This window comes from Cryptomeria japonica, chromosome 9, assembly GCF_030272615.1.
Source record: "Cryptomeria japonica chromosome 9, Sugi_1.0, whole genome shotgun sequence".
Lineage (NCBI taxonomy): Eukaryota > Viridiplantae > Streptophyta > Pinopsida > Cupressales > Cupressaceae > Cryptomeria > Cryptomeria japonica.
Genome location: NC_081413.1, coordinates 87,879,242 through 87,951,330, shown reverse-complemented (window position 1 = coordinate 87,951,330; position 72,089 = coordinate 87,879,242). Strand labels below are relative to the sequence as shown.

General features: G+C 35.8%; 1 protein-coding gene across 1 annotated transcript; it reads right to left on the bottom strand.

The window, feature by feature from the left end:
• Positions 1-34,297: 34,297 nt before the first annotated feature.
• On the bottom strand, positions 34,298-40,282 carry LOC131053351 (D-3-phosphoglycerate dehydrogenase 1, chloroplastic). The gene is made up of 5 exons (XM_057987949.2): positions 39,596-40,282; positions 36,509-36,885; positions 36,209-36,319; positions 35,972-36,067; positions 34,298-35,480 (listed from the first exon to the last, which is right to left on the bottom strand). The coding sequence occupies exons 1-5, from the start codon at positions 40,242-40,244 to the stop codon at positions 34,809-34,811; spliced, it is 1,905 nt and encodes a 634-aa protein (XP_057843932.2). The 5' UTR covers positions 40,245-40,282; the 3' UTR covers positions 34,298-34,808.
• Between the last annotated feature and the right edge of the window lie 31,807 nt (positions 40,283-72,089).

The following is a 72,089-nucleotide window of genomic DNA, read 5'->3' as shown; positions in this document are numbered from 1 at the left end:
AATAGGCTTTCGGAAATGATGGTGGATAGAGGGAAGACAAAGGCCTTTTATTATGTAGACAATACGGAGGGAATTTTCAAGGGCTATGGCGTGATGGGACAAGAGACTGGATATGACAATGTAAAGCAGGAACATGGCATGAGGGACATGTCAAGAGGTTTTTGAAACCATGTTTAAATTTTGCGTCCTTCTGTCAGATCAAGATCAAGGAATGAAAAAGAGTGTATGGATAGTGATAAGATATGGATAGGATAAGCAAGACCAAGAATGGATAAGGGACATGGACTGAAGGTCGGGGTAGGCTAAGGGATAGTGGCAAGAAGTTGAAATAAGCTAGGGAATATGGATGAAAGGTTATAATAAGCAAATGGATAAAGACCAAAAGCTATGATGGACTAAAAGCTGCAAATAAGATGCATGATGCTCATGACAATCCTCAGCCTTGTCAAGATCAAAGGTGGAAAGAGGAAATGGACATGAGGGACAATAGGATAATGGAGGAGTATGACATGGTATGATAGGATAATGAAGGGAAAAAGGATATGATAGGATAAAACCTGTCCCCAAGTATGGTATGCAAGAAGTTCATAGATTACGCATGATGCCTGTTTGCCAGGTTTTCATCACGGTACTTGCCCAAGGCGCCTGTTTGCTAGGTTTTCACCAGTGGACGAATTATTTTTGCTTTACTTTTTTTTCTTTTGTCTTTTTTCTCACTTTTTTTTTTTTTTGTATTTTGACTTTTTCAATTGAAGACGGACACATGATAGGGGATGGAAGAAGGACTCAAGTGTCTTTTTGTTTGGATAGTAGCCTTGAAAAAAAATGGACCATGACCTTTAAAAGTATGCTCAAAGACGTTGGTAGGATAAGGACATGGAAAATGAGATGAAACTAAGGCAAGGATTTATGCAAAGGATGAGATCAAAGGGATTGAAGGATGGAAAGTATGCCTTGGATAATGGATAGGGTATTGGAAGAATTGGGCTTCACTGGATGGAAATGAAGGCAAGATCAACATTGGAACACACCTTGACGGGTGGTGGATTGATGAAGGAAAGATGTATTTTGGATATTGAGATTTTGACGAAGGAAAGGCTATGGATTTTGGGACATAAGGGCCCAAAATGGATGAAGAAGGTGGTGGAGGAATAGACTTGGAAGGTTTGGGTGGGGGGATAGTGATTTTAGATGCCAATTTTGATGTTTCTTTAGGCTTTTGTGCTTCAAGGAGCCGCTTAGGGATCCACATGGTTTTTGATTTTTCATGCTTTTGTGGTTCCTTGGAGTGCATTGCTTGCACAAGGGATTTAGGAACCCATATATATTTTGACTTTTCTTTATTTTGCTCAGTGGGCCTTTGTGGCCTTTTGGATATTTCTTTTTCTTTATAGATCATATTGTTCTTTGTTTTGACATGTCGATTATATTGGACATGTTGATCCTTGAATACATGTGGATTTCTAGACTTATGACTTTTATGCTTGGCATCCAAATTGCTTGGATGAGGAAAGGAATGTATGGATGGATATGAATGAAATGGATTTCTTTTGGATTGATGAAAGTTACTCAAGGATGTGTTCCTTTGCTGACCTTGCATAGAGGACGAAGGAATATAAGGACCTAAGATGGATTGAAAGTATGATGGGGAAGGTGTATGTTTTGATTTTGATGGAGGGATACCAACGTCTTGAGAGTGAGTTGTGTAGACATGACCCTTAAGATCTTCTTTGATATGGAGGGGTTCTTTCTTATGGAGATCTACTCCTTTGCCTTTATGAATATCTTGACTTGTAGGATACTCTTTTCTTTGGGAAGAAGACGCGAGTCCATTATGAGGTGGATATGATATGAGAGAAATAATGAGATCTTGAAGTGGATCGGATTGCACCAAAGTGGAAGAACCCATTATGCATGTCGAGGGTTCATGAACATCTTGCACTAACATGTTAGAATCATGAGGGGGATTAGGATCATGAGAGGGACTAGGATTGTGTAGTGGACATGGTTCAATGACAGGCTCTTCAAGAAATGGAATGGGAGAAATAATGGGATCATCAAAAGAAATGTGATCTTGGAGTGTATATGGAGCATTAGGACAAGGAGATGGAGGAACAAAAGGATCTTGTGGAGGATTTAAAGGAATAATTTGATCTTGACAAGGAGGAAGATCATTGGAATCCTCTTTAAAGGTTCTTTTTTCTTGACTTTCAATGGGATCATCAAAAAGGATGGAAGGGATATCTGGATCTTTCTTAGGAAGTGGAATGTTAATAGGATTTGAAAGGACATTTTGTTCTTGGATAGAATTGATAGGAATAAGTGAATCATTGCGAGTTTTTGGGGAAATGGGATCTTGGTCAACAATTGGATGGGATGATAAGGTTTCAGGATCTTGATCTTGATTTTCTTTAGGACTCATTTCTTCATGCTCTAAATTATCCTCTTGACATGAGGTTGGACTTTGGATATGCATGGGGGATTCTGACAAGGGATCAATGTTTTGGCATGAAGGAAATACACTTTGAAAATTTTGTGATGGATTCTGGCAAGGAATCAATGCTTGAACATGAGGAAGAGGGACTTCAAATGGGGTCCTCTAAAATAGGTAATGGCAATAAAGTGCATGGTGGCATTGGGTCTTGTATTTCTGAAACATGACAAGGATGTGCATCATGAATTAGATTATCTTGGCAATCAATTATGGATAGCCCTTGGATAATTTCATCCTTGGGTGTATTGTTTGATGAGGACAATATAGAAGGTTCTTGTGAAACTTCTAAAGGTGTAGGGATAGATGCCACTGGAGAGTCAATTTGTTTGCAGGGGGGTGAGGCATTGCTAGACATAATTGTATTATCTTGATCTTCCTCAAATAACTCACTTGGTAGTTTCCTTAAGATCCTTGCAATAAGGCCACCTTTCTTTCGAGGTTTTGACATGGTTGTATCTGGAATTTGAACTTGTTTGGCAAGGAGTTGGTTTTGGGCTGATGTCATGTTTTGATTTCGAACTAGATGTTGATCAAATTGGTTTGACATGTTCAAAATTTGGCTTGGTGCATGTTGCAAGTTTTGTTTTTGAATTTGTGATTGCGGTTGTTGACATTGATATGTTGATTGAACTTGTTGATATTCCACCATTGGTTGAACCATTTGTTGACATTGTATAGCTGGTTGGACATATTGTTGAAATTGGACCATTGGTTGTATATGTTGGACCATTGGTTGTGTCTGTTGGAAATGTTGGAGCTGTTGAACAATTGGTTGTGATGGTTGAAAATCTGATTGATAGTAAACACCTTCTTGTTCTTGTTGTGAAGGCACATAATGTTGTTGTTTCTTTTCTTGAAATTGTTTCATCATCTCTATTTGTGAGAGGAGAGTTGGTATGTCTGATCGTTCGATAAGAGATCTTACATCAATTGGCTCAATATTTGGATTTCAACCTGGAAATTTTTGAAATATTTTGGACATTTGTGATCTATTCTTCTCAATGTTTTTCACTTTTTGTTCCAAAATCTCCTTTTCTTGAGCTAGTTTCTCCTCTAGTTTTTGTATTTGTACATTTACATCATCATGATAAGTTTGATCCAAGTTATAAGACATGTAGAGATTGGATTGACATGATTGATTGCTCAATTGTGATGACATGGCTTCGTAAGAAGGTTGAGACCTCATTTCAACAAACATGTCACTATGCAATGCAACTAATGGGATTGACGAATGCATCCTAAAAGGATGACAATGCAACTTATGTTTTTTGTTGTTTTTCAAGATTTGGACAAACTTTTTGGAATGCAAACCTAAATACTCAAACTTGGGAAGTTGAAATGAAGCCAAGACCTTAAAGGACAAAGGACCAAATGACAATAGGACAAATTGACAATGTCTCACCTATATGCTTGGATACTAAGCTAGGTTTGACAAAAATGATATTAATGAAAGGACAAATTTTAGACAAGGTCAAGACTCCCTAACAACAACTTAGGGTATCATCCAAAGTATTGATTTTTTTAAGTTTGACAAACCAAATTTTTGAGACTAAATGCAAGAAGGCAATGATTATGACAATGACTTAGGATATGACATGAAAATGATCTAAGGATATGATATGACAAGATGAAGCAGAGACAAGATGACAATACAATGATAAGGATATGCGAAGACCAATGACTTGGAATATGCAAAATGCAACCTAGGCAAGACCTAATTTTAGCATGACAAGGATAATGCATGAATGTCACCTAAATGAAAATCTAGCTTGGATATGACAATGAAATGCAAACTTAGGGAAAAGATTTTGAACCTAAGTGCAAAATGAGGACGCTTTCAATGAAAAGGACTAAAATGAAGGGAGATGACAATATGCCCTAGGATCTAAGTTGGACTATGCAAAACCTAGCCTAAAGTGACATGAATGTTGAGACAAAGTTTTTCAATGTGTTTGAAAGCCATGTTTTGAAAATGTTTTGAACTTTGTTGGATGAATGTTCTATTTTTAAAACCTTGTTTGGACAATGTTTGGACTTGTTTGACACATGATGTTTTTTGACAATTGTATAATTCAACTTTTGACAATCACAAAAGACAAGATGTTTGGACTTATACCCAAGACAATCATGCTCATTCACAACAAATCCTATGGCTAGCAAGGGAAATATCTATTGAATCCTCTAACCATAAAATACAACACTCAGCCAGATAGCTAGACGCTTGGTAGCACTGGCTCCCCCTTATAGTGCACTCACTTCTCAGGCATACCAAGCTTCGAGTTCAAGGGGCATCACTTCCCAAGAACTTGATATCTCTAACTGAGGAGTACATGAGAGGTGTCTTCAACATGCGCATATCACAACGCCTGAGCCAATAGATAGAAGGATTCTGGCATCTAAACAAGAGATTCTAGTAAGGGCATTTGTTCGGGTGGGTATTGATCCGGTGAATAAATCGTTGCAATACCATTCCAGCACCCATTGTCTACAACTTTCGTTGCATCAACAGTTATTTAGAGTGGTTCGGAAGAGCTTGGCTTTAGCCCATCACCACTTTGGTTCGTTCCCTCTCACCAATGCCTGTGTGAAGTGCCAGGCAGATCAGGAGGCAGGCCCAATTTTAAGGGTTAAAACATGCAATCAAATTGAAAACAAACAAAGCATGCATGGTGTTCATTAACCTTTAAGAAATGAAATGTGCAACTACTTAAAAAAATCGCAAGCAAGATATTTTAGTGAAAGTCTTTGACCGCGTCCTACATAAGATTCGTTAGTAGTTGTATTTTTAGTCTTCGTCACACGTAACGCCAAGATGCTGCATAGAGAATTAGCACCAAAGAAAAACCAGAATGCAGAAAACAGAATGAAAACAAACAAATTGGCAAGTAAAAACAATTTTTTTACCTCTATTTCTGGCCTTACACAGGTGCAGAACCCTTCTACACAAGCACAGAACCCTTCTACACAGGTGCAGAACTCTTCTACACAAGCGCAGAACCCTTCTACACAGGCGCAGAACCCTTCTACACAGGCACAGAAGTGCCCAGAAAGCTCCGAGTCGCTTTGTTTCTTGAGTTTTTCACCTGCAAATAGCTCAAAAGCACTCAAAACATGGTTAAGGGGTTAGTTCATGTCGGGTTCACCAAAAATGTAGATCAGGAATTTGGGAAAACATCAAAGCAAATAGAAATTAGCTAACCACAAAGCCGAATTGCAATGAAATAAATCCTAATTACAATCAATAGAAGAATTGAAAACAAGACACTCAAAATAAATGAAAATCCATCACCAATGCCTCTTTCAATTGACCTCCATTGTTCTCCTTTCTTCTCCAAATAGCGGATTTGTGTGGATCTCACCTACAAGTGCAAAAGCATGAAGCAAAATTGATTTTGATAGCGCGAGGATACTAGAAGTGTGGTTGATTGATCTCCTTTGATTGAAGAAACTCATCCAATTTATAGACAAATTGGATAGAGGACAAGATTAGCATGAAATTGATATTAGAGGCAATTGATTTCAAAAATGGCAAAATTGAGTTGAAGGAAGAAGGTTATGACACCTTCTATGTCATGAATTATGACATATTGCCAATGCAAAGGTTAGAGGACTAAAAGCCTATGACATCTTGCTATGCCAATGATATGACGCATGAGAAATTCATGCTTCCACCAAAGCACAAAAATAGGGAGAGACTAGAGAGGAATTGATTAGGTGGAAATTGAATTTAGCAAATTAGAAAATGAGGTGGAAATTAGGAATTAGGAAAAATTAGAAATGATGAAATAGAAATTAGGTGAATTAATTAATAGGTTTTCATCCATTAATTAATTCATGAAAGAGACCTAGGACTAAATAAATAGATTTATTTAACCCACAAAGAATAAGAAAAGGATTAAATGAACAAACATAAAACCCTAGAAATAAGAGGACAAGGAATTAGGTCATGACAACAAGAAATTAATGTAGGTTCGCTCATGATTCTGACTGACAAAGGACCAATGTTGATAAATGATTAAAATTGGTTGACAAAAATCAATGACAAATTGACCAAGATTGACAAGGAGATCAAATTGATAAGCGCCAATTGACATGATTGAAGAGGACAAGGATTGATGACGAATTGATCGCAAACTGACAAAATTGGCAAGGACAAGGATCGATGACGAATCGATCGCAAAATGATGAGATTGACAAGGACAAGGATCGATGACGAATCGATCACAAAATGACGAGATTGACAAGGACAAGGATCGATGACGAATCGATCGCAAAAATGATGATATTTGACAAGGACAAGGATTGATGACGAATCGATCGCAAAATGATGAGATTGACAAGGACAAGGATCGATCACAAAAATGACGATATTGACAAGGACTAGGATCGATGACGAATCGATCGCAAAATGACAAAATTGACAAGGACAAGGATCGACCAAAATCATGACTAAAGATTGTTATCGACAAGACCTAATTTGAAAGCGATAAAAATGAGGAATGTAGAAGAAGGACTCGATGCTCACAAATGATAAAGACCAAGTGTGCAACATAGAAGAAATGTTAATGTGACGCAAGAACCCTAAAATAAGGCAATGTGCAAATGTTAAAGTATGACTCCGCAAGCGTTGACCATTTTTAGATATTTACAATATAACTTTCAGTTTTCATTACATGTATCTTAAATGTTGTGGGAGAAAAAATTTACTAAGAAGATGAACACACACACACACACACACACACATCATTCTAATTCGTATTCATTGATGATTGAACTTTAATTTCAAGCATATTTTACAATGAATGTCTCTGGTGAATTTTTTTATCATTTTGTTCTCTAATGACTATGCCATCTTATACATTTAGCTGTGCAACTACAAATTGCACTAAGGCTAGTTATTTCTAATGGTTTTTCTTCCTCAATGAATCAAGCATGAATTTGGAACAAAATATACCCAATATTTTGAAGCTCTTACCTTTTTCTCCTCTTGAAATAATTATAGTAGATTATATTTAGTTTCAATTTTTATTTGCATCTTCCTCATTGATGGTAAAGAAGGTATCTAGAATAATATATTTATGTGTCTACTTCATGACTCTTTTTGTTATGCTAAGATTGCACCTTGACCTCATTCTCTAACATCCCTACCTAAATTCCTTCCAAGATACCCCATGTTTTAAACAATTCTCATTTCATCATCTATCCATTTTTCATGTTAAGAAAATAGTGTCTCGTCTTTGAAATAATAAAATATTACAGTTGATACATGAGCAACTAGGGTTCATAGGTAGTGTCTCTAACTATAGGGGGATGCAAGTGGGTCACAAATCTAAAGGTGACCCCCTTGCATCTCCATTGTCAACCCTAATCACTTAACATTAGGTCATTGATCTAAAGATGGATATTTTGAGTGCTTTGTTTGTCCTTGAAGGAAACCCTATTCTGTGGGGGCATCATATTATAGTTGTGTATTTTGATGTATTCAAAGAGTCTAATAGCTATTGATTTGCCTCTAGATCTTTGTTTGTGATGCTCCTGTGAGAAGCTTCATCTACAAATATATTGTAATTTGTTGTTGGTTTCTGAATAATATATTGGTCAACTTTTGGAGTGTGGGGTTTTTCTCCCAAAAGGGCTTTCCCCATGTAAATCACTATGTTTTGGTTGCATGCTATTTAAGTAACCTATTTTTGTTAAATTTTTGAAACTATTGTAAAGATCTTTAAAAAAAATTGCACTACCCTACTCTCAAGGTTAGTGTGAGAATTTTTTCTTCTACTTAACTTCCTTACATTCCAAACACCAAGACCTACTAGTCTAGAATCCTTGGAGATTAATTTATTTTTATTTTAGGAGAGTATTTAGTTTTCTAACTCATAAGGTTGTCACATGTATGATTTTGTAATCCAACATACTAGTTTTAAGAAAGTAGCCCTTAAATGGAATCTATTTTCGCACGCGTGCATGGTCAATTTATTTTATTGGTTATTTTCTTGCAACCCTCAATACTAAGGAAAAACACAATTCCAAAATATTGGGATAAAGTGTTTCAGGCAAGGATCTTGCACTATCAACAAACCAAGGACAAGAAAAGCCAACGAACAAGGAAATGAAAGCCTTCTACAATTAGAGCTTCATAAGACTTAGGAGGGAATTCCTAATTGTAGGCCTAGGTAAATGATAAACACATGCCAAACAACAAACTGTAGGCCTATTAAATATGGATAGTTCTCAAACATAATAATAATGGGTGTTTCACATTTCACCAAATTCAGGCATAATCACATTGCATTATACAATACTGAGAACAAAATAAAATAGGAATCACCATCTCATACATATAGAAAAATGGTATGTAAAAATAATTCACACTCAACTTATTTATGCTTTGAACACCATGAAGATACAAGGATTGAGATAATTTAAACAAGAAAGCAAAGGAAGCATCAGAAGAAAAAGAGATTTATCAGATTTAAAGATTGCTTTCAGTCAAGTCTTGACAAAAGAAACACTTCTAGACCTATGCCTTATCCATTAAAAAGTCATAACATATTTAATATTTCCATCAACAACATAAACACTAGTCCAATGGTCACTAAATCAATACTTCATTACAGTAATGAGACCCACATTTGGAAACACTATCAATCTTGTTATAGATCCAAAATACAAACACAATATCTCTAGACATCAACCAAGAACATATTTAATTTTCTCCTTGAACATAAGTAATCAATTGAAATCTCATCACAACAAATGTGTAATAAAAACCCTACAAATCATTGATTATTTAGATTTTGAAAAAATCGGTTTACATTTTGGAGACATCAACAGTGTCACACATATTCATTATGGAAATAGATTGAATTGCTTGTTACTGTCACAAGGAAAATTCCATTGCTATCTGAACTTCTAAAACCCCAACCTAGACAATTTATCACTACCCTTTTCCTTGTTTTTCCAAATTTGGAACTAAAACTAGAACCATTATAATGAAGAAAAGAAAAGAATAAGAAGAAAGAGAAGAAGTCCTAAAATCAATCTATAAAAAACATCTACCAACATCTTCTTCACAATCTAATTATGGAGGCTTTTGTTTTATGTCCTTCCTTTGTTTTCCCTCTATTTTCCATCCCTATCGTTACTCTGCATTTTCACTGTCATTTGCAACAAATATTTTGTCTTGTTTTGCTTTACTTTGTCTCTTTACCTATGAATAATTCTCACTTTGGCAAAAATATTTTATTTCTCGTCTGCATTTTGTCTTTTCTCATTTTTCCTTGTCTTTTTGTGAAAATAGATTTCACATTTGGTGAAAATAAACTACAACACTTTATCATTATTTAATAAAAAAATCCCTTGCCTCAATGAAAAATATGTTTCATTCGGATTTTACCTATAACAAAAATATTTGCCCTCACTTATAAAATCGTTATTCCTTTCTACCTTTCACTTTCATCTCTATTTACCTCTTTCCTATAGATGATGAAAATACAAAATAAAATTCATGTGGCACCACTACACTTTGTATTACTTTGAAAATAATAGCCCCTTTGTCATGATATAGGTACTTTGACATGCACACTTCTCATCATAACATTTTGTAGAAAACATATGATTGTGAAAACAATCAATCATCATTGGCTATTAAAATTCAAATATCCACATATTCCCCAAACATTTTAACCATCTACTCTTTATCACCCTTACCTCATTTATGTATCTTATTCCACATGGTAATACTATTGCATTATACCATGAATTGTTTCTAAAGAAGCTTCACTAGTAGATGATTTAAACACATCTTCATCTCCTTTAAGAATCTAAGCATTTTGAAGACAATAAAAATTAACGTGGTAAGATGTTAAATCTATGTTGAGGAAATATTGCTTTGTCACCCATCTCTTTGTTGAGCAATAAATTAGTAGCATATATACACACCTTTGGGGTAGCCTTATGTGATCCAAATCAAATGTTTAAAATTTCATCTTTTGGGCCTACAACAGAAAAACTTTTTCTATTGATATTCAATGTTGAATTTTTACACCCCCTAACTTTTCTATTCTTGCAACCAAATAATCACAGCAAACTCTACACCTCTGCAAAAAAGTTGACTAAAACAATGTATGGCTCAACCAACTCTTGTAGCACCTCAAAAGAAATATCCTCATTATTTTGTGGTTCACTTGCCATTACACAATACACACATTAGTGTAAAATACATACATATGAATGTCAAAACCATGCACTCTCCTAGTGGCCTCTACATCCACCAAAAGGGGCAAATTGGAACAACAGTCACCATGAATTTATGCATTAGAGAATTAATCTAGTTGAAATGTGTTGTTATTGCACAGACTACTAAGCACATGCCCTAACTCATGCACAAGACCAAAAATGACCGACTTCCCCTATTCAAAAGAATTAACACCTTAGCAACAAACAACAATAGAAAGAATGACTGAAATGGCCACAAACTTTCCCAACCAACTTTTCACACACTTCACAATGTTTTTGTTGGTGTAATTATTTATTCATCTTGGATATAATTACACTTTACTTAAGTTTACTTAGGTACATGCACCACATAGTAGTTTGCATATGAGACTCTTAGGAAGATGTACGTACATTGGGAGTGTGTATGTAGGAGAAATTCCACCTTTTATGGTGTGATCTTGTTATTACTTTATCATATCCACTTATTGTGGAGTGATAATTCCACCTTCGGTGGGTGATCCACCTCATGTGGAATATTTTACTATTTCTCCTACCTACCCTTGAATCTCATTGAGCAACATGTCATCATTGTGTGCTCTCTTGTCTCTTATCCTTGCCTTTATAAGCAGGCTCATCTTCATTGTATGTAATTCTTTATGATCAATTTGATCAGTATTTTGCTATTGATTAGAATACAGTTTATTCCTGTCAATCTATTTTGTCTCTCTATTGTGCTATTCATTTTTCCCTAGATCTTGGCTATTTTCAAAAAATTCTCACATGGTATCAGAGCCTATAGGGCTTCATTGAGTAGTCATTTTGGAGGCTTCATTGAGTAGTCATTGATAAAATGTACCTCGAGCGGATGCATGATATCACGTTGGAAGCAATTCATACCATCACCGGTTTCTGTAACATTGGTGAGGTGCCAACTTTAAGGAAGGTCATCAAGATTGAAATGACTAAGCTCACCGGTTCTCTGAGCGACCAATGGGGAATGACTGTCAACCCCATCAAAGATGACTTGGTTAAGTATGCTTGCATGGTGATTGGCTATCAAGTGTTTTATGCCAGCAAAATAAACTGTGTCCCTGCTGCTGCAGTGAATGCCGCCTATAGAATGATTCAGGAAGACGCCTCATTTGTTTTGTGTACCTGTTTGTAGAAGCAACTGCTATTGAAAAAGGACTCATTCATTATGACTACTCAATTAAACTAATGGAAAAAGGACTCATTCATTATGTAAATGAAACTATAACAACACCACCTAATCCTAAAGATGATCCTAATGCTCAAGTTGAATGGCTCACTAAAAAATTTATGGCACTTGGAACATTGATAAAGTATGTATCAGATGACCTTATTTTTCACATTGAGAAGCATACAACAATTAAAGAGGTTTAGGATATTTATGACAAATTGTACGGTCAAGTTGATGAGATTAAGAGCTACAAGCTTGATAATGAACTGACAACATTGGATCCCAAAGATTTTGATACAATCTAAGATTTTGTCACAAAAGCAAATGAGCTAAGAGCAAATCTTAAGGATTGTGACATTGACAAAAAGGATGCTCAATTGGTTTACAACTTGTTGGACAAGCTTCCATCAGAGTATGCAACCTTTGTGTCTAGCTTTCACACCCATAGATTGGCTCAAGGTGCCTCCTACACTCCACCATCCTTTAATGCATTCACGGAGATGTTGATACTTGAGCAATCTAAGTTGACTAAGATGGGGATTCTCAAATCTTCAAAGCCACAAGCTTTGGTGGCTAATAAAGGGAATCAAAGCAATCAAGGAAAAGGAAAGAACCAAAAGCAACCTAAGCATAAGCCACAACAAGATGGAGAACAATCCCCATCTCCACAACAAGGTGATTCTACATCATCACCTAAGAGGAAATCATATAAGGACAATCTTTTTTCTGCATATTGCAAGAAGTCAGGACATGATGAATAACATTGTTACAAGAAGGCTATTGATGAATTGAAACTTCTTCTTGAGAAGAACAAAATCAGTTTGTCTTCTAGAATGTCTACTTCAGCTTCTTGTTTGAAACAAAAGGATAAAGGTCACACTTTTGAGTCAAAAGGAAAGGGACAAGCTCTTTGTGCTACTATAAGTCATGATTCAGGAATATGGCTTCTAGATTCAAGGGCTTCTCATCATATGGCATCTTCGCAGTCGATGTTCTCTTCATTTGAGCCTTGCACCATGTCGCAGATTTTGATGGGAAATCATACATACATGGGTGTGATTGGGAAAGGATCTATTGCCATTAGGGATAACTCCTTCAATGATGTGTTGTGTGTACCCCACTTGACAAACAATCTTCTTTCCATCTATCAAATCACACATGGGGAAACAAGGAAAACTGTGGAGTTCACACCTAATTCAGTTATCATTAGAAACTTGGAGAGTAGAGCTATCATTGCAACTGGGGTGGTAGATCATGCATCTCAGTTGTACTCCTTTTCACATTTCGGTCCTATTGATGAGGTTGATTCTTCACATGATGATTCATATTTTAAGGATGAATTTGGGTACTTGAACTTGGGTGTTCTCACACCTGACCCCATTATTGAGCCTTGCATTTAATCTCCTCCTATTGATATCACACCACCTATTGCACCTAATGATGCAGATAGTGCGACAGTTTTTCCTTCTTGTGATTCACTGCAACAGGATATTCCTTGTCTTCCAGCTTCAGTTCATTGGGATGACTACTTGACATACATTGCAGGTTTGTTTGTGGAGTCCTACACTGCAGATTTGGGAGACATCATTGATGATATTCATCTTCTCTTTGATGAAGATGATCCTTCTTTCGAGGTTGACATGATTGTGGATACTGTTGTACAAAAGTTGGGGGATGTCTCTTTATCCTTAGAGGAGACATGTGAGTCTTTGTATATTGTTCTGCATTCATCTCCACTAGATCTTGAAGTGCCTTTTTCAGTAGTCTACATCAGTACACCACCTTTGACATGGGGACACTTGAGCAATTTTCAAAGACTTCATTCATCATGAGTTTTTTTCCTACATCTTCCCTTCATGATTGGGGAGACTTCATGGATACACCTTTGGATTTTTTTCCTACTAAGGGGAGGAATATTGTTCGATGTTCATGGAGCAGTTTCTTCATTTAGCTTCGAGCTTCTACCATTGGTACAGATTCTATATTGAGGGGGAGATACTTGGTCTCTCTTCCTTTCTCATATGGGGGCAACATTTTCCTCACATGCGGTTTTTTCCTTCACATACTTCTTTGAGAGTTCCTATGTATATAGTTTTCATCTCTCTTTTGGGGGAGGGTTTTTTCCCATTGGGTTTTTCTCTCTTTCCTCACTTTATGGGAGATTGTATTTGCATTTGTACATGGGTACCTAACATGGCCTTGTAGCAAGGACCCATCTTGCATTTTTTAGTTGCATTGTCGACTTAAGTGCATTCCCCTAAGTTGCACTTAAGGGGGGTGTGATGTAGTCACCAGTAAGGAGGAACCTCAAAGAGATCAGCTCAAACTAGTCAGCAAGAATAAACACAACGGAAACACAAGGACATAATGGAGGCAATGCAGAACAACTTGAATTATATCATGAAATCTTAATACAATTAGTCGATAACAATCTGGGCTACATAAACCGGCTCACAGGCCTGCTAGAAAATATAGAATAGGTCACAGTTGGGACCTTAAATTCTTAGATCTATCTTCTATATTATGTCTTCCTTAATTTGATACATTCTAATGCTTAATTACAATTATATATATGATCCAAGAGGATCTAGTCGGCCCAAAAGGGATCAAAACCCGAAGAACAAGACCTAACGTGTAAAACCAACAAGGTTGGCCTCCACCAAGAGACTCCTCCAGAAAATCCAAAGGACAAAGTGTAGATCACGGGAAAAGGTTGGCCACACACCGAGGCACAACAGAGTCAACGCTCAAGGTTCTACAAGCTTCGGAAGGGGTTCTGGTAGATCACCAAAATAGGTCTAGGCAACCGGTAACAAAGAACTATCAACCAGTAACAGAAAACTGTCATGGAAATCGGTAGCGATATCTTGCCAAAAAATGATCCAAATGTGATGCGGTCTAGAAACAAGAAAGATAATCAATTCTTCAACTAGAATCAAAATCCACAGGACCCGGTGAGCCAAAACCAATACACACATAAATAAATGTTGAAACTACAAACAGAAAGAAAATGTTTTTGGTTGATGCAAGATTGTCATGAACCAAGGATGCTCCTACATCAAGGTGTTGGTGTAATTAATTATTTGTCTTGGATATAATTACACTTTACTTAAGTTTACTTACGTACATGCACCACATATTAGTTTGCATATGAGACACTTAGGGAGATGTGCATACATTGCGAGTGTGTAGGTAGGATAAATTCCACCTTTTATGGTGTGATCTTATTATTACTTTATCATATCCACTTATTGTGGAGTGATAATTTTGTTGGTATTTTGGATATGTTGATATAGTTTTGTCATTGATGTCAACACTTATCAACTCTGGTCAGCCTACTGAATTGGCAATGTTCATTGGCAAGCAAGTGACTTATGCACAGTCACCGATATCTGGTTCACCAGCAGGATATATTGTTCACCGGCACTTAGAATGGCATGGAAAACACTTGGTTATGTCAAAGACATCATTTGGACACTTTGTCTTGGAGATTTATTCATTGGTATATTTGTGTTTGCATATTTGTTGTTACCGGCAAATAGGTCCAGGATAAGCACCAGCAGGCTTATCTATTCCAGATTAGCATGACACGCTATGGAGAGGATTTACTATTGTTGTAAATGCATTAAGCCGACCTGTTGAATTGGATATTGCATCGGTTATTGTTTTACTTGTAAATTGTTTTATTGTAATATCTTTTGTAAAGCCGACCTACACATTTTGATCCTAGGATTCAGTATATATGTAAGATCTTATTTGATCGAAGAGGGAGGTGAGGAATGTGAATGCGAAAAGGATTGTAATAAGGTATATGCGAGAATAAGCAGAGCTATACACGCAGACATCATTTGAAGGTTGAAGGAAGGTTTGAAGAAGGCATATTAGAGCTAAACCGGTACTAAATCCAGCATATGAAGATGCTATTTTGAGCAATACATTATTATTGGATTTAACCATCCAATTGTAGTCAATGTGACTCTCATTTGTGTTTGAGTAGTGAGCTCTAGGCACTTGGCCTTTCTACATGTGCAGACCCCCTATTGTATACACATACTATTTACAATAGTATCATCTAATTGTGGGTAAGGTTTCCCACCGTGGTATTTTCCCTTAAAAGGTTTCCATGTACAAACATTGGTGTTATGTGTTGTGGATGTTGTTGTCTTTCTGTTTCATGCATTAATCTTTACCGGTACTATAATTAACTAATAAACTGTCTACTGGCATTAAGTTTGGTTTACCAGTATTAAGCATTGAGTTTTTGTTAAATTAATTTTGGTTTAAGTTCATTAGACAACTGATTCACCCCCCCACCCCCCTCTCAGTTGTCTCTAGGACCTAACAATTGGTATCAGAGCCTAGTCCTCTTTTTGCAGAAGTTTAACAACTTGAGGAGATCCAATGTCTTCTAACTATTTCAGGAAGGACACTCCTAAACTTGATGGAACCAACTATGGCATATGGAAGATCAGGATGGAGACTCATCTGAATTGCATTGGAAAGGACATCTGGGAAGTTACAAAGAATGGCTATACTTCTCCTACTCAAGGTCAACCTAATCCACCCAACTTGGCTAAAGATGAAGAAAATGATTGCAAAGCAAGATAAGCACTTTTAAGCGCATTATCAGATCAGCAAATCATGGGATTATCAGATAGATCTATTTCTAAAGCTATTTGGGACCATTTAGAAACATTGAATGAAGGAGATTCCATAGTCAAAATTGCAAAACTTGAGAGCTTCTGGGTCAGGTATGAAAATCTAAAAATGGAAGAAGATGAAAGGATTTCTACTTTTATGGAAAGAGTAAATGAAATTGTTTTGGGTATTAAATGTTGTGGAGGAACCTTAAGTGAAGATGAAATTGTTTCAAAAGTTTTAAGAGGATTTCCAATAGCATACAAAATGAAAGTTACTGCTATAAATGAGTTAAGAACAATGCCTAATACATCAGTAACTAGAGATACATTGATTGGAAAACTTTTAGCTTTTGAAGTTGAGGAATTTGGTCCTGTTGCTACTATAAAGATAGATTTAGCTTTCAAGGAATCAACATCATCTACATCATCATCATTTGACAAGTCTGATAGGAAAGTCTCTTATGCAAGAGAACTTGAAGAAAGCAGGAGAGAAAATGAAGAACTTCAAGAACTTGAAGCACTATTTGCAAGGAAAATGCCTAAAGGTCCAATGGGAAGTAAGTATGAAGGTAAAGCACCCTTTAAATGTTTTAACTATAATAAGATTGGTCATATGGCTTCAAGATGCCCTGATGGACATGCAAGATTGAAAGAAGAAGCTAGAAGAACATACAAGCCTAATCCTAAATATCAGAGATACAGATTCAAGAAGAATAAAGACAAGTCTTGTTATCTTGTTGATGAAGGAGTCACTAATGATTCTGATGAGGATCCGACAAACAATGGATGGGTCTTTGTTGCTATAACAGAAGATCAACCGGAACCTATTGTTCAACTGGTAGAGCAGGCCCTGGCAGATAAAATTGAAGTTAAGGATGAATGGATCATTGATTCAGGATATTCACATCATATGACTAGTGATAAAAGTAAATTCTTGAATTTTTAGGAATATAATGGAGGTATAGTAAGATTTGGAGATGATAAAGCTTGTTTGATCAAAGGAAAAGGTACTGTATCTCTTGATGGTAAGCATAATACTGACAATGTTTACTATGTTGAAGGTTTAAAGCATAATTTTTTGAGTGTTGGTCAATTAGTTGAAAAAGGATTTTAGTTACAATTCAAGAATGGGAAATGCAAAATTATGAACAAAACTGGTTTGGAAATTGCAACCGGTAATCAAACTAGAGGTAATATCTTTCATTTGAATAATAGTGAAAAGACATGCTTGATTGCACATATTGATGAAAGTTGGCTATGGCATAAGAGACTCTGTCATGTAAATTTTGATTGCATTGTGAAAATCAGTACTACTAAGGCAGTTAGAGATTTACCTAAGATTGTTAAACCTCACAATCCGGTATGTAAGGAATGTCAATTTGGAAAACAAGTTAGAGCATCTTTTAAAAGTATTCTAGAAAAATCCAATAATGCTCTTGACTTAATTCATATTGATTTATGTGGTCCAGCTAGAACTAAAAGCTTACAAGGTGATAGATATTTCATGCTAATCATTGATGACTATTCTAGAATGTGTTGGGTTACTTTTCTCAGAGAAAAATCAAAAGCACTTGGGAAATTCAAGCTATTCAAAGAAATGGTAGAAAATGAAACCGGTAAGAAAATCAAATGTCTGAGATCAGATCAAGGAGGCGAATTCACATCTAAGAAATTTAATACATTCTGTGAAGTAAATGGAAGCAAAAGACAGTTATCAGCACCCCAGACACCCCAACAGAATGGAGTTGTTGAAAGGAAAAATATAACTATCTTAGATGCAGCTAGAAGTATGTTATCAGAAGCAAATCTACCACATGTATATTGGAGAGGTAGTGAGCATAGTAGTTTACACATTCAACAAAGTTCACATCAAAGGTGAAACTGGTAAGACCCCTCATGAACTATGGTTTGGTATTACTCCTACTCTTAAATATTTCAGAATATTTGGAAGTAAATGCTATATTAGAAGAGATGATTATATTGGCAAATTTGATCCTAGAAGTGATGAAGGAATATTTCTTGGTTATTCATCTAAGAGAAAAGCATATAGATGTTTTAACAAGAGATTGCAGAAAATTGTTGAGAGTACAAATGTGAAAATTGATGAGTAGTTTAGAGGAACTTCAAGGTATATAGACTCTGAACCGGCAACAAAGATACTGACAAATGAACCTACATTGAACACACCGGTACAAAATCAAGATCTAGTTACACCGGTATCATCTGAAAATTCCACTGTAACTGAAGAATAACAGCAAACGAAGACACCCTAGTATGTAAGATTAGACCACTCTGAAGATCAGATAATTGGGAACAAGTATCAAGGAGTAATGACAAGAGGAAGATTGGAAAATGAATAGGTATGTCTTATTTCTCAAATTGAAAAGAATAACACATGCACATTAGTTCCCCGGCCTAAAGACAAAAATGTAATTGGAACAAAATGGGTATTCAGAAATAAACTTAATGAAGATGGTAAGGTAATCATAAATAAAGCAAGACTAGTATGTAAAGGATATTCACAGAAAGAAGGAATTGATTACAATGAAACCTTTGCATCGATAGCTAGAATTGAGGTAGTCAGATTATTCTTGGCTTTTGCAGCACACAAGAACTACAAAGTATATCAAATGGATATTAAATGTACATTTCTAAATGGAGATTTTAAAGAAGAAGTTTACATTGAGCAACCTGATGGATTTTCTTTGATAGATAACAAAGATATGGTTTCCAGGTTAAGGAAAGCTTTGTATGGGTTGAAGCAAGCTCCAAGAGCTTGGTATGCTAGACTGGATAAATATCTTTTGAAGATTGGTTTTTCTAAAGGTAATGATGACAACAACTTATACTATAAAGTGACTAATGATGAAATTTTGGTTATAGAAGTTTTTGTTGATGATATAATCTTTGGAGGAGAAGATGGATTATGTAAAGACTTTTTTATTGAAATGTAGCAAGAATTTGAAATGTCTATGATTGGAGAGATAAAATTATTTTTAGGATTGCAGATTTCACAGACTGATAAAGGTATATTCTTGAGTCAATCTAAGTACTTGAAGGAGTTACTAAAGAAATTTGGCATGGAAAACTCTAAACCAGTAAGCACACCTATGACTACAAATGACAAATTATCACTAAGGGATGAATCCACACCTGTTAATCCGACTAGGTACAAGTCTATGATAGGAGGACTACTGTATTTGACACAAACAAGACCTGATATTATGAATGCAGTATGTATTGTTTCAAGATTTCAGAGTAATCCTAAAGAAAATCATGAATCGGTAGTAAAAAGGATTTTACGGTACTTACAAGGCACTACAAAATCTTGGCTTATGGTATCCTAGAGATGAAAACTTTGAATTATGTGCATACACAGATGCAAATTGGGCAGGAGATGTAGATGACAGAAAAAGCACCACCGACAGAGCATTTTTTCTTGGAAGCAGATTAATTTCTTGGTTGAGTAAGAAACAAAGTTGCACATCTTTATCAATAGCAGAATCAGAATATGTTGCAGCAACAACTAACTGTACACAAGTATTATGGCTTAAGCAAATGTTGAAAGACATAAAGGTAGATTCCAAAGAACCTATAACTATCTATTGTGATAACACAACAGCAATTGATATATCTAAGAATCTGGTACTACATTCTAAAACTAAACATGTCTCTATCAAACTGAATTTTCTGAAATAAAATGTTGAAGCAAAAGAAGTAAAACTAGTTTATGTGAATACTAAAGAGAAAATTGTAGATATTTTCACTAAGCCTTTGCCTAAGGAGACTTTTGAATATCTCAGAGATCGGCTTGGGGTCATACCCCCACCAATAGAGACTTAGACAATTGATGTTTGTCATCAACCGGCAGAACTAACAGAGAAATCTTTTACTCTAGCTTTGATGAGGAGACCTACTTCTCAAGGGGAGTAGTTGGTAGACTGAATACGTTGGTATTTTGTATTTAAACCTAGTTTTTGTATTTCTTTGGCATTTGATGTTAAAGGGGGAGAGATTGATATGGAAAAACACATGTTACTCCTAGGGGGAGAGACTTTATCCCTTGGGAAGAGATTGTTATTTTGGGAGAGATTGATTACTCTCTGTACCTGAGTTTTGATTTCTAGTTATGATCTCTTTTGGGAGATTGGTTGGTTTTTGGTATTTGACATTTCTATTTTGGCACTTTGATGGTTTTTCCATCTTGTGTTGCTATCAATGCCGAAGGGGGAGATTGTTGGTAGTTTGGATATGTTGATATGGTTTTGTCATTGATGTCAACACTTATCAACTCTGGTCAGCCTACTGAATTGACAATGTTCATCGGCAAGCAAGTGACTTATGCATTATCACCGGTATTTGGTTCACCGACAGGATATATTGTTCACCGGCACTTGGAATGACATGGAAAACACTTGGTTTTGTCGAAGACATCGTTTGGACACTTTGTCTTGGAGATTTGTTCATTGGTATATTTGTGTTTGCATATTTGTTGTTACCGACAAATAGGTCCAAGATAAGCACCGAGAGACTTATCTATTCTAGATCAGCATGACATGCTATGGAGATGATTTATTATTGTTATAAATGCATTAAGCCAACATGTTGAATCGGATATTGCATCGGTTATTGTTTTACTTGTAAATTGTTTTATTGTAATATCTTTTGTAAAGCCGACCTACACTTTTTGGTCCTAGGTTTTGGTATATATGTAAGATCTTATTTGATCGAAGAGGGAGGTGAGGAATGTGAATGCAAAAAGGATTGTAATAAGTTATATGTGAGAATAAGCAGAGCTATACAGGCAAACATCATTTCAAGGTTGAAGGAAGGTTTGAAGAAGGCATATTAGAGCTAAATCGATACTGAATCCAGCGTATGAAGATGCTATTTTGAGCAGTGCATCATTATTGGATTTAACCATCCAATTGTATTCAGTGTGACTCCCATTTGTGTTTGAGCAGTGAGCTCTGGGCGCTTGGCCTTTCTGCATGTGCAGACCCTCTATTGTGTACACATACTATCTGCAGTAGTATCATCTGATTGTGGGTAAGGTTTCCCACCGTGGTTTTTCCCCTTACAGGGTTTCCACATACAAACATTGGTGTTATGTGTTGTCACGGATGTTGTTGTCTTTCTGTTTCATGCATTAATCTTTACCGGTACTGCAATTAACTAATAAACTATCTACCGGCATTAAGTTTGGTTTACCAGTATTAAGCATTGATTTTTGCTTAAATTAATTTTGGTTTAAGTTCATTAGACAACTAATTCACCCCCCCCCCCCCCCCCCGCTCTTAGTTGTCTCTGGGACCTAACAAATTCCACCTTTGGTAGGTGATCCACCTCATGTAGAATATTTTCATATTTCTCTACCTACCCTTGCATCTCATTGAGCCACATGTCATCATTGTGTTCTCTCTTGTCTCTTAGCCTTGTCTTTATAAGAAATTTCATCTTCATTGTGTGTAATTCTTGATGATCCAATTGATCAGTATTTTGCTATTGATTAGAATACAATTTATTCTTATCAATCTATTTTGTCTCTCTATTGTGCTATTCATTGTGCCCTAGATCTTGGCTATTTTCAACAAATTCTCATAGTTTTCAATATTGACTGGAAGATATGTCATTCACATCATGGAAACAACATAATAACTACTCATACTCTATTGATTCTTCCAACTCCTCACTACTTTCACATTACATTGGATTTGAGGTTGTTTGGAGTTATGTGTTCAATAGATTGTATTCATGTGTTGTCATGTGGGAGATGACATGGAGGTTCATTTATCTCTTTCTTTCATTGGTTGTGGAGAACATTGGAGAGCATTGAAGACTTTAGTGAGGGTTGTACTTGTCGATTATTGGTCTACAAGATTTACATATTGTTGTGGATGTTTCTTGATGCTACATGATTATGGTTACACTTTATAAATTTTGTTATTATTGGATTTATTTCAGATTTGTAATTACCTATGCACTGGGAAATTTTAGGTGTACATATGTAATACGTATTGCACTTGGAGCTTATGATTGCATGGTACATGTTGTATATATTAATGGTATGAGATTCACTTGATATGTTTGTATACCTTAGAGATATCGATAGTTGGATGTGTTAGCACTTGTTGTGGGTGTTATTTCATCTATGGTTATTGGTTCTTGACAGCTATCTTTGGATTTGGGTGTTTGTGTTTGGATATCAATTGAGATGGGACTTATATTTTGTTGTGATAGATTGTGTGGCTTTCTCTTTGGATGGCCTCTTATATGTGTAGTGGTAGTGACATGGTGGAGGGTGAGAACAATCGTGTATGAGATGGTGGTCACTTTGTTTCTTGTTGCAAGTATCTTGATGGAGCACATGGAGCACTTTGATTCCTTGATGGTATATGTGGCTAGAGAGATTGTTCCCTTGTTCACGATGTGGTTACTTATTGCCCCTTTATGCAATGTATACAACAAGTGGAAGAATTTTGGTAAAATAGGTGTTGTACACAATGCATAATAATGTTTATAATTGTTATATTTTATTTTTATTATATAAGTTGCACATGGACATGTAAAGTGTATAGATTCCCTTAGAATATTCTCAAGGCCACTTGATGAGTTGTATTGTAATACTGTGATATACTATATTGTATTTATTTAATATTGAGAAAATTAATTTAATAAAGTACCCAACCTTAGATGTGGGATCAATGGGGTAGTTAGCACATGGTTTTGATGTAATACTACTTGGTGGTTTTGTGGGAGCTTTTGTCTATAAGAGCAACCACAAGGGTAGTTGTTAGATTTAGCTAGGTTTAGAATTTGTGGAGGTTGGAAACATGGCATGGAATGTGTGGTTACATGTTTTCTCACATGGAGTGCTTGTTGATGGCTAGTGTAACATGCCACTAATTCTATACTGTAGAAAAAATTGATTGTGATCTATATTAAGATAAAACTTGAGCTTTTCAAAACTAAAAAACATAACTACTTCGATTGAAGTTGAAAACTAACTAACTTCTCTTCAGCATAATAAGAATCTAACTGATTCATCAAAAAGGAAATCAATCCTTTTTTGAACAATAACTTAAAGCATATATCATTATGTTACTCAATATGAAAAATAATTCAATATGATTACTTTCATTTTCAAAAGAAGAGATAAAAGTTTAGAGATTACAAATCATTTAGCTTTCCAACTAGAAATTTCTTTAGCGATCCTCAACATAGTCTAGAAGAGGAAGAGCATCATCTAGGGCTTTTCCATCTAACCACGGACTTGGCAATCTCTTGTGACCCTTCCTACTAGAAGTAACCCAACCCTACACAAGGGTGCAGACTAATGATGAGATCTATTTACCATTTTGCCAATGTGATGTTTAGAAACTACACAAACTAGTTGGTCACACACTATAGGTACCCCCTAACTAGTGTGACCCTTCTAACGAGTACATGTATTTGGTTCATGTAAACTGATGGTCGCTTGCATAAAGCAATATCACCTTGGCCAGGGTTTTAACATTGCAAGACCATTCAATGTGTTGTCAGTATTCACCACCCTTACTCAACTTGTACATTCAAATTATTGAGTTCTACTAACTCACTGGTTGCCAATGCACTAAACAAGCCAATTGCTTAATAACTATTGGCACTAGTCGACATAATGACCTTCATATGATAATACCCCACTAGACAATCCATTTACTTAATGTCTACTGACACCAACAATCATAATGACCATCTCAGGAATGCAAGTTAATGGTTTTCCCTTTCAGCTGAACATGGGTAGCCAACCTTGCTGACTTCACAAACTATTCAACTAAGATAATTGTTCAGAGACTAATACTTATTTAACAAACTCAATATTTAAATAATTGTTCAAGACAAATAGCCTTAATTGGTCATCAGAAAGAATGTTGCTCCTTCAGAGCGAGGTCCTCCAACTGTAATGATATTATTAAAGTTCAAAGAAAACATAGTTGTTAACATTTACAGTGCAACCCTAAAGGTTTAAAACACTACTTTCAATATCTTGGATTTCAGTTAGGCTTCTCATGGCTATCGATTATTTTATCAAATAGAGCAATAAATTTACAATCAATGTTTCTCTTTCAGTTAATCACAAACATCTATCATGACTGATTATAACCAGCTATATTTTCAAATCACTGATCACTCTTGTAGACGTCCAGAATTAATTAAATTAAATATTTAATTAATTTTATCCTTTCTACATAATTAATTAATTTAATTATGTTAGTCCTTATTCTTCTCAACATTAATTAAATTTAATTTAATTTAATTTAATCCTGTCACTATAGTCTAGATAATTGATTTATTTAATAAATCAATTATTCCCTATTCTTCTAAAGTTATCTAATTATTTATTTCTTCTAAATATCCCTTTAGTTAATTAATCTAAATTAATTAATTAAATAAAATGATTCCTACAAATCACTTTCTCTAAACTCCCATTAGCCTAATTAATTCATCTAGAATCTCTCATAATCATGCTTAACATTATTTTCCAATTTTAAATTCCCCCACTCATTCTCTCTCCTCTTGTCAAATCCACCTACAAATCCCACTTGTCTTCTAATCCCTCATTATCTCACCTAATCCTCCTTCTTAATCATTTGCTAGTGGCTAATCCCCATGATTAGCCACCAAGTCAACTCATAGTCATAAATGGCTAAATCCACTTGTCCCCTCCTCACCTTCCACCTTAAATGCACCCAATTGGGTCATTTCAAGGATTTCAAAATCTCACATTCTCTTATGTCTTTCAAATTCCCAAGGAATTTAATATTCCTTTTCTTGTCTCATCCCCCCATGCATCCAATATTTTAGGCATTTTTAATTCCCTCTTCATCCCCCAAGGAATTTTTAATTCCTTTTTGTCTTCCCTATGTACTTGGGGATCTCTTCCCCATGTACATTGTGGAGTGTGGAGACAAGAAATTCTTTTATGGAAAATCTATTGGACTCCACACTCGTCACCTCATGTCCTCTCAATCCATGTGCTCCCCTTTTCTTCAATCTCCACCCTTGATTCATCTTCATTCTCAAGCATTCATTCATCCTCCCTCAAATCTATAAATTGGGGTCTCCTCCCCTTCATTATCCATCTCCAATCCTAGTAATTTTATGTTGTTAATTTGAGCTTAGAAATCATCCAAAGCATCACCATTATAGTCAAATTTGTATCCACAATCACTTAACCATCTCATCCATCACTTGAGAATCCATTCATCCCCCATATCCATTAGTGTTGTGAAACATTGGAGAGAAATCCACATCCTATCAAAGAGATAATCCAATCAAGTGGAGAAGGGGCGCATTCTTCACTTCACCGAAGGCTCGATCAAAGGAGAAAGAGATCACATTGTGAAGGTATAAAGGTTTTTTGTGCATTTGATTGAGTTTCATGCTTTATTTTGGTTTAATCTAACATTTTTATTATCACATTGTTTTCCATTGGTTTAATTCTATTACTTGTTCTAAATTAAGCACCAACATTGTTAAATTGACCAAGATCAAGAATTTTCAGCCACTAAGGAAGAGATAGTAGTACTATTATTCAGGTTCCTATGACTTTTGAAAATATACATAGTTGAGAGTAGTATGCAACCTCAAGAGGTACTATATAGTAAAGTGAGTCATACTGGCTAATAATAGATGCATAAAACTTTTGTTATGTGGATGGTTGGATCTTTAGTTATAATCGCATTTAATACCCTTACAGTATTATGATATATAACAATTATAGTTGGCTCTGAGATTACATCTTGTAGGCATAATTTCATTATCATTCAAATCAAGAATAATGACTCATTAATTCTAAGTCTATATGCAATGGAATCAATGATCAGTTGTGACTAATAATAATGAGACAGCTTATTGTCTATTGTAGAAAATGGTAAATATATTGTTATATAATCAAATCCTTTTACACATAAAAGCAAGTGATCCAATGAATGATAATATAAAATATGATATGACAGTAGTGGCTCTGCCAATAGCTATATTGAATTTAAAATGTATACATGCCTGAGGACTTGGTGATGGCTAATGGTCTGAATGTTACTTCCACTAGATATGTCTATATCCTCTCTATGCACTCCTTGTGTAAAATTTTGCAGTTGAAGTTGCACAACACATAATAGATCTAGCTAGACAAAAAAAGACAAACTTGCAGATCCAATGCACAGAAGGTAAAATAGAGCAGCTAAGAAAGGAAATTGTATTAACCATATTATCAATTACATTATGCAAATGCATATTTATACAGAGAACCACTGCATTAGCAACGGAGGAAATGAATCCATAACAACTATCGCATGTTGAAATTTGGTGAAGGAGGTGGAGAAAGAAAGGTTAACTCGTTGTTTTCTTAGTTATCTTATTTGAAAGAGCATATAGAGCATGCAAATATCATGCAATCACAAGTTTTCCATGATTCACAAGCTTAACATAAGGAGGAGCATGCATCGGCAATTATTTGTAAATCACAGAGAGTAGAAATGCAGGTAAAGTTGCGCTAACACCCCCCCCTTAAGTCTAAGTAAGGAGACAAGCCTAATGAAAAAGAATAAAAGAGGAAAGAGGGAAGACCCAATGGGAACAAAACCCCCCTCAAAATTTACACTAATTTTGCATTACACCTACTATGCTACAGTGTTTGTCACCCAAGAAGGTCTCGCAGAAAGTGAAAATGAAAGTAAGTTGCATGAAAGAACCAAGTATCTCCCCACAATATGAAGACAATGGTAGATGCTTGAATTCTCAAAACTATATGCAAAAGATGGTCCACGATCATCGAACAACATTCCTCCCCTTAGGAAGAAAAAAAACCAAATATGTATGAATGGAGTCTCCCAAATCCTAAAAGGAATATGTAGGAAGAAATCTCATGATGTATGTTGTCTCTGAAAACCAATGTAGATCATAGTCCAAAGACAACGATGATCCCTCCAAATGTTGCTCAAATGTCTCTAAGCCATGCCAAAGTGTGACAAATACTAATAAGATAAATCAAGTACCATAGAAGATTCAAGTACAGTGACCATGGATGTATGGTGATAGCTGGACCAATGTGAATCAGGTAATGCCATGATAGAAGCAAATATAGGCAAAGAGAGAGCAAGAGGGTCTGAAGATGAGCCCATAACATTAGAAGAAGATGAATCAACTCCATAAGAGCTATCAAAAAAGAGGATATGAAGATCTTCAATGGTGTCCTCCAAATCGGCAATGTGGGATTCTACAAACAAGAAAGAAATATCTGGTAGAATCATATCTCTCTCATCAAGAGGACAAGAATTAACCTATTGAAGAGAATCTGAGAGGGCATTCGAAGAAGCCAAGATCTCTGTCAAACTGGCAGGTGGAGGTAATGAAGGTACAACAATTGTCTCTGTAGGTGGAGAAGAAGCAACTTGATATTTTGATGCATTCCCAAAAAAGAGTTGAAAGGCATTATGTAAGAAATGAGGACATCATTCATGCCCATGTTGATTGCTTCCACAATACTTGCATCTACAACCCTTATACATATACATGATTCACTCCTTAATATATCTCCAAAAGAGTACAAAAACAAAACCTTCAATACAATGGTTATTCCAATCTAAAACAACTCAATCCTCGGTGCCTACAAATAAAAGTGTTTAGCTTCTTCTTCCTAGCAACTTGCTCTAATACCATGTAAAATTTTGTAGTTGTAGCTGCACAACACATAATAGATTTAGATAGAAAAAAAAAGACAAACTCGCAGATCCAATGCATAGAAGATAAAATAGAGCAACTAAGAAAGGAAATTGTATTAACCATATTATCAATTACATTATGCAAATGCATATTTATATAGAGAACCACTGCATTAGCAATGGAGGAAACGAAGCCATAACAACTACTGCATGTTGAAATTATGGTGAAGGAAGTGGAGAAAGAAAGGTTAAATGGTTGTTTGCTTAGTTAGCTTATTGCAAAGAGCACATAGAGCATGCAAATATCATGCAATCGAAAGTTTTCCATAAGTCACAAGCTTAACGTAAGGAGGAGCATGCATCAGCAATTATCCATAAATCACGGAGAGTAGAACTGCAGGTAAAGTTGCGCTAACACCTTGTGGTCACTTTGTAGTATTACAATGCAGTGATACTTTAACGATCAAACACTAGAAGGAAATGATACCTCCATGATCGAAGTCAAGAACACGATGATACTCCATGCTCACAGTCGAGAATGCAATGATACTTCAATGCTCGAAGACAAGAATGCAATGATTGAGCCTGCGGTGGAATGTTAATAACTCCTGTAACCACTAATACCACTACATGCAAGGCTTCAACTTACTTAGCCGATAATTCAATTCCCTTAAATGCATTTAATTTATTAAATGAATATATATGTATAAATACATAATCCCACGTATAATATGTGTGTGTGTGTGTGTGTGAGATTATCTGATTGATGAAAAATCATGACCCATTTAATAGCTTGTTAAATTATTACCCCAAAGATCAACAACACACATCTACCAAAGATGTTAAAAAGACCAACTACCAACTAACTGACAAGGTGACACAACCACTCTATCTACCAAGGTGACAACTAACTTCTTAATGACTCAACACCAAGTTCATGGTTCAATGGCAAGTTCGATCAATTTATTTTCTATACACCTTTCCTTGATGATACTCTCCCTCCCTTCGAAGACGTTGCTAATCCTGCATCCTCTTGATAACCCAAAAATTATTACCTTCACGATATTCATAAAAATATCATAATCAAATAAACTATTTCAAATCCTCTCTAGAATTCAATTAAGATGCATATCCAATTGTGCAATACAAAAATATAAATGACATAACAATCACATTGCATTGTCAAGGAAAAAAAATCTTTATTGGAAAAGACAGATGTAACAACTAGGGTTTTGAAAGCTTTCATGGTTGCATTTGTAATGGTGCATTGTTGATAATACATGGATGAAAGATGCTTTGGGAGGTTGGGTTTTTCTTTCTATTCTTTGTATATGGATTCTATGTGATTGTTTTGTTGATTTCTCAATTGAGTTATGTGGAAATTGTCATATGCTTGGATGCAAGTTTCCTTTGAATAATTCACAAATCCTTATCAAAAGTATATATGAGAATTGATCTACTAAGTACTAGGTCATAGATTTATTGCATATTTATAGTTAGTGCCATAAAGGGAGACCCCCTAGGTCTTATAGAGCCTAAAGTGCAAAGGAAACAAATTGAAAGAGTTTCTTGTTCTTTGGCCTAACTTCCAACAACTTTGAGCATAAGATCACATTAGTCTTTAGAAGTTACTAGAATACAAGTTAGGGAACCACCCAACATAATAGTACTATTATATCTTTCATCTAAAACAATAAATAGATTCACATTTAGAGTCATATGTGAAGAGAAACTAAAATCAATATACCACAAAGTATCTTCATTGAAACTTATGTTCGAACAAGAAAAAAAAAATTTGTGTGTATCTTCTATAATAATGTGAGTAGATTGCTTATACCAACATTGAAACTCATATAAGCCAAATTTGGTACAATAAAAACACTAAATATATCTTTGTCTCTACCAATATCTCTACTCTTATAATTGTTGCTTCTTCCATAAAAATCAAAACCTCTTAATCATAATACCCACCTCAAGGGTTATGACTAGACTCACCTCTATCCTCATTTTTAAATGATAGTCAATGTCATATTTATGATAACCCTTCAAAAAAAAATTCTTTATTATCTCTTTTTTTCATTAGGTGTGAATGCTTCGAAACAACAATGTCAAATTTTGTCAACAATTTTTTTTTTTTAAAAAGTTAATAATATTTTGATTACCCAAATTATCTCTTAGCTCTTAGAATACTCTCATTTGATTTATCATTCCTTCAACTTTTGTGAAAAACTTATTAACTAAATTCATTTAGACTCATTTTAACATTTTCAAAACTCTCTTAGTGTTGCGGTTGAGTTGTATGAGCACCTTGTATGTATTACAAAAATTTGTCATGCCAATTTTGAATGTTCGTCGCCACTTATCTTGAGAAAAATCAATTGAATTAGTAAATCCTAAATTAGAAACAAATACCATTGTCTTTTTATTCGCATTGTTTAAGTCCTCTGTACTGTTTATCTATGTCACCAGGTTCGGCCAAAATTCAACCTTGAAGTTTGAAATTCACTGAACTTGAAACATTTTATAAAATCCATAAAAAATTCGATTAAATTCGTATAAAATATAAGGGATGACATGTTTGCCGAAAAGTGTTTTTTCCCTTGCGCGTTTTAGGGTTTCGTCGAGTTTTGTTAATAAATACGGCGGCAAACAATCAAAGTTTATGTTGAGGCTCGATTTGCAGTCGCGGACGCACCAATTCCAGTCGTCTGACCTTCAACTGCCATTGCAGACCAGTTCCAGTCGCCTGACCTTCGACTACAGATTGCATTGAGACCGATGTTGTCGACTGCCAAAGCTCGATTGTTGTAGACCAACCTTCGACTGCAGACAACCATTGCTACCCGACGTCGCTTGCCTCTCCAGAGTCCCGACCTGTGCGCTTGCCTCTCCTGAGTCCCGACCTGCACAGGTAGGCTTCTCGTGTTTTTATTTTTAAATGTTTTTAGGTTTAATAATATATTAATATTATTATTATATTATTATTTTATACAATATAATATTACAAAATACACATTTATTTATTTATAATACTTATTCATAATGTTTATAAATTTATAGTGTTTAATAGTTTATAATGTTTATTTATAAATTTATAATGTTGTTTAATATTATTATTATATAATTTATAATTTTATATTAATATTTTTTTATTATATTGTTTAATATTATTTTTTTTATTTGTTTGGTAAAGTTTAAAAAAAATTAATACATTTTTATATTTATTTATTTTTAAATGGTAGTGTAGTAATTTTATAAAATTTAATAACCAAAAATTAAAACTAGCATTTTTTATTTTTTTGTTAAAAAATGAATATATTAAATTATTAATAAATGTTTTATTAAACTTCAGTATTTTTATTTTGAAATAAATGTAATGTTTATTTAGTTTTTTCATTTAAAACTAAAAATGTATTAAATTTTTGTTTTTATGTTTATTAAACAAGAATAGTATTTATTTTGTTTTTGAAAGGTTCAAGCCAAATTTTATACTCTGTTTTTAAGAGGTCATTTGTGAAATTGTTAAAACTTAAAAGTATTTCTATTTTGAAAGGTTGAAATAAATGTAGTGTTTATTTTGTTTTTTAATTTTTCTTTCCAAACATGCAGATTTTCATTTAATGGCTCCTCGTAAATCAACTTCTGAGGCATGGAAGCATGTGACCTGAAATGGAACTCACATCAAATGTAACCTATGTGAGGGAGCTACAATTTGAACTTTAACAAGGCTTAGGGACCACTTCCTTGCTAATACAGGGGGTCCAGGTGGAGGTGTTCAAGCATGTATAGGTGCAACTCCAGAACTTAAAGCTATTCTAGAAAAAGAGTTGGTTGTTTCAATGGTAGGCAAAATGAAGAGGGCACAAAAGAAAGAGAGAATTGAAGGAGATATATCTAGATTTACATATACCATGTCTTCCTCTTCTGTGCAATCCAAACCGGTGAGCGTATCAAAACAGAGTGGAACACTGAACAACTGTTGGAAACCACTAGAGAAACAACAGGTTGATAATGCAGTTGCTCATTTGTTTTACACAAGTGCTATTCCATTCAATTTTGCGAGAAATCCACATTTCCATAATGCAGTTCAAAAAATTGCAGAGTTTGGCAAAGGGTACACACCCCTAGGTTCAAAGGCTATCAAGACAACTCTTTTGCAAAGGTCAAAAGATAGAGTGACTGAAAAACTAGCTGATGCCAAAGCCACTTGGAAGGAAACAAGTTGCACTATATTGAGTGATGGATGGTCATATATGTGTCAAAGGCCATTGATTAATGTTTTGGTGTCTTATCCTAAAGGTGTTGTGTTTTTTAAAGTCATTGACACCATGAACCACAAGAAAACTTTAGAGTATATTTTTCAAATATTAGAGGAAGCCATTCTTGAAGTAGGGGTGGAAAATGTGGTTCAAGTGGTAACTGATAGTAGAGCAAATTGTGTGGGAGTTGGGAGGCTGATTGTAGAGAAGTACCCACAAATATATTGGAGCCCATGTGCAGCCCATTGTCTTGATTTGTTGCTTCATGACTTGGCTAAATTCCCATGGGTAAATGAAGCTATTCATAGAGGGAGAGCAATTGCAAATTTCATACGGAATCATCATCTCACATTGAGTATTTATAGGCAGCATGCATCAAAGGAATTGTTGAGGCCTTATGAAACAAGATTTGCTTCATATTATATCACTTTGAAAAGAGTGGTTTAAGAAAAAGCAGCTTTGATCTGTTATTTGTTCCAATCAGTGGGAATGTTTAGTGTTTTCTAAAGGCCCTAAGGGGAAGAACATAGAGCAAATCATCCTAAACAACAATTTCTGGGAAAGTGCAGCAAAAGTTTTGCTTGTATGTGAACCAATTGTTGATGTGCTTCGTATGGTTGATGGTGACACTCCTTTCCTCGGCATGCTTTCATGGACTAGTGTAAGGAATCTATTCAAAAAGCACTAAGTAATGAAGAAGCAGAATATATGCAGATATGGGAGACAATTGATTACAGATGGAAAATGATGCACTCACCTTTACATGCAACAACTTACTTTTTGGAGCCTAAGTTGTTTGCTATTGATAGAAGGGGTGATAATGATACATGGCAGGGCTTTACCAAGCCATTAGCAGGTATGTACCAGATCAGAAATTGCAGCACTAATCAAAGATCAAAGTTGGCAATACAAGAGAGGAGAAGGGATGTTTGGAGGGGCAGACACAAAATATGACTCGCCACGTATGCTTGGATATAGATGGTGGATCGCTTATGGATCATCAGCTCTTGAACTGCAAGAGTTTGCTATTCGAATTTTGAGTCATGGAGCAAGTTCATCAGCTTGTGAGAGGAACTAGAGTTGCTTTAACCACATCCATTCCAAAAAGAGGAACAATTTGTTGATTGGAAAGTTGGGAGATCTTGTCTATGTTTGCAGCAATTTGAAATTGCTGATGAACAAATCAGCAAAGAGCACTTCTTTAGAACAAACTCTTGAAGGCATAGCAATGCCAGATGCAGATGAGCCTGACTGTGCAGATGATGAACTGAGTAGTGATACAGATGATGATGATTTGGCATCCCAGCCAGGTTCTCTTGATGACTTAGAGAGTTATTTTAAAGTTTTAAAGTCTTTGACTGTTATTGTACCTTTTTGACAAAAGAACATCTTTGCAATCGTGAAAGCAAATGTTTCTTATGGTTTATATTTTATAAATGTGTCGTCTTTTTGTAATGATTTCAAATCTATTTATCAATGTTAAACTATTTAAGCAATTTTATAAATATATTACATATATTTATTAAAAAATTAAAAAATTACATATAACGAATTTAATTCGAATTTTATACATATCAATTTTTTTCCTCATGAAACTTCATTCGAATTTCAAAACTGTCGAACTTTGAATTCAAATACAAACCTGGTGACTTAGCTGTTTTATTTAACAAATTAATATCATCCGGTTCTTCTTACCCCTGCTAACAATTTCCCACATACTTACATTAAGTCTCACCAGTTATCCGTACCTGCTCAAACTGACATTTTATAAGATTACAGCTCAATAAAGACAATGAGGCAACTGATTTTAATATAAATGCTGAGATCAACAAAGCACAATAGAAACACAGATTACATAATATGGAATGCCATGTGTACGGCATCACAATCCTTTAGGATAAGCAAATATACATATTTGCTAAAACAGTAATGCTTGCAACCCGAAATTTCATACATACCCTTTTCCATGAAGTAACATATGAAATATCAGGAAAACAAATACAACCTCCAGAATGTCTGGTCCAAAATAACCAATAGAATACAAGAAGAATGAGGACATGAAGAGCTGGTTACAATCATATATCCTTCCCCAGCTGCGGCAATGAGAGATTTTTTTTAATACTCGAAATTGAATGAATGATATTAGATTATCTTGACTCACATGATGTAGAAATACCAAAGCTGTTTTCTGCTTGTGCCATATAATTTAGCTTTGCTGCTAATGCCAACTCCATAAAGCATATAGAGCATGTAGTTGACCTGGTTGACTCTGCTGCCTCAAGCAGAATTATCTGGCTACAACTTGAGGAATACGATTTCTTCAACTGCCGGAACTTCATGAATCCTCTTTAAAGTTTCCTTTGGAGCTTCATCATCTACCCCTATTGCCATGATAGCCTTCCCCCTAGGAGCAGTTCTCCCAACACTCATGAAGTTCACGTTGACATTTTCAGATCCAAGAATGCTTCCCACTTTTCCAATTATGCCAGGTTGATCAACTTGCCTGCAAAGTATGAGACTTCCCTCAAGACTAACATCCACATCAAAGTTCCCAACCTTAATAAGGCGTGGAATTCCATCTTTAATCTTCCCTTCAACTGTGATGTCTCCACCTTCAGACAATGAACTGTCAAATTTGGACTCCACATGTGCAAGTTGTACTTGGATTGAATCCAACGGTAGTGCAGGTGAGCCATCACCAGGTACTTTTTCCTCAGCTATTTTCAGACCCCTTTGCTTTGCTACAAAATCGGCATTGACAAGGTTCACAAATGAATCTGATACAGGTTCAATTATTCCTTTAGTAATCATTGCACGAAGCAACCTTGTGTCCAATTCATCTGCAGCCCTAGCAGAGGTATAGGTCACCTTCACTACTTTCACACCACTAACTCCTGCTACTAACTGTACAGCAAGCCTTCCCAGCTTTTCTGCTAACATTACGTAGGGAGAAAGTTCGGAGAGCACCTAAGGCAAAACAATCAGATAATTCTATCAAACTTGTGCCCGTATAAAGAAAAATACCACATGCACAAAATAAAAGATAAACCTTCGTGATAGAACTGATAGGAACAATTAAATACCAAAATGTGTAACACCGCCAAGAACTGCTAAGAAAAGAACTCAAAACTAGTGCACAAACATACAAGCTGTTTATGGGGGAATAGTGAATAATCCTATGGTGGGATTTCAGTATAGATTAAAACTTATGTCCTTAACTAAGAGACCGAATCAGGGTCTTCGGCAGCCTAACCACTTTCCTTACAATTTATTCACATAAGCACACATGAACCTGCGAAGATTCGCTACGGTATAACAATTTCTGTGAGAACGGAACTCATAACATTGCATTTGTGAATATAGATCTTAAATTCCCACGCAACGAAATGCAGCAACAACCGTCAGAATTCAAAAGAACGAAATGAACAAGCCATGAGTATTTTCGATATGGAGAGTACCTGAGCAGGAACCATAGGTGCATTTACAGCTGTTGCGGACAGCTCACCTCTCAGGGCCCCAACAACAGCTTCAGCTATTTCTATAGCCACACCTTCCTGCATAAATTTGATTTTGATTAATATTCTCGAAGTATGAAATGAGCATGTCCTCATTATGCCAAAATGCGTGCAAAATATGAATAATGCTCTGTATTGATTATCAATTGTAGATATTTTTTTTGTCCACAAATTGTGTACCTGTGCTTCTACTGTACTCGCACCCAAATGAGGTGTAACAATGACCTTCTCATGCTGCACTAACTTGTTGTCTTTAGCTGGAGGTTCTTCTGTAAATACATCTAGTGCAGCCTGTTTTTTATAGTTTTACAAGATTCTGTTAGCAACCAAGTAGCACTTGAATACCAATAACTTAAAAAATATGTACATAAATGATATGAATGGCTCATTTTTTTTCTTCACCTGTCATGCTACATGCAGATAGAAATATTTATATCGCAATTCTAATATAGCGCAGAAACAGAGGCACTATTGACATACCTGAGCAACAACACCATTGTCAAGTGCCCGCACCAGAGCATCCTCATCTATAACACCTCCTCTAGCAACATTCACAATGCGCACTCCCTTCTTCATCTTACCAAAACTTTCATCATTGAAAATCTTGTTTGTAGTAGGAGTCAGGGGCATATGGAGGGAAATGAAATCGGCAACAGAAATAGCCTTATCGAATGATAATAAATCCACACCAATGGCATGTGCCCTGTCAGCAGCGGCATATGGATCGTGCGCAACAACATGCATCCCCAATCCTTTTGCACGCCTAGCAACTTCTGATCCAACCTTCCCAAAGCCCATGACTGCAAGAGTCTTTCCCACTAGTGACACCCCCACATATTTATTCCTCTGCCACTTACCTGTAAGAGCAAGAAGTTCCAATCACGGACAGTTACGACAAGATTATGTGGTGCAATCACAAAATAATTCCAAAAACAAGGTAATAGAAAATAAAAGCACAGTGAATAATAATTTCTCGAGGGTCATCAAGATGATGCATATTTAAAAGGAAACTTCTCTCAACAAGCATTTTCTCTATAAACAGAGGTTACTTCTGGATACCTTTGTCTATACAGACATCAGAAATGAAAATCTTATGGAGAAGAGTTTAAAAAAACCTAAGTCCCTTCTTAATAAGATTTTCATTTCTGATGCGTTTCCCTTCTGGATACTCTCCGATGGAACATAAAACGAGTGCATCTCTGTTTCCCATGAAGATGGCCTATTTCCAAAACAAAGCCCAACTATAAAAGCAAAGTAGGGAAGAAAGACAGATATTGTGGGATTTATTTTAAATACCTGATCATACGCGTTAGATAACCGTGATCATGAAAGATAATAAGATACATGCTATGGTGAGTATGGTAAGTTTTAAATTAAAATGAGCTCCATGCATGCAAAAAAACCTTTGGTAATGACCCGAACGGTCAATGATCTGGAAGACTTCTTTGGAAAGAATTGAACTAGTGTAATCCAACAAAGGCGTAACAATGTAATTGACATAAACATTTTCAGCCAGAAATCAAGCAAATGTTTACACTCATAAATCACTAAATTATTCCAAAAACTACATCATTGTTTGAAACTTCATTTAATATGATCCAACAAAGGTGTATACATGTAGTTGAAATTAACATTTGCAGCCAGAAATCCATCAATTGTTTACACTTACAAATCACTAAATTATTCAATAAGCTGCATCATCGTTTGAAACGTCACTCAACATGTCCAGGGTAATTGAGAACAAGAGCTAAAATAGAATACTGCATGCATATACACAATATATTTACTAATGGTCTTTGTGCTGCTATGCTTTACTGAGATTCATTCCAACAGACAGCCATCTAGGCTTGAATTCAAACAAAATAGGTGGGGAGAGGGCATGTTGATTTAAATTCTTGATAAGAAAATGTGCCCTTATTGTTGGACAGTGGTCCCAAGACCATCGACCTCGCGAGCCCATAATAACCCAGAGTCCACACTTACTAGGTGGTAAAACAGAGCAATTTCATTTTTGCCTCTCCATTGGTTGAAATTTTTCTCTCTCAGCAGACAAATTTGTTACAATAAAATTACCGCTATTATTAATTTTATTTTTTTAAATTAAATTTTTTCAAAGAAATTCAGAAAAAGAAAATAAAATCTAAATGAAAAAAAATTAAATCATAAAATAATTTAAATATTATAAAAATAAACATGAAATAATTATATTGAAAAATTAATAATAACAATCTATAAAAACAGCAGAATATTATATATTTTTAAAATTTAAAATCTCTCTAATTGTTTATTGCATTTTAATAAAAAAAAAAAATGTTAAACGTATGTTTATAATAATTTTAAAATAAAAAATACTAAATTTTCTGATGTTCTACCGAAGGAGCGCCCCTTAGAATAGTAGGTCACGTAGGTCCCTTACAACTAATCTACCTCCCGGGGGGCCACTCACCCACCCTACATGGGCCCTCCCTCATCTTAAATTCCCTCCCACCTGGGAATATTCTTTTATAATATTATAACTCATTATATTAAAAAATAATGAATTAAATGCATAAAATCAAACATAAAGTAAGGTTATTTCTTTATTTTAATGAAAGAGGAGACAGATTTATCAGTTTTTAGAGAAAACAATTCCAAACACTTCACTTCAAGTACGACAAAAGTTGTCAATTTGACCGAGATCTGTCTCATATGAAGAAAAAGGAACAGTGAAATTGTGTTTTCCCCAAAATTCATTTCTCTAAATCTCGAAGAAAAAGAAATAAAATGACAAAATAATAATCTAAAAAGACTGTATAATTCTCTAAAACACAGAAAGATCAGTCGATTTGTACACACCAATCCGTCACGAAGTAAAAATCGCTGATCTTAAGTTCCTGTTAAATTTCTTGGCAAATTTTTTTGGCTACAGGCACTCTATAATTCAGTCAAAAGCATCAAAAGCTTTATTAGCTTTATTGAAAAGTCCTAATAGAACAAAAGGAGATCTCACCTATAACTATTAATCTTTCCTCATGCAAATTTCCTAAAGCTAGAGAGAACAATTCAAAACACTTCACTTCAAGCACGACAAGATTTTGCTGGTTTGACCGAGATCTGTCGCATATGAACAAAAAAGAACAGTGAAATTGTTTTTCCCCAAAGTCTATTTCTCTAAATCTGGGAGAAAAAGAACTTAAATGACAAAATAATAATCTAAAGGACTGTATAATTCTCTAAAATGCAGAAAGATTGGTCGATTTGTACACAGCACTTCGCGACACGCAGAAAGATTGATCGATTTGTACACAGCACTTCGTCGCGAAGAAAAAATCGCTGAAACATTTGCTAAATTTTAAGTTTCTGTGAAGTTTCCCTAACAAATTCTCTTGAACTAAGGCAATTTGCTCTATATCTAAATGAAAAGCACCAATACCTTTTATTAGCTTTATTTAAGAGTCCTAATTGAAACAAAAGAAGATCTCACCTATAACAATTCATCTTTCTTCACGCAAATTTCCTGAAACTACTATTCATTAAACAAAGAAAAGTTAAAACAGAGCAATTAAGAAAAAAATGTTAAAAGCTAACCCTCTTTCATGGAAGCGCTGGCCTGAGGCACGTTCCTTGCCATGGCGACAAGAAGTGCTATGCCGTGCTCTGCAGCCGCTACAGTGTTTGCAGTGGGAGCATTTAACACCAAACACCCGTACTCTGTTGCGGCATGGAGATCCACATTATCAATCCCCACGCCGGCTCTTCCAACGACCTTGAGGCGTCCCTTCGAAGATTCGAACACCTCTCGTGACACCTTTGTTCCACTGCGCACGATAATAGCGTCGCAATGCGAGATCTTTGAACACAGCTCCTCAGGCGTGAGGCCATACGAGCAGTCAACGTTCGCAAAGCTTCGAAGCACCTCAAGCCCTGCTTCGCCCAGCTTTTCCGCGACAAGAATCGTAGGCTTCACATCCAGCCTCCGAATCGACGGCTCTGCTCCTGCTCCCGAGATCTCGTAGCTGATCCCTACCGTCGGCCTCTCTAAAACACGAAGCGCCAAGAAATCCCTCTTAAGCGATCTGCTGCTCAGGGAGAGCTTCCCGGGGACTAAAGGACTCACCGGTAATGGCGTCCACTTGCACGAGCTTCGAACCGGCAACGTCTTGGAAGCGCCATTAGAATACCTGCTGATTTTTAATGGCGCCGAAGCGTTGAGATTGGAATTGAGCAGGGCCTCCATGGTGCTCGCCTTTCCACGCTCTAACTCAAATTTCTCATTGTCCTTTTAAAACATTTCAGACTTCGGGTTTCCGCGTATTACCTATTTTACAATAGTAAAAATTGTTTACTGTTGGTCCCCACTCTCCCACCTACAACGCACTAGCTCAGAAACCCCATCTACCATATATACAATGCGTATATTCCAAACGTGTCTTAGTATGTCAGCGAGAATCTAATAGAGTGTATATATTTAGGATTCCTATTAAAAAAATAATAATAATCTCATATTTAAACTCTAACGAGGTTCTAGGTAGAGGGTCTCTGGTTGAGCGCGTTTATTAAATGAATGAAAAATATTTCATTTTTTTATTTTTAAGAGGAAGGTGAATTTAATTTAAAAATCTGAGATATCTATATACAAACATGAAAGAATCTGACCAACTGTTATATGATTCGTTGGCAAAAGCCTTCTTAATTTTGCATTAAACCAATCATTGTAATTAATATTTTTTTATATTAATATTATATTTTTATATAATTTTAAAGAGAGATTTGGTACTTTTGATGGATTAGGTCTTTTCATTTGTACTATTTTAGTTATGGTAAATTTTGTGGTTGGTATATGAATTTTATAGTTGGTATATAAATTTAAAAGAAGATTTGGTGATTTTGGATTATTTTTTTTAATTTGTACCAGTTTAATTTAAGGATGGTTTTTGTTTTAATTATATAGAGATTTAGATATCTATATAATTTAATTATTTTTGTTTTAAAAAATTATAAGAAAATATTTGTTATTTAGTAGGCGTAACATTAAATGACTCTTACCCGGATCATTTTAATGACTAGACAATAAATAATTTAAAAATAAGTTAAATACTAAAATCTAAATTCAAAGCAACTTCCTATTATTATTAGATTTAAAAGAAACTTCTATTTTTTTCATGCAAACCATTTCATATTCTTAAATAAGATTAAATTCTAAAAAGATTTTTTTAAATTACTATCACTTGAAATAATGAAAATAGTAAAAATTGTAAGTTTAATTTGTATTGGACTATAATTTGTGATTTTTATATTTGAAAAAATGTCTTTAATTCTCACAAATGTATTGTATTCGTCACCTTAATCTTTCTTCAAATATGTATGTAACTTGTCACTGAAAACTTTTTTTTTAAAAGTATTGTGATTTCTACAATAACAAGAGAGAATTTTCACCTCGAATTGGTTAGGACCATACATCATCATTAAAGTCTATGGTTTGGGTGCTTAGAAATTAGCTGAAATTGATGGTACACCTCTCAAGGATCCAATTAATGCTATGTACTTACATAGATAATATGCTTAATCTTCTTTATCCATTCTCTGTTGAATGGTATACTAGTATATTCATCTTTAAAGCATGATATGTTAGATAGTTAGACTCTCTTTCTATTTAGCATATATTGCTTCTTTCATGAGAAACTTTTGGTTGCCTTGGATTCATTTTGTAGTTTATTTTTCATAGATTAAGAAATTAGTTTCTTTATCTTAGCATATAGTTCAGTATTCCATGTGCCATGTTAATTAGATCATGTTGTATTTAGTTCAAAAATCGTTAGCTAGATCACATTGATATTTAACTTAGCATGAGTACATTACGTCAACCCTTGTTGCATTTAGTTTAACACTTATGATAAGTTGTTTAATTAGTTCATTTATCAATTTAAAAATTGTAACATTCATTAAGAAATATACATGGGTTGGTTAATCAATCACAATTGTATTAAATGAGAGATTCATGTTGATCATTATGTTTTTCTTAGATCTTTGTTGCATTTTAATCAAAGCAATATAACACTTTGTTTTGAATTAAATTGCATATGACATCTCTGTAAAGCATCTCAAAAAAAAAACATAATAATATATATACATAATAGCTTTCGATATAGGATATACAACAAAATCATCACTAAAATGAAATATGGTGTACAATCATAACATATCTCATCACCCTACAAATGAAGGTTAGTAGAGCCCTTGGGTCCTAGTGTTGGTGATTGTAGGAAAGAGGAATGTCTATGTGATTTCATAGATCATGAGCGACACCGCATCTCTATCCCCCAAACAACAACTATGAGCTTCATTACCTCATTCATGAGCTAAATTTTCTTGTGATGTAGGTGCTTTGTCTTAGCTTGTGCTTGCTCTACCTCAGCCTATAGGGAATCAAATCTATCATCATACTTTGTTGTTAGTTGTACCATAAGCTCAAAGATGTCCTTGTGTCTCCCTACACTATGTTATTGCCTAGGATTATGCACTGATCATCGAGTACCCACAAATGAGACCATCCCCCTGATGATGAGGCTCACAAATTTATTGTGAATGTGGTATTTATGATTATGATTGGTTTTCATTGATGTCAATGTATGGTTTTGGTGTTGATAATCCAGAAGTTGTGTTCCCAGAATCTTTAGTGCTTCCGAAGATGTGTTTCAGCATGGATTAGTTGAGTTGATGGTGATCTGAATGTTTTTGTTTATCGAATATGGTGTTGATCGATTGTATTCATGTGTATCTTGGTTTCATTCTTATTTTTATTATATTGGGCAATGATCTTTGGGTCTGGATTAAGTCCGAAATTCAAGGATGTGTAGTAGCATTGGTGTAGCGTGTGAGTCATGATTTGGGTCTGAAATTTGTAATGGATGTAATGTGTTGATCGGACTGATGATGTGTGTTGTGGTATGGTCTACTTCTCATTCCTTTCCACCACTGGAATGTTTAGTGTTGACTTATTTTTAGATCTATGTCTTGGTCAACTTAGAAGATTATGTTTCTCGGAGACTATATATATATATCACTAATACATTTAGCCTAAAATTCCGACGGAGAAGGTATATTGTGATCAAACTTGATATTTTTTTGAAAAAATGCCCGATTTCGTTGGAATTCCAATGATAATGCAACATTTGGTTTCGATGGAGAAGGAATTGGCAATGATATTTGGGTTTTTTTTAGAAAAAGTGTCTGCGTTCATCGAAATTTCGACGACCGCATGCATTACTTTAAAAAAAAAAAGACCAAGTCATTTTATAAATCTCGCCTCTTTACAAAATCCCCCCTCTCATTCGTCCCGCCTCTGTAGCGAACCTATGGGTTTAATCGTGGCGGGGAAGACCATTGGTGTGACAAACACGGCCGCAGTGGGGAATGGGGGCACGAAGTGCCACGGGCACAAAGTGCCACGGGCTAGCACATAACCAGCGAGGACGACCGCAAGGGAGCCCAAAATGGGTTGTGTAAACGGCGACGCCCGGGCCTCCATCAACAACAATAAGAGCTATGGACGGAGGAAGAAGTTCGCCCGCAAAAAAAGCTACGGACGGAGGAAGAAGTTCACCCGCAATAAGAGCTTCCTCTATGCTGTATATCCGACGTCACTGCCATGTCAGGCTGGAAGTGGCGATGTAGTATGATTCGGTGGAAGTGGAGGCGGACACTAGCCGACATTGATCAATCAGTCGCTGGTAATTTATTTATTAACTAGTCTTCATTAGTTTACTAATTTGAAAGAAATTAGGAAAGGTCTAGTACCTTGTAGAGTCACTATAAAAGTTTTAAAAGAAGATTGTGATTTACCTTCCTCTAAATGTGTTACTAGTATAGGGAGATCCTCTCTCCTCTACTTCCTTGATCTTCTTGAGACCTATTCATTCTTATAGTATGTAGTTCAGTTAATTCATATATCGTACTAAAAACCCCATCTTCATTATTTTCATCATTGATATTTGAGAATAGATTCAAAAAAGTCATATTGTTTATAGAGATATATGTCTTCTTCTACTACACCCCTCCATGATATTGCATTAGTCATGTAGACTAATTTAACAATTGTGTTCTTACAAGAGCAATTTGAAGTGATGTGGCAAAGCTTGTTGCAAATATAGTAGATTATAGTTTTGGATCGAGGCTTGGGATACTTGCACTTGCAAAGGTAAGTGTGCTCGAAGCATGAAAATGATGATGATTAAAGGATCACTTACAAAAAAATGAGTTTGTATTTTTTGTGAGAGTAATGCTTGTGAGTAAAGGGCTAGCAACCAAAGGGGCCAGTTTAAGGAAAGTAAGGATCACGAGACTTGTTTTATTGCTTAGTAAAATTTTGAATATATTTGTTCTTATTGATGAAATGAATTATTTCAATTTGAGCCATATCAATGAGATGAATCAAAGAACAAGTAGCAATAATTGTTGGTGTAATAGGGATATTACCTAGCTACTTCCACTATTAGGTCATTTTTATGCCTTATCATTTAAGTTTACTTAAGGTATACATAGGATACTTATCACTTTATGTCTCATATCATAAGATTAAGATACTTTCATAATCTTATGATATCCTACATGTCTCATCTTGACCTATATAATCAAGGGGTTCTATTTATAATCTCATTCATTCATATTGTAAACTTGCATTCATTGATAGGAATATAGTTTATTCGTGTCATATTGATCTTCTCATTTTGTTGTGCTTTCCATTAGACCTCTATATCTTGGGTGGCTATCTCCATAGTCAACTCTTAAAATATTTACCTTTCTAGATTCTATAAAAGAAATGGTTTTATCAAGAATATCATATGGAATAGCTTCTAAATATTTGCATTTGATAACAATATTGTTAGAGCATTTTTCTTTATAGGAAAATAATCTAAACTAGACTTTTTTTTTCAAGCTAAGACAAAACAAAGTAAGGTAGTACAATAATCACTTTGTCTAAATTGAGATTTTTTGGCAAAATTTTCCAAAAAAATCTCTAAATTAGTCACATAAACATAATTTCTCACTATCTTCTCCTCCATATAACCCCTTGGATCAAATAAGGGTATAATTTTGAATGCTCTCAAGTTATGCATAGTAATATCTTTGTCACATTGTTTTAAGTTTCATATCTCATGGCAGTGGTTACTCTTGTCATATGATTGCTATTGTGTAGATGGGTCCTTGAGCCCTGGTTTAATCCCATTTTTTTAATCTATATCAAAGATATTCTTGGCATCCTCACTCAATGGCGATCAAGCTCTCCCTACCCAGATTAACCTATCTCTAAATTTGGAAAATGGGTGTAGAAGTTTGAGTATGAGTACTCTTTGGTTATTTGTCATGCTTGTAAGGAGAAAAGTAAGGATGAAACTTTCCCTATTTCCCAGGAGATTCAAAATATTGATTCTAATCAAGGGAGATCCCATTTGGATTGTTCAAGGATATATAATGCTTTGGGTTCTAATGATGGATGTGCCAATGATATTATGTCCCTTCATTGTCTCAAGAAAATGGGATTTGGAGAGAAGGGTCCTTCCTTTGTGCTCAATCAAAGAGCTTTGGATCAATTTTTTAAACCACCCTGATTTTAGGATGGTTCATTTTTGCTTTAGTTATTATGCCTCTTGTTATTTTGTTGTTTTGGAGCTATTTTGTTTTGTTGTTTTGTTGGGATTAATGCTTCATCTTTCTCTTTGCACAAGGGATCAAGGCCCTTTCAAAATCCCTTCTTATCTAATTAAAAACACTCAATGATGATGGATCATTATAGTCCCCCCTCTATGCTTGGATTTAAAAATAGAATGAACTCTAACTACTTGTTTAATTCTAATAGAATATGACATTAGGGTACCTAGGTAGCATAAGTGGTTGTTCACTAAATTCTTCCACCTTAATGATAGTTAATGTTAAGGATTGAATGAAACAAACTCTTGTTCATGGATCACCTTCTTAGCCTCCTATGGAAGTCATTCTTTGTGTGGTCTACCATGACCATAATCAGGGTCTTAATAAATGTATTAGATACTCTCTATTATCAATAAGAGAGTTATCATAATATAGTTGTGGCGAGTGGTTACAAATAAGATTAGTGGGTCTATAGTTCCCACTTGGTTTGTACTTAGAAACATTATCATTTCTTAGTTGTATGGAAACTACAAATTCATGCATCTAGGCAACAATACACACTAGCTATTATATGATTCCACTAATGAGAAAAGCCTAGTCAATCTTATAGTTTGTGGAATTAGTCATGTCCCTCATATAGAATATCTATATATGGAGTATTCTTGCCTATAGATTACCTATTATTTTGCTTAATAATGTGATTATTTCACATACATCATAAAAGTGCCCTTCTAATATGTTTGTGCATCAATCTTGAAACCATATTTTTATTAACCAACCAATGATAAGAATTATCTTAAACACGCCTCTATATTTGAATCCCACTAGCTTTGATAATCAACCATAATAACCTTAACAATGCATCGACGGCAACAATGCCTAATAAATCATCAATTGTCTTAGGTGAATCTAGCCAAAGCCAACCCATCAAATCCACTAATCTCCCTTGCATCCCAATCATAAAATTTTATGGTTGTTGGAACAAGCTTGGGAGATTGAAGAGATATAAGGAACATTTCAACTTCCAAAATACCGAAGGAACAAAAATAATTAGCTAACACATCTTCTTTTGGGAATTTTTGTATTTAGTTCTTCCTTTGCAAATCAACATACCCTATTTTGGTTTCCCAAATATTTACTAAATAACTTTGGAGATAAATTGGGAAGAGAATCCATCATATAGATATTTATTTTCAACAGCCTTAGAGGACATTGTTTTGTCTATCATTTATTATAATAGCTAATACCCAATTTTTTATAAGATAACAAGCAAAACCTCCTCTTCACAAACTATGTTTTCCTTAATAATCCAAGAATGAAAAAAGGAACCCACATAAAAATTACTTACTCCCTACCATGAAGGCAAAAGAACATCCAATTTAAAGATAGATGTACCAAAAGGAAAGAAATATCACCTCAAAATCTGTCTTGAACTTATACATTGAATCTATACACACGAGAATCCCCTTAATAACTCTCTCACAACTTTCAATGCTAGAAGAATGAGTGTTTTCACAAGACTTTCATACTATGATATTTATATCAAGATTCACTTGCATAGTTTTAGAGTCAAGCTGACCCATTCTCATGAGTAGTTTACATGAACCCCTCATAAGAATGGATCACTTAGTACTCATTTCATCAAAGTGATGCTCATAGTGGTGAAGCATTAGGGATTCCTAGGAGGTCACCCATACTAATACTACTCTAAATCAAGCATGTTTAACCATGTAGATTATCCCAAGATCAAACCCATTCAACTTGTCACCCCATTTGCAAAACCTTCATCAAGTGGTGTGCCTTATAAACCATTCATTATAGAGCAACTTTAGCTTATCCATTGACAAGTGGGAGGTGTTGATGTGTTTTTTATGCACATGCGAACGTAGAATAAAATACCCAAAAGTATCTTATCCTCTCTTGAACAAAGTTACTCAAATGTTGGAGATTTGCTTAAGGATCACTTGAGACAACTCCAAGGTTCTGGTATGTCGGGTCATGACGTGTGGATAAACATAGTTGGTTGATGTGATTGCTGGTATCACAAGGGGACTTACGTTGAATTGTTGAATGCTTGAATAGCTGGAACTTCATCATTTGATATTTCAATCTTGCGATGCTTTTTGTCCTAAACTAACTTGAATTGAAAAAAGGGCAAAAGGTGAAGTGTTAATAAAATCTATTCTAAGGCCTAGACTGTAAGAAGATGGATGAATGATTAGATGGAATCCTACTGAGTGAGGTCTCAATATAGGGTTATATGAGACAGGGGTAAGTTCAATAGTGATTTCTCCTCTACAACCTTTTCCAGTCTGTGCGAAAATGAGAGCTTGACAACATTCTTTCGCTTTTAGCTAGCTAAATTTTTCAAGAATTTTATCTCTATATTTAATATTTATTTTCTTGCATGAATCTATTAATTTTGAGATAACAGATCTTGCCTTCATGAATTGATCCTAGTTTATCCCTTTAACCCTGATTAATTTATTTAGAGTCTTTAGTTCCATTTTAATCCTTCCTTTTACAATTAAATATTATTAAAAAATTGTATTATTGTTCCAAATTTTGTGGATATTTAGGAGACACAAATAAAATATAAATGTAATCATTCCATATTTTTGTAGGAGATATTGGAATGAGACTAATAGGAAGAGTAGTAAACATGAGTCACAATGAGCACTTTAGAATAAATCTAAACATTATAAGGAATAGTAGCTTGAAAAAATAGAAGCATAATTTATTTTCCAATATGCAAGATTATTACTTGGGAAAGAATCTTGAAAGAGGATTGAAAAGATTCCTTGAGCTAACATTGTCTCACTTATCCAAAATTATGAGGAAGGATTCATTAATGAAATGGTCATTAACAAGATGGAGAGAATAATAATTAGGAAGAGATAGATTTCACATGCTACTAGGTGACTAGATTGGAGAGAAACTAGAGGCAAATCATTTAGCTTGGCCATGACACAAAGTCTTAGAATAGATGCCAACCTTGGTGAATGGAATAAAAATCCCAAACAATTTATGAGTGGTGAGACAAGTAGAGGCATCTATAAATTTTGTTTTGAATAAAATAAAGAAAAAATGGGACTAAAACCAAGGGAAATGCACATGGAAAGGATATGATGAAAATCAAAATAAATAGTTTGAAGATAATATTAGTTACCTAAAGGATATTCCACTTGATTATTTGGTATATCATAACTATTTTGACAAATTTTGAAACCATTAGAGGTACCTTTTGCTTCTATAGATGAGGCATTCATTCATGTTGAAGTTGTGATAGCTTATTTGCCTCTTTATAGACAACAAATTATCCATACGAATTATCATATATACTTGTAACCTCCATCCCAAACCACCTATTTCACTCTTCTTCCTTTGTGTACCTCTTTTATTCTTCCATTACCTCTTCGCTTACCTAAATTCAATCCAAAACATAGTGTATATAGCATCAAAACAATTCCATATTTGATTAATATTATCCACAACATATCGAAAAGACAAATACCACACTTACTGTGTCATCAACCAAAAATAATTTACTTACATATTCAAAGAGTTCAATAATGGAGAAACATCCATGCAGTGCTCTACACATGTCCTTGAAGGTTCAAGAAATACTTATCCTCTATTGGTCCAAACTTTAAATCACTTTCCATGCATGAAAATAATTGCAACCATACACAATTTCCCACCCAATAGATTCTCTCAAACTAGTTTACTATCTTAACATAGGGTCAAGGAAAAGCGGGCCAAAATAGGAATCCAAGTGTCTTAAAATCCTTCAAGACCATAGTGGTGAGGATTGAATTTCTTTATTTAGTGGTATCTTTCTCTAGATTAATTAGTTGGGGATTCTATTAGGAGCTTTTCCTGATTAAAAAAAATATATAAAGATTACATCCCTAAATATTGCATTCATAATAGAATAATTTTTTGCAATATTGAGACTAAATTCATAATAGATTTATAGTGATGAATAAAGAAATATTTAAGATTATCAAAAAATTGATGTTTTCTTTCTCCCAACCGTCATTGGATATTGGGTGATCTTTGAGGCATTATGTCAAATAGTTCATGTGCCTTATCTAAGCTTACATATTTTGCATGCATGTGTACTTGGGCAGTTGCACTACAACATCTATACTCACTAATCACATTTGGTTGGAAGTTTCTAAATCCATTTCAAACACATCTTGTGCATATCCTGCAATCATAGCATTCCATTAGATCGTGTTTCTTTGATGCATCTCACTAAATAGTTCATGTGCTTTCATGTCTATACTTCCACATTTTCTAAACATGTCAAACAGAGCATTTCCAACCGTAAGCATCTGATATTAATTGCCCTTACCTTCTGCTTTGATGGAAGCCCATACTCTGTTCCAAAGCTCCCATTTTGGCACAGGTAGAGAGTACATTGGCAAATAAAACTGATCGAAATGGAAATCTATTTGTTGCATTGACTGCATTGTGAGGACGCTTATGTATTTCATCGACAGCATAAAGCAGGAAAGGACATGAGAATATCTCCTCGGGGAGGTATTCTATGACAGCTGCGAGGTAGATGAGAGTTTCTTATGCCATTTTCTTTGTTCTATGCAGTCAAACGTGAGAACACTGTTTGAATTCAAATGCTAACAGTGATTGTCTTTTTAACGGAAACAGACGGGAAGGGACGTCAAGGGAAGGAATGGGCCCACAACACACCTAAGCAATCAAAGCTTAGTGTGTGTTGTTTAAGGCTGCCCCCTTAAGACATCATAATTGATTGGCTCTTCACTCCTAAGACCTTCAAAAGTCTTTAATGGCTTCATTGAGTCCTTTTGTCTTCCAAATGCACCTGCACCAACTTGAATTCTCCTTCAATACTTGATTGCCTGTTCACTTGGAATTGAATTGATTTTATAACTAAGAGATCACTTGAATTGTAGGTAGACCCCTTCAAATGATAGGGTAGGATTCCTTTTATACCTTATATATGTCTTGAAAGCATTTTATCCTAATGGCTTTAAATTAAAGTACTTTCTCTTCTATTTGGTATTGGTGGAGTAGAGGTTGCATTGCATCATCCTAGGATACATATTTCTGCAGATACAAGACAAGTTAAATGTATCCCAGGTTGATGCAAAGCAACCTCTGCTCCAAAGATCACCAAAAAATAGAGAAAGAACTTTAATTTAATGCCATCAGGATAAAAGTCTTTAATCAAGACAGATAAATGGTATGCAACTGGATCTATTTGGAATGCATTACCCAAACACCGCAATCTATCAGTCTCCTTTGAAAAGAAAGTGGTATGATGAAATATTTAGACATAAAATAGATGAAATGCACTCCATACTATTGCTGCACAATATTTTGGTCGATGATATTTTTAAAATAGTAAAGGAAGGTGTATGGAACAACCAAATTCTGATCATTATAAACAATGAATATTTTAAGATCCTTTTATGATATGTAAGTTGAGAATATTTTATGAAAGGTCCCTAAATGAATACACTTTAAACTAATTTTAATATACCTTGAAGTGTGCAATATGGAAGGTTTGTATTCTTAATCTCCTGCCCATTTCTTAATTTAAAAGATGAAATCTTTATTAAATATCTCCTCTATTAAATATCTTTCTTAACTTGATTTCTCCTTCAATTCTTGATGAATGCTTGATTGCATGTTCACTTGGAATTGAATTGATTTTATAAGTAAGAGATCACTTGAATTGTAGGTAAACCCCTTTAAATGATAGGGTAGGCTTCCTTTTATACCTAATATATGTCTTGAAAGCATTTTATCATGATGGCTTTAAATTAAAGTACTTTCTCTTCTATCTGGTATTGGTGGAGCAGAGGTTGCATTGCATCATCCTAGGATACATATTTCCGCAGATACAACACAAGTTAAATGTATCCCAAGTTGATGCAAAGCAACCTCTACTCCACAAATCACCAAAAAATAGAGAAAGAACTTTAATTTAATGCCATCAGGATAAAAAAATTTAATCAAGATAGATAAAATTTGAGTTTGATTGTCATCATTTACTTTGCCAAATTCTTCACACGTAACTCCTGAATCAATTTCCTACTCACAAGAATTTTATTATGTCTCAAATATAGGGAAACAGAAGGCTTCAAGTAGAAAACTTTAACATGCAACTAAATCCATTGACTAACCAAAAGAACAAAATTAAGAAATGGTTTGATCATCTGAGAGATGTTGTAGACTTACAACTCACCAGCTAAGTTTTTGCGGGTAAGAATTTTTTTTTGTTTTGGTTATGGTTGTGGTGTTTATAGGGAGACATTTACAAATTTATATCTATTTTCACTATTTAATGGTTTATGGGTTTGTAATGGTAATTTAATGTTCTTTCATATTTTTGTATATATTCTTTATAATAGCCTATTATATTGATTTGTTCTATTATGCATAATGGTGTGGGTCAGACGACTTTGCCGTCGGTGCATGAAAGCATTGAACGAGTTCTACTTTTAAAAATTACATGAAACATTTTTAATTTATTTGATTCAGTGTTATTTGCAAAAAATGATTATCAATGATGTTTCCTTTCTCCAAGAATTGTCTAGGATCTTTCCATAAGATAATATGTAACATCGAATGACTAAATCTTTTCATTACAAATGCTTATTTTATTTAATTATTATCTGAGCGTGAATTAAAATTTATATCTGTACGGAAGCAGAACATACAAGTTGAAGAGTCATGTGCAAGCAAATTTCCTAAAAGAAAGCAAGTAGGCATTATCTTGAATGACATGGAAACAAGCTCATCGGCTGCCTAGAAGAGAGCAATTGGAGAATGGCAGAGGAAAGTGTTTAAGGGTGATAAATAGATAGATAGTATGCAAAACAAACCAACAATGTCTGGAGTGTCTAATGCGACGTCTCTAATTTATGTCCGAAGGGACTAACTGGTTTTGGAGTTCCTGTGAAACCTATTGGGCCACGCTTTGGAGGAAATCAATGTGTTCATGCAAGGAGCACTTTTTTTCTATTATGAGAATGATGGTTTTGCACCGAAGGATATTTGGAAGTCAATATCCAAAAATTTCTATAGTGTGGAACAAGAGTTGGCGGACTCGAAGTATAATTGTCAGCTTTCAGAAGACCAAGAGGTTATGTACACAATCTCCCAATAGAAGAGTGATTTCAAGAATTACCTCTCCCCCCCATGACTATTCAGGAAGCACTTCCTCAAACAAAGGACTATTGGCCTCCACGGGATCAAAGAAAAAAATTGAAGCATAGACTCTAGACGATGTGGTGGTGTCCTTCGTGAAGAACTTTGCACTATAATTGAAAATTCACGAGGGAAACTACAAGATAGTGAAGAGAAATACAATCTTGAAAAGTGGGAAGAATGGATCTTGGTTTGGGTGGGCCAAGTCAGGTGGCTCCTCTAGAGGTTGACGAGATAGAAATCATATTAGGATTTGAAAAAGATCACACTCGTGGAACTTCGTGTGCGAGTGATCGATTGTGGTGTTTGGGTAATGCATTCCAAATAGATACAGTTGCATGCCATCAAGACATTACCCATTTGGAATGCATTACCCAAACACCGCAATCAATCACTCGCACATGAAGTTCCACGAGTGTGATCTTTTTCAAATCCTAATATGATTTCTATCTCATCAACCTCTAGAGGAGCCACCTGACTTGGCCCCACCCAAACCAAGATCCATTCTTCCCACTTTTCAAGATTGTATTTCTCTTCACTATCTTGCAATTTCCCTCATGAATTTTCAATTATAGTGTAGAGTTCTTCACGAAGGACACCACCACATCGTCTAGAGTCTATGCTTTAATTTTTTTCTTTGATCCCATGGAGGCCAATAGTCCTTTGTTTGAGGAAGTGCTTCCTAAATAGTCATGGGGGGGAGAGGTAATTCTTGAAATCACTCTTCTATTGGGAGATTGTGTACATAACCTCTTGGTCTTCTGAAAGCTGACAATTATACTTCGAGTCCGCCAACTCTTGTTCCACACTATAGAAATTTTTGGATATTGACTTCCAAATATCCTTCGGTGCAAAACCATCATTCTCATAATAGAAAAAAAGTGCTCCTTGCATGAACACATTGATTTCCTCCAAAGCGTGGCCCAATAGGTTTCATAAGAACTCCAAAACTAGTTAGTTCCTCCGGATATAAATTAGAGACGTCACATTAGACACTCCAGACATTGCTTGTTTGTATTGCATACTCTCTATCTATTTATCACCCTTAAACACTTTCCTCTGCCATTCTCCAATTGCTCTCTTCTAGGCAGCTGATGAGCTTGTTTCCATGTCATTACAGATAATGCCTGCTTGCTTTCTTTTAGGAAATTTGCTTGCACATGACTCTTCAACTTGTATGTTATGCTTCCGTACAGATATAAATTTTAATTCACGCTCAGATAATAATTAAATTAAATAAGCATTTGTAAAGAAAAAATTTAGTCATTCGATGTTACATATTATTTGACGGAAAGATCCTAGACAATTCTTGGAGAAAGGAAACATCATTGATAATCATTTTTCGCAAATAACACTGAATCAAATAAATTAAAATGTTTAATGCAATTTTTAAAAATAGAACTCGTTCAATGCTTTCATTCACCGATGGCAAAGCCGTTTGACCCACACCATCTCTCGCCATCAGAATTCCGATGACAACTAATGGAACATCCGACGAGGATGTTGTGCATCCGACGACACTCCTCTGTCAGAATTTTATCCTTTGGAGTCAGAATTCTAACGATAGGCCGAGATCACGACGGTATTCTTTCGGGGTATGAGCATCCATGGTGGCCGTCAGAAAGGTTGAAGGTGATGTCGGAATTGCGACGACCACAAGGATAGTTGGAACTTCCGACACAAAGTTTTCGACTGCTTTTTTTGTCGGTAGTGCGACGAAATTGTGTCGAAATTCCGATGATTTGCCATCAAAATTTTGACCTGAATGTACTAGTGTGTGTGTGTATATATATATATAAGGACGCTTTGGATGAGCTATGGCAAGAGAAGTGTGACATTATTGTGAAAGATAAGCGAGTATGAAAAGGAAAGATCTGTTTATTGATGTTGTGTGAAGTTTGTTGGTATTAAGGCACCGACAAGAAGTTTTGGTTTTGCAGATTATGTTGCAGTGGTGGATTACCTTTCTTTCTTTCTTTCTTCCTTCGACAGTGAGCCTTTTATGGGCAGTGAGCATTCTGGAAATGAGCCGCCCTTTGTAAAAATCACCTTAAATGGTATTTTATATTGAGAAATAACATTATCCATGGTTTTTCCCTTCTTGGGTTTTCCACGTCATATCTAGTATTCATTGTGTGATCTGTTATATATTTATGTTTTCATGCTATATGTGTTTTAATTAATTCTGTTGGTTGCTCTAGATGTGTAAAATTGATTTAAGTTGTCAATTGATTCACCCCCCTCTCAATTGCCCAGATATTCAACAATTGATATCAAAGCTTTGGTTCCTTGGAGAAAAGCTTAACCACTTGAGGTAGATCCTGATCCGATGGCACATAAAATGACTATTCCTATCTTTGAAGGATTTGACTATAGTTTCTAGAAAGTGAAGATGAGATTTTTATCTGATTTCTTTGGGATACAACACTTGGAAAGTAGTGGAAACTAAGTATGTTCAACCAGGAAATTGTCTTACTACTCCAGATGAAATTCAAGCCTATGAAGAGAATGAAAAGGCAAGGTATGTTATCTTTAGTGCTTTTTCAAAGACTAAATTGACAAAGGTAATTTCATTGAATTTTTCATATGAGGTTTGGGAAAAATTCGAGAGATGTCTATGAAGGAAATGAGAGTTAAATTATCAAAGAAGCTAACATCTAAGCACAGATATGAGAACTTGAAAATGGAAGAAGGAGAGGATATAACAAGCTATTTTCAGAGGGCCGATATTGCAGTAAATGAAATCAGAGAACTTGGCAGCACATTGATAGATGAAGAAATAATTAAGAAGATTCTAATGTCTCTACCAAAAAGCTACAGTAACAAGATCTCAGCTATTGAATAAATCTATGATCCAAACAAAATTTACAAGGGAGAAGCTTTATGGTACTCTATCAGCATTTGAGATAAGGAAGATTGGAAAAGACAAAGCTAAGAGTCAGTCTTCCTTTAAAGCCTCTGAGGAAGATCCAAAAGATGAAAGTTCAGATGAGATGGAAGAAAAATTTGTAAGGAAACTGAAGAAAGGCACCAACAAATACAAAGGTATGTTACCTCTTAAATTCTTTAGATGTGGAAAGATTGGTCATATTGCTACTAGATGTCCGGAAAAAGGTTTGAGACAAAAGTCTAGAGAAGGTAAAGGAAAATTTAATAAGAGAGCCTATTATGTCAAACATGATGTTGGTATTTTAGATGATGATTCAGATTATGAAGATGGTGATTGCTTGTTTTTGGTAGAAAGAGATGTACCTAAGATTGATATTCCTAAGACTGTTGTTATTGCCTTACATGCTAAAAGAGATAGAAATTAATGATTGAGTGATAGTGGATATTCAAATCATATGATTGGTGATAAAAGTAAGTTTGTGAAACTCGAAAAGTATGATGGTGGTTCTGTTAGGTTCAGAGATGATTAGACAACTCAGATTATGGGAATTGGTTCTATTTCTTTTGACCGAAAGCATAATACTAACAATGTTTTATATGTGAAGGGTTTGCATCATAATCTCTTGAGTGTTGGACAAATGTGTGAAAATGGCTACAATGTTGTTTTTTAGGATGATGGTTGTGAGATCCAAAAGGGATCCATAATTGTTATTACAACATGGAAAAGGACTGGTGGAAACATATATCTACTAGAAGGAGCTACAAAGCATTGTTTGTTATCTTAGATCAATGATAGATGGCTTTGGCACTGGAGGATGTGCCATATCAATTTTGACAACTTGGTAAAGATTAGTTCATCAAGTGTGGTGAGAGACTTACTGAGGTTGATCAAACCGAATAACAACATTTGTAGAGAATGACAAGTTGGAAAGCAGATGAAAGAAACATATAGAGTAAAGGAGCATTCATCCATTGAATTATTGGACTTAATGAACACAGACCTATGCGGTCCTACCAGACAAGGAGTATACAAGGTGAGAAGTATTTCATGTTGCTGATTGATGATTATTCTAGAATGTCATGGATTACATTTTTTAGAGAGAAGTTAGAAGCATTAGAGAAATTCAAGATATTCAAGGCTAATGTTGAAAATGAAGTTGAAAGAAAGATTAAGTGTTTGAGGTTTGACAGAGGAGGAAAATTTACTTTTGATGAGTTTAACAAATTTTGTGAGAAAAATGGTATTAGAAGACAATTGTCTTCCCCTAGAACATGTCAATGGAATGGTGTAGTGGAAAGAATGAACCAAACAATTCAAGAGGCAGCCAAAACAATGATCAAAGGAGCAAAAATCTAGGAAGTCTATTGGAGAGAAGTAATTCATACTACAATCTACACTCTTAACAAAATTCTATATCAGAAAAGACATGGAAAGACATCTTATGAGCTATGGCATGGTAGAACTCTGACAGTGAAATATTTCAAGGTATTTGGAAGCAAGTGCTATATCCAGAGAGATGAAGATAATCTTGGAGAATTTGATAGCAAAGCAAATGAATGCATATTCCTAGGATATTCTACAAAGAGAAAGGCATACCAGTGTTACAACAAAAGGCTGAACAAGATTGTTGAAAGTGCAAAGGTGAAGTTTGATGAAGACTGATGCTCTGCTAAATGGACAAGGTTAGTCTAAGAGAAACAACACAAGACACACAAGAAAATCGTTAGTGTTAGTCAATCAAAAACTAATCTAAACAGGCATATCAAGAGAAACACTAAAATCATGCTAATATATCTAACAAATGAAACAAAGATAATGAGGCATCTCCAAATGCCTCTTAGCATGCTCTTAGCTACTTCTCCCTTGTTCCTCTCCTCTCCAAGTTCCAAAATAGTGTAGCTCTCAGCAGCTTTTTGCACTATGGATGCTTATGGAGGATTGAGATTGAAATATTGCTCTAAATGTAAATAAAGAAGCAAATATTAAGCTATTGATACTAAAATGATTTATTTTAACCAAAATGACAATATATGAGTTTGCTATGCTAAATTCTCTCTAAAATGCCTATAGGTTAAATTCATACAAGTTTTCAGGATCTGGATTATGAAGAAATGGGCTCTATTTATAGGAAAAATGGAGCAATGGATGGTTGAGATTGAGCAATCTCAACAAGGGTCAGGATTGAATGATTTCAAATCCATGTGATGGCTTTCAACCCAATCCCAGGATGACAAGTGTCAATGTGAGATAGGTTGAGAGGGGAGGGAATAAACATTAAATGCTTGATATGACCTTGGGAGTTAAAGTCAAGGTTGGTTGAATGAATAAACTCTTTATTCAAAGAATAAAGCTTTTATCCAATGGATAAACTCTTGTGCAAATGTGAAATGGATGAATATGGTCAAAACAATAAATGTTTGGGGGGACAAGTTTGAAATAACCATAAATGGTTATGTAAGAGCCATAAATGGTCATGTAAGAGCCATTAGTGGTCTTGGAAGACTTTGGGGGTTAATTTGTTGAACACACAAAGCATTAAATGTTTTTCAAAGACTTTTGGAGTCTTTGAGAAGTGACTCCATTTTGCTTAGGAATGTGACAATAATTAGGGGATGGATTAGGCTAATTAGGAAGGGGTTAGAAGAATCTAGAAGGGGATTAGATTTTGCAAGTGGATTTGGTGGGTGAGGGAAAATAGGATTTTATTAAAAATAAAAATTCATTTATTTCAATAAATGTGTGCAAGTTGCATTTGTAGGAAAATGCAAGTGGGGGGGGGATAATGATTTAAATAAATGTTTTATTTAATTTATTTAAAAGAGGAAAAGGGGATTACATGAAATAAATATGATTTATTCATTTAAATGATTGTGAATTTGATATAGCGAATTAATTAAAATAAATTGAATAATTCATTTAATTAATAGAAGAATGTTTGAAAATGAATTAATTAAATATTAATTTAATTAACTGATGGCTAGTGGATTTTTAATCAAATAAATAGCGAATATTTATTTAATTAAGCTGGACAGATTTGTGTGACTACATTTGCCCCTCTTTGAGACGGTGTGGTTTATCGCGTCGTTTCAAAGAAAGAAAAACTGGTGTGAAGAAAATGCCCCATAACATGTTAATTTAATGGGTGGTATGCCCCCTCGAGAGATGGGCCGATTTTTTTTGAAAAATCGGGCGATCTCTCGAAAAAGAATGAAAATTGGCAGGGTTTTAGAAGAGAAGAAGTTAGAACTAATGATGAAAGAATGGGAGAAAATGGAGGGAATATGAAGAAACAACAAACCAGCAAGTACCCTGAGGTCATGCAAGAGATACATAGCAGATGTAGTGTGGGGTTTGGATTGATGCCATACAATTGATCAAAATTGGTTGGACAATTTGGTGCAATCGGTTTAATTGCCCTGGTCAAGTCAAAGCGTGACAGTTGATGTTAGTTGGTCGCTTGGACATGATAAAGTCTGAGTAAGTGAATCAAAGTGACCTGATGTGACTTAGACAATTGATGTAATTGCCCGATGAAGTCAAGGTATATGAAGCAAAATACTCGTTGAGACGTAGACAATTGATGTAATTATTCGATGTGATTGTGTTTGATTGGTTGATCAATTGATAGTGTGTGCACGTGATGGATGGTTGTGGGGAATCATGGCAGCCCCATTGAGACTAGGTCATTATGATAAATGCCTGATGTAGTCTAGGATTACCATAATCGATTACCTATTGAGACCCGAAGATACTTGATCAGAGTATCTGTTGATAGTCTAGGTGTGTGTGAGTTGATGTACCTGTGCAAACAGAGTAACTTGCTTGGCTTATTGGATGACTTAGCATAGGAAACACAATCCCTCCTATTTAGAGATGGATGGTGATGAACGTGGCTTGATTGGGTTGATTGGAAATGATGTAGGGTATGTGATGTTGATTATCGAGATGGGGAGGGTGGGGGGGTTCGATGTTAGATAGAAGAAATGGAGGACCTATGGCTCATTCCTATGGAAGAAGAGGAAAATAGAGTATGCATTATTATGACTATGTATGCATGATAAGCAGCTATTATGAATGTATGGATGGGTGGAATGCAATGAAATGCAATCTATACATATGAGATGAGATGACGATCCATAGTGCTCTATTTTCATCATTGAGCTTTAAAATGTTGGAAGAGAATACAAGCATCTTGACATAATGATTCAAGATGACCTGAGTATTCCTTACATGGATTTTAATATAGCAAGTTAATACAAGCAACTTGATATAATGGATCAAGTTGACCAGAGTATTGCTTGCGGAATAGACAAGGATTATCTCCATTCATGCGTGACTTGGATCGTCCTCCTTGATCTTAGGCTGATCATATCCTGAGACAAGTGCATACCATAATAAGAGATAAAACCTTTATCCAATTTGGATGAGGTAGGAGGAACCAAAGAAAGAGCATTGTACTTGCAAACAAACAGTATATACATAAAGAATAAAGAATATGGATCCTTGGTAATGGTTCATGCCCATATGGTCGAGGTATACGCTGTAGTCAGCAAGCCATAATGATCTATGACTGCATTTTGTATAAGATCACATAGCTTGGTGAACTTTCCACGTAGACACCATTAGTACATGCCCCAGAACTTCATCGGAATAATGCGCAACCGATACAAAATAATGCTGAAAGATCCCGATACAGATAAATGAATGATTGTATTCACAAACCAACCAAGTATTTGATAGCTTAACATAATTTTCTTATCAAAGAAAACGTCACTTTTGTCTTTGTTTTGGTAAGGAAGGATGCATCCTTGTTGAAGACAGTTTGGAGTGTTGATGGTGATTGTGTGGTCGATTGGTAAATGGTCATCATGTGAGTATTTTGTCAATGTTTGTTTTGGTATTTGCATGGATGAGTATGTACAAGGTGTTGCCATGTTTTTGTGTGATTTTTGATGTTTTCTAATGTTTTTGGATTTTGTGAGATATTTTGAATGTTTTTGGTATTTTTGCGAGATATTTTGAATGTTTTTGGTATTTTTGTGAGACATTTTGAATGTTTTTGGTATTTTTGATGATTGTTTGGAATGAAGAACTTAATGAATCATAAGACAATGTAGAATCCACTTCCATCAATAGGTTAAGGGTATTGCCTCCAGTTTAGACATGACTATGAAAAGGCGGGATGCAAGACGCATGGAGTACTTTCTTAATTGCAGATGAATAACAAGCCATGGTCTTGGACGGATGGATGTATGTATGAAGTAGATGTGATCACAACAAGTCTGAAAGACAATGGAGCCATAGCCTTTACGAGTGGCGCCTTTTTGCCAGGTTTTCACCATCGTACTTACCCAAGGTGCCACTAGAGTGGTTGTTCACTGTTTGGATGCATGATTTTTCTCTTACTCTTTTTGGTTTTTTTGTATTTTCTTCAGGTCATTTATCTGGATGTTTTTGGTATTTTCTGGTATGTAGGGGAGCTTGATGCTCTGTTCAGCTTAGGTATAAAACCGTTTGAGGTGCATGCTATTGATTGGATCTGCAAGTGGTTCTCCTTCTGATGTAGCCAACTGATATGCCCCGGACCCAAATATAGTAGTGACAACATATGGGCCTAGCCAGTTTGATTCAAACTTGCCCTGATGTTCTCTGTTTGGTTGGTTGCGAGGATTCTCTCGGAGAACAAGATCACCTACCTCAAATGTACGAGATCTAACTCGGTGATTGTAGCTTCTACTCATGCGCTGCTGATAGGCTTTGAGATGGTTGTACGCAGCTTGTCGCTTCTCATCAAGTAACTCTAAGTCCTGAAGACGGGATACTCTGTAGGCTTTGTCATCTATTAGATTATGCAAGGAAACCCATAATGATGGTATCTCGACCTCAATAGGTAAGATAGCTTCGGCACCATAGACCAATGAGTAGGGAGTTGCGCCTGTTGGGGTTCGAATGCTAGTTCGATATGCCCATAGTGCTGGATTCAATTGAACATGCCAATCATGACCGGCATCATTAACTGTCTTCTTTAGGATCCGCAATATGTTTTTATTCGATGCTTCGGTCTGACCATTGCCTTGTGGGTAATAGGGAGTGGAAAAGCGATGTTGGATATGAAATTTCTCACAAAGTTCATGGACATCCTGATTTTTGAAAGGAAGACCGTTATCTATGATGATGGACATGGGCACACCATATCGGCAGATGATGTAGTTGAGGATGAATGAGGCGATCTGCTTGCCGGTGACTTGGGTAAGTGGAACAGCTTCGATCCACTTTGTGAAATATTCGATGGCGGTAATAATGAATTTATGGCCGTTAGATGAAGATGGATGAATCTTACCCACAAGGTCAAGACCCCATTGACAAAAAGGCCATGGTGTTGTGATTGGTTGCAATTCCTGGGCTAGTGCATGTATCAGGTCACCATGAACTTGACATTTCTTGCATTTTCTGACAAAGTAGTAGGAATCCTTTTCCATAGATGGCCAATAGTATCCATTGCGCAGGAGTTTCTTGGCTAGTGATGGACCACTTGCATGGGTTCCACAAATTCCTTCATGTACTTCTTCTAAGGCCTTTGTTATCTCATCTTGTTCCAGACATCGAAGGAGAGTACCATCAAGACCACGTCGGTATAGGGTGTCAGCAATAATGGTATATCGAGCAGTTTGGCGAATAAAGGTTTTACGTTGGTTATTCGATTGGTTGGGAGGAAGGGTGTGATCGCGGAGATAGGTGTAGAATTCACCATACCATGGGGAGTCAGAACCGACAAGGCGGCATATCATTTTGGATTCGGGGATATCATAAGCGGGAATCCAAAGTTGTTCTACCAAGAACTCATAACGTGTTGAATTCTGTGGAAGATCTAGGAGAGATGCGATGGTGGCCATAGCGTCAGCAGCTTGATTATGATCTCTTGGTATCTGCTCAAAAGTGATAGTAGTAAATGATGTCTTTAGTTTGTCCACCATTTGCTTATATGGCATGAGTTTATCATCCTTGGTCTGATATTCATCTGTTGCTTGTCGAATGACCAGTTAGGAGTCGCCATATACTTGTAGTTCTTGTAATTTCCATTGTACGACTAACCTGAGTCCCGTGATCAAGGCCTCATACTCTGCGATGTTGTTGGTACATGGAAATGTGAGCCTGTAAGATTTTGGGATGCTGTCACCTTGAGGTGTGAGAAACAAAATGCCTGCCCCCGAGTCTTGCCTAGTGTATGAACCATCAAAGTATAGTTTCCATGGTTGTGCTGTTGTGATCATGAATATCTCTTCATCTAGAAAATTGGAAATGAGAGGATGCTCGCCTATGAGAGGTGCATCGGCCAACTGATCTGCAATGACTTGTCCTTTGATAGCTTTACGGTCTACATACTCGATGTCAAATTCACTTAGAATCATCACCCATTTGGCCAAGCAGCTTGTCAGTGCTGCTTTGCTAAGTAAATACTTGAGTGGATCAATCTTTGCAATGAGTTGTACTTTGTGTGTTAACAAATAGTGCCTTAGTTTAGTGGCTGCTAAGATTACTGCTAGGCAAGCTCGCTCAATAGGTGTATAATTGAGTTCATAGCCCACCAGTGTGCGAGAGATGTAGTAAACAACACACTCTTTTCCTTCTGTATTATGCTGTGCCAATAGTACACCCAATGTTGTACTTGTTGCTGAGATATAGAGTAACAACGGTCTACTTGGATTTGGTGGCATCAGCAATGGTGGATTTATGAGATAGTCTTTAAGTGTCTGAAATGCTTGCTGGCATCTGGCATCCCACTAAAAGCAGATGTTCTTGTGTAGCAGATGTGTAAATGGGTGACACTTATCAGCCAATTGTGCAATGAATCTTCGGATGGATTGAAGTCGCCCTTGTAATGTCCTTAGCTGACTGATATTCTTTGGAGGTGGCATGTCCATGATTGCTTTTACCTTTGCTGGGTCGACCTCAATACCTTTGCTTGAGACAATGTATCCTAGAAGCTTCCCAGAGGTTACTTCAAAGACACATTTCTTTGGGTTGAGTTGAACATGGTATTGTTCCAGTCTACCAAATATTTTATCTAAGACGTGGAGATGCCCTTCTCTGGTGAGTGATTTTGCTAGTAAGTCATCCACATAATCTTCCATCATAGTATGCATCATGTCATGAAAGATGGTGGTCATTGCTCTTTGATAGGTTGCTCCTGCATTCTTGAGACCGAAAGGCATTACATTCCAGTAATATGTGCCCCATGGACATGTGAAGGCTGTCTTATGTTGATCTTCTGGTGCGATCTTTATCTGATTGTATCCTAAAAAGCCATCCATGAGTGAAAACATAGCATGTCCCACTGTCAGATCCACTATGATGTTGATATTTGGTAGGGGGAAGTCATCCTTAGGACAGGCCTTATTCAGATCTCTGAAGTCAGTACAAATGCGGATGCCCCCTTTTGGTTTGCCGACAGGTACAATGTTGGAGATCCAATCTACATAATCAATTGGTCTAATGAAACCAACATCTAGGAGTTTCTTGAGTTCTGTTTTGACTAGCACTGCAATCTGAGGATGCATCTTACGAAGCTTCTGCTTGACAGGTTTGGCTCCTTCTGCGATGGTGAGGTGATGTATGACTAAATCAAGATCAAGCCCAGGCATGTCTGCATATGACCATGCAAAGTTGATCTGACGCTTCTAGAAGAACTCTATAATTTTAGGTTGTTCTTCTGGAGTGAGAAGAGATGCCAGATGTATGAGGTGAGGATTTTCAGGAGTCCCCACATTATATTCTTTGGTTTCCTCAATGAGAATCGTTGATTGTTCCTATTGTGTATTAGCGGGGAGAATGTCAAACCCTTCATCCTCAGGCGCCTTAGAGAGGTTTTCACCGTTGGATACGCTCTTTCTTTTTACTTTTGTTGAATCAATCAATGCCACGATGTGGTTTTCACTGGAAGATCCATGTTTTATTGTTATATTTTTGTAGCTGAAAGGTTTGGCATCTGCCCCGAAGTATGTTGTGCTATTAAGTTCAATGGCGAATCCAGCTTTGTGATCCCCGCTTGGTAGGTTATCCCTTAATTCCAAAAAGTCAATGATAGCCTCATCGTTTTGGAAGAAGTCAAGACATGTGGGATTTGGTTGGTTCCATTCGATGAGTTTAGGGTGGATAATAGGCATTACTTCGTCGATTAAGTTAAGTGCATTAGATGTATCAGTGAGGGTTAAGATGTTATGGTGAAGGTCGTTAATGGTACTCTCCCTATCAGAATCAGGCGTAGGATGAGACGTAGGGTCTGTGGAAGGTGTTTCCAGCTCAGGAACCCAAGTGGTCTTTATCTGTGCTTCTCCGTAAATAGGGATGTCTTTGCGTGGTGGAGGTGGTGATGTGTCTTCCTCATCTGAAGTGTTAAGCTGTACAAAATCTAATTCCCACTCATGTGAGTTGGTCTCTGAGTCACTTTCTAGCATCCGATTACTATACCATACTGGGACGTCTTTTGAATTAAATACTGCAGGTGTGATTGGTTGATGTACCTTTGTAGTGATTGGTGTTGCAGGAAGATTGATGGGGGTAAAAGAATATGGTACCAGGAGTATCGGTAATATTGACTCAGTTGCTTCTGTTGGAACTGCTAGTGCTATAGATGCTGTTGCGGGTTCTGATACAGTTGCTGTTGCTAATGGTGCTGCTGATGGGACTACTGGTTCGCTTGGTGGGATGAATGGTATTGGTGATGGTTGTGTTGGGGTTTTGAGCCTCGATGGGGTAGTTGGGATGGTGTTTGAGGCTGCTTTGATAATGAAAGGTGTCCTTTTTGCAGTAGGCAGACAAAATGGTTTGTTGGATTTTCCTTTGAATTTTAGTTTAGGAAAGATCTCTTTTTCAAAGCCTAGGCCTGTGTTACCTTTGGGCTTTAATTCCGGCAGCAGAGGTTCATGTCATCCTTGTTTGCAACATCCCAAAGCACTTTGACCATCATATCCCATTCTTTGCATAATGAGGAGACCTTTGCCATACTGATTTGTAAGAAGTCTAACTTGCGGTATATCAGTGGTGATGGGATCTTTATAGATCCAGTCCGCTAAGTCTTCATCTTGGGTTTCTTCTTCTTGACTCTTTCCAAGGATGAAAGGTGTTAAAGAACATGCTGGTGTGATTAGTGGTTGCTGAAGTACCTGTTGTGGTTTACCATGTGTTCTAGGAGAAATGGGCATTTGTCCCACACAAAAGAGTTGACTCAAGTTGTATTCCCAAAGACCTTCCTTTGCTATCCTCATCTTAAGCTTTTCTTGCTTGGGTATAGTGGTGTTTGAACTGGTAAGAGAGGTGGGACTTATATATGATGTGGAGGAAATGGATTCTCTATTATTAGGAATGGTAATCTTTGGTTGATGGTTGATATTATGGCAATACGCAAAGGGATTAGCATCACCCAGGATTGTGGTCTCTACACCGTTATGTGGGAACTTGATACATTGATGATAGGTAGATGGAACAACTTGCATGGCATGTATCTAGGGTCTTCCTAATAGTAGATTGTATGGCAGAGGATGGTCCAGAACCTGACAGATGATGTGTTTTACCATGGGGCCCACTCGGATTGGTAGTACCACAGCTCCTTTGGACAAACGCTTCACATTGTCATAGGCTTTGATTGTGATCTTCTTATGAGGATCCACTGATTTTACCACATATCCCAATGCTGTGACCAACTATAGTGTACAAATATTCAGTCCTGCTCCATTATCGATCAAGACTCGTTTGATCCTATGCTAGTTGATAAAGCCTTCAATGTGTAGTGAAGCATTATGAGGTTGTTGGAAGGAAGAGTTGTCACTTTCAGAAAAAGTGGGACAAGGTGATGACTTTAGACTTCCAACCATGGCTTGAAATTGGTCTGTATTCAGATTTGTAGGGACTAATGCCTCTTGGAGGGCTTGATCCAAGATCGTTTTATGAGATGGCGATAGGTGCAAAAGCTCTAAAATGGATATAAGCGCAGGGGTTTTGTCTAATTGTTCCACAAGATTGTGCTGCTTTGGGATGGAGGTGGTGCCCTGTGGAGCTACCTTTATGGTAACCTTGCCACGACGTGTAACAACATTGCAATTTGAGTTGGGATTTTTGAAGGTTATTGTTGCAACTTGTTCACTGGCATCATACAGATGATTTACAATGTAATTATACGCAGCCTGTGTATAATCAGTGGTATCAGTGCCTCGCCTGGAAGTAGAAGGACCCCTTTGATCTTGCGATGGAAGTGGATTTTTGAACATCAGATGATCATTATTTGTTGTTTTTGGGTCATGTCCTTCAATTTCAATTTCTCCTCGATCAATAAGATCCTGAATAAGATCTTTTAATCGGTGACAATTACTTGTCTTGTGTCCTCTTCCTTGGTGGAAATCACAGTGTTCAGTGTCTCTCCACCATGCAGGTTTGACCTGAGGTTCATAGTTTGATGTTTCTGGTAGAGTGACCAAATTTTGAGAAATGAGTTGTCACAATACTGTTTCAATGGGTTCCCCTAAGGGAGTGTATGTGCGTTTTTGTTTTTGCTGACGAGGTCTAGGTTCATCATGAGACATGATACAACCTTGATTTGAAGGAATATTTGTGTTGTTCTAAGGTGGAGGATTTTGTCTTGCAAACCGAACCACAGGTTGTGCATTTTGTATAGTCCTGGCATCCACAACTCCATCATTGACGATATTCTTGTTTTTATTCCAGAAGCTTGGTTTATCACTATTAAAGCATGGGCGAGGACCATCCTTTGGTTCATTATAGATTTTGATGAGTCCTTTCTTGATAAGTGCCCTTTCACATTTCAAACCCTTGGTGATCATATCATTAAAAGAGTCTGTGTCTTTGACATCCAAGTGAAATTCCATTTGTTCGTTTAAGTTGGAAATGAATATTTCCACTAGTTCTCATTCAGGCAACTGAAGAGAACGTCTGCTAGACATTTGGTGCCATCATTGCAGGAATACTGAGAATAGTTCACCTAGTTTTTGTTTGGTGTTGCACAGATCAGCCATGGTGATGTCGCGTTCAATGTTATGAGAGTAATGAGCTAGGAACTTTTGGATGAGTTCCTCAAATGTTCTAATGCCACCTGATAGTCGGGAAAACCATGATGTGGTTGTTCCTCCCAATCTTTGGGGAAAAAGGCACATTAGGTAGGTGTCTTCATATGCCACTTCGAGGCAAGCAAAATGAAATTCTCTGACATGATCACGAGGATCTCCCTTTCCTCTATATTTTTCGAATTTGGGTGTTTCGAATCCTCATGGAAAGGGTGGCATATAAAGATTCCTATCAAAAGCATAGGGACAAATGTCATTGAGTGAGAATTGGTTAGTCTTGACACCACTATGAAGTCGTTGGGCGAGATTCTCGACTTGTTGCCACAACATCTCCATTTTGTTTGGAGGAGGAGGTGGTGGGTTACCTCAAGGAATGTTATATCTGATGGGATCTCTACCTCTTTCCTCTTCATGGCGACTTTGTGTTTCTGATGCTTGTCTTAATTGGGCAAGATCAAAGTCAGAGGGGAGTTTGGCTCCTTCTTGAGCGAGTTTTAAGAAGTGAGCATCCGCATTGCTCTTGAGTATTTCGTCAAACAGTCTGTTAAAGAGAGGGTTATGCTGAGCCCTTTCTATTGTTGTAGGAGTAGGAGTACTTGGGTTTTCGTCATTCGCATTTCCTCCAAGTGCTTCTTGAAATTCATTGAGATTTTCTTCTTCTTCTTCCATTTCTATTTCTCGTTGCCTTGACCGTGATCGGGTTTGAGCCATTTTGCTTATGAGTCTTTGTTGAAGTTGAGTGAAAATGATGATGAGTTTTTGATGAAATGAGAGATTGATGATTGGTGAATTGTGTTGCATGTGGATCTCTAGCACTTTTAAGGTAGATGTAACCGAAATTCCTTCTTTGAATTGCTTGTTTGTTTGATAAGTTTGGATGTGATAAGGTGTAGAGAAATCTGAGATGTGTTACAGATTGAACTACCTAGTAATGAGAGGATTCACTCATGAACTAGTTTTAACCTGCGTAGATGTGTCTCTTAGGATGAACTTATCCTAGATGTAGAAACAATCTAAAAAGTGATGTGATGTTTTTGATTTCAAGCAATATCTAAAAGAGAACTTGGGACAAGAACCTCTTAATGTTTTGAGAGTTGGAACAGATTGATGATGAAGTGATGATGTATGAATAAGATGATGGATGAAAATGTTTTTAACTTCAATAAAAACTTTGTGTTACAAATGGGACAAACTCTACCTCTTCCCTTTCGGGTGTTGGTGGTATTTCTCAAGCTGTGTTGTATGTGATACAGACGTTTGGGAAAAAGTTGGGATTAATCTTACCTCCTTGGTTTTTGTGATAACTCAGAGCTCGATATTGCATAAAAGCTCTGTGGTTCAATGATTCTGAATCAAATTTGTTTGTTTTGCCTTGAAGGTAGAGGCACATGTGATGCAGAAAAACTCTATGGGAGACAAAGATTGGTCTATTGATATAGAAGAATTTCCTCCTTTTGATCAAAACCTTTGAGCTTAATGGTCTTCTTTTCAAGTTGATATTCTGATGACGCTTCTTCTTTCACAAGATGTGAAGAATGGTCATAAAATTTGACTCTTTGTTGTTTGCACTTTGTTTTTGATGTGTTTGGTTGTTTTGAAAGATGTTGGATGAATACTTTATTTTTGGGATTGATTTTCCGATTTGATGTTTTTTTGACAAGAAAACAAAGCAAGCACACAAACACAAGAATGTTGCCCCCAAAGGCACAAATGAGTATGGGTCTAGATCAACCCAATCCTTGGATTTGTATATGACCCTTCCTTTAGATGTATTTTAAGGTGTATTTCCAAAGCCTGAAGTCGGCTCAATTTGCACTTGGTCTTAAAACGAACACACTTCAAACACTTTTTATCCCTAAGGTCAAATGGCCAGTTGTGATAAATTTAGCCCACATCTTGATATTTCTTCGACTTTGGTATTACATACCTTATGAATCCCGCCGTGGTAGGTAAGGATGTGATATACTAAGTCTTGCACGAGCATAACAAATAGATGATCCCTATGATGGGGGAGTCACCACTTTTATCAAGCCACAAGTGACTTTTCAAAAAGCTATGTTTCTACTCAAGGAAATATGTATGGTGAGTATCTTGGGAGCAAAACCATCTATGCTTTTGCACTAAATTATATCGCAAATATCTTCAATCAATAGAATGGGTGGGCTACTACTTAAAGGTGTTTAGTCATGTTCGATGTTTTTGGACATAAGTTCATTCTGCAATGACTCACTTAAGAGCCTTGTAACTGGTGGTGGGGCCCATTGTCCTTTCGGCCAGTTACACTGTAGGAACAACTATACCCAAGGCTACAACTTTCGCTCTCACCTGATTTCTATAGCGGCTCGAAGGATTTACCGCTCGAGGTCGTTCCCAAGAGTATCGATCCCTTAGCAGGCCTCTCTTAAAAAGATAAAATTTTGAGTGTTACTAACACTTTTCTCTTGCACCTAGGACCACGAAAGCCAAGGGAGAGGATAGTGTGTGTTAGAAGTAGGACCACTTGACCGACTTTTTGCACAAGTGTGCCAAGCACGAAAAAAACACTTGTTCTTTTTAACCCATCATCGCAATGTGGTCTAACTATTTGGAGATGTTGCTCCAACAATCATGATGTTCTTTTTAACTTTCAAAGACAATATGTTTTGTAAACTAGGAAAAATGAAATCCTGGTCAACTTAACAAAAAACATGTTTTGCTTGAAGTAAAATTGTTTTTGAGCTTGAATGAAAAATGGCTTGTTCTTTTTAGATTGCCCAAAACAAAGTGTTGATTTTAAATTTCTTTAAGTTGATGCAAGAAAATAAATTTTGTTTTGTTGATTTTAAGCACCAAAACGAAGTTTGTTTCCTAACTTGCAAGAAATAAAGTTTGTTTTGTTCAATTTTTAATGTACCAAAAGATGACTGACCCTAACTAGAAAGCAATGAAATTTTGTTTGTTCAAGTTTTAAAAGCACCAAAAGACAAGTTTGTGATTTTTTTTTTTATGGTGAGTTTTAAACCTACACAAACAAAAAAAATTGTTAGTAAAATCTATGTCCAAGGGGGGCTTCCACAAGCCTAAAATTTTCAATTTTTTTTTTTTGGTTACAAGGTGATTTTTATGAGATTCTATTACAATAGCGCTAGTTTGTGTTTGAACAGAGGCGCTATTTAACGCAAACGCGCTGAAAGAAGGGGGAAGACAAAGAGGCAAAAGCACTGAAAAATTGTTAATAGCGCCAAAACAACGTCAAAAGTGCCAAAACGGTTTCAAAAGCGTTGAACTTGAGACAATAGCGCTATTGTAAGAACAATAGTGCTAAAAAAATAAGTATCGATAGCGCTAGAACAAGTTCAATAGCGCCAAAGCGCAACCTGTGTGACACTTTCAACATTTAGACATGTTAGTTTTTTTTTTTAAAAATGATATTTTTGGTGTTTCGATTCACGTCGGGTTCACCAAATGATGCTCTGCTAAATGGACAAGGTTAGTCTAAGAGAAACAACACAAGACACACAAGAAAATCATTAGTATTAGTCAATCAAAAACTAATCTAAACAGGCATATCAAGAGAGACACTAAAATCATGCTAATATATCTAACAAATGAAACAAAGATAATGAGGCATCTCCAAATGCCTCTTAGCATGCTCTTAGCTCCTTCTCCTTTGTTCCTCTCCTCTCCAAGTTCCAAAATAGTGTAGCTCTCAGCAACTTTTTGCACTATGGATGCTTATGGAGGATTGAGATTGAAATATTGCTATAAATGTAAATAAATAAGCAAATATTAAGCTATTGATACTAAAATGATTTATTTTAACCAAAATGACAATATATGAGTTTGCTATGCTAAATGCTCTCTAAAATGCCTATAGGTTAAATGCATACAAGTTTTTAGGATCTGGATTATGAAGAAATGGGCTCTATTTATAGGAAAAATGGAGCAATGGATGGTTGAGATTGAGCAATCTCAACATTTATAGGAAAAATGGAGCAATGGATGGTTGAGATTGAGCAATCTCAACAAGGGTCAGGATTGAATGATTTCAAATCCATGTGATGGCTTTCAACCCAATCCCAGGATGACAAGTGTCAATGTGAGATAGGTTGAGAGGGGAGGGAATAAACATTAAATGCTTGATATGACCTTGGGAGTTAAAGTCAAGGCTGGTTGAATGAATAAACTCTTTATTCAAAGAATAAAGCTTTTATCCAATGGATAAACTCTTGTGCAAATGTGAAATGGATGAATATGGTCAAAACAATAAATGTTTGGGGGGACAAGT

Coding starts and splice junctions, on each gene's coding strand:
- LOC131053351 (XM_057987949.2), bottom strand. CDS start 40,244: ATGGAGGCCCTGCTCAATTCCAATCTCAACGCTTCGGCGCCATTAAAA. Junction 36,320..36,508: donor ACAATGGTGTTGTTGCTCAG/GTATGTCAATAG, acceptor TATAAAAAACAG/GCTGCACTAGATGTATTTAC. Junction 35,481..35,971: donor CACCTATGGTTCCTGCTCAG/GTACTCTCCATA, acceptor GTTTTGCCTTAG/GTGCTCTCCGAACTTTCTCC.